We start from the raw sequence: 72,089 nt of genomic DNA, 5'->3' as shown, positions 1-72,089 counted from the left end.
AAATAAATATTTGCACTTTGTCTCGTATGGTACTATGTTTAGCTTGTGTGTCTTCAAGGATGTACATTCTTAAATGACATATTGATCCCGAGCATAGCCAATGTCGTTATGTGTGGCAGTTGCTACACTAATTGAATTGCTTCTCTAATTTCAGTTTGTGAAGAAGTTCAGAATAACTCTGTAGGGTTCGTGGTTGTCTCCCCCTGCCGCCTGCTGACCCTACTAGAGGTCGCTGTGGGTCGTCTCGATGTTCCTGTTCTCGGTGTTCACACTGACCCCTGCCACCACAAGGTCACGGTACCCTCCTCCTTCCGTGTACAGCCTCCCTCGGAGTACCGCCATAACGCCATCACCAGCCTCCTGCTGGCCGGGGGATTTGTGCAGGTCGCCATACTCACAGATGTGTGTAAGTAATGTGTTCTCACAGATGTGTGTAATTAATGTGACCTCACAGATGTGTGTAAGTAATGTGTTCTCACAGATGTGTGTAAGTAATGTGTTCTCACAGATGTGTGTAAGTAATGTGACCTCACAGATGTGTGTAAGTAATGTGACCTCACAGATGTGTGTAAGTATTGTGACCTCACAGATGTGCGTAAGTAATGTGACCTCACAGATGTGTGTAAGTAATGTGACCTCACAGATGTGTGTAAGTAACTTATTCCCTATGTATTTAAGTAACGTGTTCTCATAGATGTGTGTAAATAGAAGCTACAAAACCCTTTCCATATTATAAGAAATCTCACAAAAAACAGAGTCGACTGTACGATTTATACTACATCTTGAGCAAGTGTTTAAAGATCCTTATCAGCGTTACTGATGATGTGTGTAAGTAACGTGACCTCACAGATGAGAGTAAGTAACGTGTCCCCACAGACCTGTGTAAGTAACGTGTCCTCACAGACCTGTGTAAGTAACGTGTCCTCACAGACCTGTGTAAGTAACGTGTCCTCACAGATGAGAGTAAGTAACGTGTCCCAACCGATCTGTGTATAAGTAACGTGTCCTCACAGACCTGTGTAAGTAACGTGTCCTCACAGACCTGTGTAAGTAACGTGTCCTCACAGACCTGTGTAAGTAACGTGTCCTCGCAGACCTGTGTAAGTAACGTGTCCTCACAGACCTGTGTAAGTAACGTGTCACAGATGTGTGTAAGTAACGTGTCATAGATGTGTGTAAGTAACGTGACCTCACAGATGAGAGTAAGTAACGTGTCCCCACCGACCTGTGTAAGTAACGTGACCTCACAGATGTGTGTTAGTAACGTGTCACAGATGTGTGTACGTAACTTGTCCTCACAGATGTGTGTAACGTGACCTCACGGACCTGTGTAAGTAACGTGTCCTCACAGACCTGTGTAAGTAACGTGACCTCACAGATGTGTGTAAGTAACGTGACCTCACGGACGTATGTAAGTAACGTGACCTCACAGACCTGTGTAAGTAACGTGTCCTCACAGACCTGTGTAAGTAACGTGACCTCACAGATGTGTGTAAGTAATTGGTTATGACCGATGTGTGTAATCTGTGTGGTCTGTTGTCGAGAATTGTTCTATTATGACCACTACAATGTGACATTTATTTCCCAGCGGAGGCACAGGTCACACACTTCCGGTCCCTTCTCTCTGGTGTCTTTGTGGAGTCGTCCGTGACATATATGTTTGGAGGCTACAATGCACGCACTGCGACAGCACTGTTGTCAAGGGTAACAGAAAAAGGAGATACGCCGACGTGCCTCATCCTGATGCTAGGGGAGCAATCGCTGAAGGAAGTGTCTCGTCTTGTAAGCTTCACAGTTTATCATTACCATACAAGGAATATTATTTCAACTCGTGTTTTTTCATCTGTTCCAGTAATTTAATACTTTGTTATGAGCATGACATGAAATAGTTATTCCTTTTCGTTCTAATGCCGTTCAGCTGAACACCACTGAAGACGACTTTGAGGACAACATTGCCATAGTTGTACCGTCTTCAGCTGTTAGCTCCACGCACGGACTGGAAGGTTTCGCTGAGTTCCACGACGTCCTCTACGTATCTGCAGCCAGGCCTAACTTTCCCAGCGATGTCAAGTGCTTGAATGTAGGCTCAATCTCATTTTTGTCAAATACTTTATAAAAAACAGACTCTTTAATTGAAACCCTTTGAATTAGCCATGCGGAATGGGAGCCGCATCTTCCATCTTCATCTATTTATGCAAGCACGTAATCTGAATGTGAATAGTCAAAATATGTTCGTTAGGTTTTTTTTTAATAAAACAAGTTACCGAGCCTCACAACCCACTTCGTATCAGAAGCCTACATTCCTATTCCAGTCCGGAATCCCAACGAGTATTTGCGGTGTCCTGGCTGATTTAGTGTAACATCGTACCCAAATGGTACTCACACTGTGTATCACTGGTGGACCGAATTATCTGACCTTAGTTTGTAATCTGCCTTAATATGATCAGTAGGAATAAGTTCACAGAGCCTTAAAATCCATTTAACACACTCGTGCAACTGCATGTTGTTTGTTGTATACCACATGTATTGTGTACAGTTCATTAGATCTACTATATCTTCTGCCTCCTTCTCCTTCTACAACTAATGGTAGACTACAGATGCACACGTGGTGGACTCCTTCATGGCCCTATCAACGGCGATCAACGTCAACGTGGCAACGGCAGACAACGTCACCACCAAGCGGTGCGGAGGCAGCTACATCGGCATATCGTCTGTGTCTCAACGCGTGACGCACAGCTTACGTCAGGTACATACAGAATCTTACCATATCAAGTGAAAATGATATTTATTCCACAAAATTAGTCAGTCATTGTCTAAGCATTACAGAAAACGATCAGTATTAAATTATGTACAGTAAAGTACGGTTATAACGAACTCAAAGGGACTACTAATTTTAGTTCGTTATAATCGTAGTTAAGCATATATACAGCATAACTAAAGCAAATAGTCGGGACCAAAACGTAAGTTCGTTATAGCCGTCAGTTCGTTATAAGCGTGTTCGTTATAACCGTAGTTTACTGTATTCAAAACAGATATATTTCGTATAGTTTACGTAACACATTTGGGCGGTGGGGTAGCCTAAAGGTCAAAGCTGTTCAAAGCTGTGGCCAGTCTTTCCGAAGACTCTGTTATTGGTGTCCCCTGCCGTGGAATGGCTGGAATATTGCCAAAGACAGTCTGTAAATAATCGAATCTAGACCAGACAATCCAGCGATTGACATCATGAGCATCGATCCACGCAATTGGGATACGTTGGCATGCATCAACCAAGTCAGCGAGCCTGACCACCTGATCCCGTTTATCGCCTCTTACGACAAGCATGGGTTGCTGAAGACCTATTCTCCCTCGGTTCTTCACGGGTCGTAAGATTGGCGTGACGTAAGGTCTTATGTACGTAAGGTACATACATGTCATAACCCACGCATCTGTTAAAGATGAAAACAATCAATGATTTATAACGTCATTAATTTCAGTTGGAAACAAACAGCACGCTTTTTGACAACAATGGACACAATCAGATGAGTTTTTACAACATCGATAGGTTGCGGTACGAGAACAATACTTTGACGTCACAGCATGTGGCCACGTGGTCGAGGAGGGGTGGACTGGACGTCCCTGGGGATACTGAGTTGTTCCGCGAGAGTACCAAAGGTCTTGGAAACATCACACTGAGGGTGGGGACCAACGGGGTAAGGTATCCGGCTTTCTTGAAGTCGGTTCCAAAATTCATATTATTATCCGCCATCAGTGTGTATATTTCTTGCAAGACGTCATCTTCCCGATTTCGGCAAGGGTGGAAACTGGACCTTCATAGTTAACTCCCTTGCCAAGGGAAAATGGCAAGATGTGTACTATGTGATACTTCTTTGCTAAATATAGGCTAAATATCGGCTAAATACACGAGGAATGCTTTAAAAATAATATACTCAACAACAAAAGTTCCTGTGACACCAATATTTCAGTGTATTTTTCAAACAAGTAAAGTTTGGTTTTCAATATTGTAGTACATGTATGGAATCAAGTCACAAAAACGCAACTGCTACAGAAAAGCATGCATTCCATGCAAAATTTGAATTTTATGCAAGCCCCATGCATTTCACTACCCAAGAATGGGTATAAAAACATGTGCGTTAACGGGATTCCATTTGCATTGTTTAGCATCGTGCTGACAACAACCACTCAGAAAAACAACAAAATTACGCAATTATTCAACATTACGAAATGCCACGCCTGTCCGAAAATTAGCGTCTGCGAGCCATTGGTATGCTTGAAGCAGGATTGAGTCAACATGATGTTGCAAGACAATTTAACGTCCACAGAAACACCATTTGGTGTTTATGGCAACGTTGGCAACAGCCGAATGCAGTCAGAGACCATCCTCGGAGTGGCAGGCCACGCGTAACCAATAATCGACAAGACAACTGGATTCGAACAACACACCTACGAAATCGATTCCAGCCAGCAACAGTGACTGCAAGAAGCATCCTTGGCCTTCGACGAATATCTTCACAAACCGTACGTCGCCGCCTCAGATGTGGAGGGATTGTCGACAGAAGATCCGCCGGACGTCCCATTTTGACAGGAAACCATGCACCGTCAAGCACGTCTACAGTGATGCAGACAGCTTCTACGCTGGACGGCCATGCAGTGGGGACAAGTTCTATTCACTGACGAGTTTCGTTTTCACCTCAGCCACAGCGATGGACGGATTCGAGTGTACCGACGTCGAGGTGAACGTTACGTCAATCATTGTGTCATGGAAGAAGATCGGTTCGGGGGCGGCAGCGTTATGGTATGGGATGAGATTACAGCAAGACAGAGGACCCGTTTGATAGTGGTAGAGGGAAATCTCAATGGACAGTGCTACCGCTACGAGATCCTCGGCCCTGTTGTTCTACCGTTTTTGTGTTGTCATGGCCCAGGCATTACCTTTCAACATGACAACGCCCGGCCTCATATTGCTCGACTTGTTCAGGATTCTCTTCAACAAAACAACGTGAATGTCATCCCTTGGCCGGCTCGCTCCCCTGATCTCTCACCAATCGATCACATGTGGGATGAGATGGATCGCCGCCTTCGACGTCAACCACGTGTTCCACAGACACTCCAGGAACTTCGAAACATGCTCCAGCGGATATGGACAGATATCCCACAGGGCTTTGTGCGACGCCTGGTCCATTCCATGAGATGAAGATATGTTGCTTGCATCGCAACCAGAGGTGGACACACGCGCTATTGATTTGTCAATTGACATTTTGGCATGTACATGTATCTTATGAAATCACGCATTTTCTGAAGTCAGTATGGCAAATTAAACCATTTGAACACTTACATGAGTCTTTTATCTGCTGCAAACCGATATTGTTTCAGATTTGGTAAAAACATAACTTTGCATTAAATCTTATTCAATGTCACAGGAACTTTTGTTGTTCAGTATATATTTTTCTTCCTCACTGCATACCTTTTTTTTAAACAGTGTTTCAAATGTTATTTTGTTAGTTTATTGGTTGAAGGTTATGGTGAACAATACTTACATGACATAACACTAAAATGGAGACTGGTCCAACCTAGAGGGATACCAGTGTGACGCTTTCTGTTCTCTGTTCCAGGCCGCACCGTTCGTAATGAAGCTGCCTAACAACACGGGCTGGGAGGGTTTCTGTGTCGACATCTTGGACGAGCTGGCGGTGAGGCTCAACTTCAGGTAGGCTCTGCTTATGGGGAATGCGTGAGTGAGTTTAGGTTGACGCCGATTTAGCAGTATTCCAGCCATTACGCGGCGGGAACACTGTGAAGTGGATTTACACATTGTGTCCATAGGGCAAATCGAATTTGGTCTTCGGTGTAGCGACGCTATCGCTAGCAATGACTTATTCGACTAACCCAACTTAAACGACTTACCCGATTTACTCGACTTACACGACTTACTCGACTTGCCCGACTTACCCAACTTACCCAACTTACTCGACTTACCAGACTTACCCGACTTACTCCACTTACCCGACTTACTCCACTTACACGACTTACTCGACTTACCCGACTTACACGACTTACTCGACTTGCCCGACTTACCCAACTTACTCGACTTACCCGACTTACTCGACTTGCCCGACTTACCCAACTTACTCGACTGAACCGACTTACTCGACTTACTCGACTTACCCGACGTTCCTCTGCTATGTAGATGTTCCAAAGAGCTTCATCTTCAATCCTCGTCTGTAGGTACGAGCTGATACAGTCTCCTGACGAGTTGTGGGGCACTGTGGATGAATACGGCAACTGGAACGGCGTGGTGGAGATGACGAGGAAGAAGGTTTGTGCTTCCATTGTGTAACACGCATGTCTTATGAAAGGTTTCATTAGCCATCCAAGTCAAAGTGACATCCAGTGACGACTGTTAGCTTTTCTTTAGGGTTAATCTGGGTTGGGTTCTTTTTTAAAAAAAATAATAATTTGGTCTCACAAAAATATTGGTTCACCGGAGATGCTTGTTGTCCTTAAAACATGTATTGTGGTTTCCCCAAAAGTGTATGTCTTGATGTAATGACGGATTTTTTTTTATACCGCACTTAGCAATATTCCAGCCATATGACGGCGGTCTGTAATTAATCGAGTCTGCAACCGACAATCCAGTGATTGACATCATAAGCATTGATCCATGCAATTGGGATACGATGACATGCTTCACACCAAGTCAGCGAGCCTGACCACCCGATCCAGTAAGTCACCTCTTGCGACAAGCATAGTCGCCATTTACAGCAAGCATGGGTTGCTGAAGACCTATTCTGCTCCGGATCTTCAAAGATCTAACTCTCCAGGCAAATTCTTTGGTTTTGCGTCAGTCAAATGGCAACAAAGTGTATAGTGTTGGAGTCGGGGATCGCATAAGGAGGTCCCCTGTCACACCTCACTTTGTCTTCTTGCGTCTGCAGTCTGTTCACCTGGGTATCGGACCTATCAGTCTGACGTCAGAGCGGGAGAGGGTGATTGACTTCACCAAACCTTACATGGAGGAAGGGACGGGGATCATACTCAAGCGTTTCGAGGACAAAAACAGCAAGATGTTCAGGTAATCAATTGTCTCATTTTGTCTGCTCCAGGCCTGAAACATTCAGTAAGAGGTCACTGTCAACCAAAATAGTATAATGTATTTTGCCCTGTGTCCTATAGTATCACAATTCCCCGACTTCAAGGTGATAAATCTGATTCACACAACAGTCTGTTTGTTTGTTGTTTAACGCCGCACTCAGCAATATTCCAGCGGTATCACGGAGGTCTGTAAATAATCGAGTCTGGACCAGACAATCCAGTAATTAATAACATGAGCATCGATCCACGCAATTGGGATGGATGACATGAACCAACCAAGTCTGCGAGCCTGACCACCCGAACCCGTTAGTCGCCTTTTACGGCAAGCATGGGTTGCTGAAGACCTATTCTACCCCGGATCTTCACGGGTACAGAACAGTCTGAATCATGTGTCTCAGCTGAAGCATCATGATACAAAATGTCGCGAGAAATATTTATTTGTCGAAACATCAACGTCATAAGAAACAGTGGTATGATTCTGTGGTGGTGCTCCAGGGTGTTCAAGCCGTTCACTGAGAGCGTGTGGCTGTCCGTGGCGGGGGCCGTGCTGGTGGTGGGCTTCACGCTGGCCCTGGTCAATCACCTCAGCCCCGTCCAGCAGAAGCAGCAGCAGCAGGAGGAGGAGCAGGAGGAGGGAGAGGGCAGGAGGAGGAGGAGAGGCATCAGCGCGGCAGACAACATCTGGATAGTGTACAAATCCTACATGGAGCAAGGTGACCGGATGGCTGCAGCACCGTCACACACAGACCAGCTAACTATCAAATAAAAAAACATCATTATGTTAAGGAGTTTTATTTATTCCTTGATTAACAGACGTTTATATTGATATTTATTTGTCAAGAACACTAGCGTTAGAATTTTCATTTTGGTCTCTCGACTTAGTGATGAATGAGTTGGGTATCGTCGATTTGAACAGTATTTCATTTGTTCTATGGTGTTTTGTAGAGCATTTTTGTGTAACCCATTAGCCAAGGTATTGTGCTGTCAAATCAAAGATTATAACAGCGACGAATGTGGGATTCGAACCCACGATCAATTTCTCTGGCACAGCGCGTCGTATCAGACAACAAGGTTCTCCGAATCCCCTCTGTCCCTTGGGAAGGAGCGGATTCCTGAAATTAACGAAGTGACAAAGTGTCTAATGTTCACCAATCACTGTAACGTTATGTTGGGTAGTACCCTGTAGCTTTCACTAGACAGCAGTTACGAGATCCAAATTTGTAGCTATGGGTACCTTTGTTTTAACATGGAGAATACTCATTTTCTCACATGTCTGTTCACTCTTTCCCTCATCAGGTTCTGAGATAGCCCCACCGAACATCTCGGGGCGGTTCATCCTGGGGTTCTGGTGGGTGTTCACTATACTCATGGTGGCCTCCTACAAGGCCAACCTCGTCGCCTTCCTCACCGTCAACTTCGTGGGCAAACCCATCAGGAACATCAACGACCTCGCTGATCAGACCGCCGTAAAGCCCCTGGTCAAACAGGGCTCCAACCTGTACCAAGGACTCCAGGTACCGTCGCTTACCTTGTCTCAGCACCACGAGTAGTTCGTATTCGAGTAAGCCCAGACTGTTCTTATTTCTTGGGTTAAGGATTGTTTTAGTGACAAGACATAGCTCTTGGCTGACGATTTTTTGTTGTTGATAACTTGTGTGCACACTGATTTGGTTTGGTCAACACCTAAGGTTGCATTTGCGGAGTGAAACAATAGACTAAGTGTTTTGTGTTTGTTTGTTTGTTAGTTGTTAAAGGCCGCCTTCAGCAATATTCCAGCTATGTGACGGTGGTTTGTATAATAATCGAGTCTGGACCAGACAACCCTGTGATTGATATCATGAACATCGATCAACGCAATTGGGATACGATGACATGCATCAACCAAGTCAGCGAGCCTGACCACCCGGTCCCGTTGGTCGCCTGTTACGACAAGCATAGTCGCCTTTTACGGCATGCCTGGATTGCTGAAGACCTATTCTACCCCGGATCTTCACGGGTCAAGTGCTTTTTGTTTGTGTTTCGTTTGTTTGTTGTTTACGCCGCACTCAGCAATATTCCAGCTTTATGACGGCGGTCTGTGAATAATCGAGTCTGGACCAGATAATCCAGTGATTGACATCATGAGCATCGATCCACACAATGGGGATACGATGTAATGTATCAACCAAGTCAGTGAGCCTGACCATCCGATCCCATTAGTAGTTTCTTACGGCAAGCACAGTCGCCTTTTACAGCAGGCATGGGTTGCTGAAGACCTATTATACCCGGGATCTTCACAGGTCAAATGCTTTGTGAAGGGTGCTACCGGTGGGAACAGTATACGCTCACCTTTTCGTGAACACCTTGTGTCATCACTGTTTGACAGTGTTTTATACACACATGTTCATGATACAGTAGAATCGTACAATCGACTCCAGCAGAGGGTTCTTATGAATATGGAAAGGGTTTTGTCGCTTTTATTTCAATTTTTTACCTCTTCCCTTTTGTTGGCATCGAAGGAATCTTGTCTATAATGAGTAATGATGTACTTCACTGAGTGAGTGAGTGTACTGTTGCGGCGCGTTTTGCTATATTCCAGCGATATGACGTCGGGGAAATCCCTGAATGGGTTTCACAAGTTGCACCTATGTTGGAAATCAAACTGGGCCTGACGAGCGAACTCTGTACCACTAGGCTGTGGCCTTATGGTTATTGAATCGTGTTTGTAAATTACCTGTTTTTAAAACAGAGTGAGTGAGTGACTATGGTTTTACGCCGCTTTTAGCAATTTTCGAGCAATATCACGGCGGGGGACACCAGAAATGGGCTTCACACATTGTACCCATGTCGGGAATCGAACCCGGGTCTTCGGCGTGACGAGCGAACACTTTAACCACTAGGCTACCCGACCGCCCTTTTAAAACAGAGAAACGCGAACATATTCTACAAGCTAACAACAGTTTAGTACCACTCCCGCTCAAGTGATACAATGTGTAGATATCAGTATTGTTGTTCGTGTCAAAATGTTGATCGGAAACAGACTGTTGCCTGAGTTAATGTTGTATGGCTGCAATACATCAAAGGGGCAATCAAGTGTTCAGTATAGGTGGTAGCTGGTAATATTCTCCTGTTGTGACAGTGTGAAACAAACATGCAGTATCGATTTCATCATATGTTATAAATAACACTTACTGTATAGCCTGTACGGTGTGAATAAGTGGTGGTATTGTGTACATATATCACGTGCGTCAGGGGCGTGGATTATTTACACATCATGGATTTCGAGTCAGTTCGGAAGTTGATTTGTTTCGTTATATAAGACAGCTACGCGATAAATCGCAAAGAACAACGGCGAGCGTAGCGTGGATTATTTAGAAGATAAATACTGTGTGTGTGTCTATTTCCGGGATTTTATCGAGTATTTGCATCTTGGAAATTCATCTAGAGACCCGAAAGCGTTAACTTGAGGGGCTCGAATGAAAATTTCCAAAATATTGTAAACCTATTGTTTTATTTAGAAAAAAACATGCGCACTCTTTAACACCTCGTACTTACTCACCCTTTGCTTTCGCTTCCTTCGGGGAATGCAAATCATATTTTCACCCTTTGACATTTGGTCATGTGACCCAAATGAGCCAATCACAACACAGAACACACTTTCTACAATTCACAGGTTTACAATTCACGATAAAACATTGTTCTATTATGACGTCATTGCTGGAGATTCGAACATGCGCTCGCAAATTGATGACGTCGTAAATTGGACGAGGGAAGTGTCCGGTGAGCTGTAACTCACGAAAGATGTAACTAGGCAACGCAGATTAACGCAATGGCCGTACGATCGCATCCAAAAGTCGGCGAAATATGACAATCGGTATTAGAAGACAAGGTACAGACAATCGACATGTAAATAGTGAGAATATTCGTGAACTACCAAACTAAACCCCCTGTTCACAAAATGGACTTGTCCGACATTTCGGAGATTGTTTTCTGTGTGATTTGTATTCTGGGAGTCATCATTATTTAAATACGAGAAAATATTTTTTATGAAACTTGTACAATTTATTAACATCCTTAAGCGGCTATACAATATGTTGATGTCTCATAAAAGAAGTAAACGACTCATGGTCGTTGTCAATCGTACAATAAAACACTGCAGGGAGAAGCAGGCGCAGCCCCTCATTGTTTATTCTCCCTGTAGTGTTTTATTGTACAATAAACAACTCCCACTCGTCGTGTATTTCTTATATAAACCGTGACACCTCGCCGCCGTGAGACCTGGCATTACGCTACTGACACAAGTTAATTAGCATATAACGTGACTTGACTTTTCTCTTGATTGTAAATAAAAGCGCAATTCTAAAATTGAACGCCCCTGCCTTGAGGAGATTTCAGTGCGATTTACGAAAAGCATACTGATGTAGAAATTCTACTACTACAGGGACAGTGAGGAGTAGTGTTAATAGACAATTTGAATATTCACATCAAAATGACCGTATCGCTAGCTATAGCTATCGATATCTGCGCTTCGAACAAGCATTTGCAAACATGGTAAACGAAGGATAAATACACAAATTGTTTTTCACGTTTTATGATATTTTCGCGGTGAAAGTTAACCATTTCATGACTTATGTAATCTAAACGTGTGGACTTTTCAAAAATGAAATTGTTGAAAAACACATGCAATTTGCTGAATGGACCTTGTTAGATGTGACGACTCATCACCTCTCTCTGACCTGTTGCAGATGTAGTAGGTTGACCACAAGAACTGTTGGTATGAGAGAGAGAAACAATACCACAAATAATATTCTATCAATGTGTTAATTGTTCCAGAAAGGAGAAACTGAGACTTTCCGGAAGTTGTGGGCAATGGTTAAAACAGCGCCATCTGTGAAGAACAATGAGGAGGCACTCGATTTGGTTCTGACTGGTGACTATGCGCTGCTGACTGACCAATCACAGATTGAGTTTCTGCGTATGACAGACTGCGAGAATCTCATTTCTGGCGAGACTCCATTCCGTGTGGGGGAATTGGGGTTCATTGTTCCAGAATCTTCCCCATTACTGGAGATCCTTTCCTTAAAGTAAGTGAGAGGACCAACGAGCGACAACGATCGAAATCCATTATAAGTGAGTTAGTGAGAAAGTATGATTTTACGCAGCTTTAAGCAATATTTCAGCAATATGACTGCGGGGGACACCAGAAATGGTCCCTACACATTGTGCCCATGTCGGGAATCAAAAGTAACCAGTGTTCATGGATAGTTGCCCAAAGTACTTGAGCCAGTTCCTTCAGTCGCGAGGGTCATCCTGATACTGATGATGGCCTGAGGTTCATCCAGTCATCACCATTCTTGAGTGAGTGAGTGAGTTGGGTTTAACTCCGCTTTTGACATTATTCCAGTTATATCACGGCGTGTCAGCTTAATGTGGGAGGAAAGCCCGAAGTGATGCAGGTCTAAGACGTTTACCACTTCGGTAAAACCCACGAGCACGGGTATGGTTCTGACAAACCTAGAAACATTATCGGGGCGAACCGGGATTCGAACCCACAATCATAGGTTTCTGGCGTGCCCAAGGGACGCAACTCTGCACAGCGAATCGGCGCCCTAGACGACTGGGCCACCCGTGCCCCCTCACCATTATTGATACCTTGCCCGTTAATAAACATGTTAATGAACAACTCCACCACATTCCTTGTTTAGCCAACAAGATGTGTTTGTTAGTTTTGATCGCTACACTCAATAGTTCAGCTATGTGACAGTGGACTGTAAAAATCGACCAGGCAATCCAGTGATTGATAACATGAGCACCCATCCACGCCGTCGGGGTGACACGCAATCAAGAAAGTGACCGAGCCTGACCACCAGATCCATTAACTCGATACACAGACCCGTGAAGATTCCGGGGTATAATAGGTCTTCAGCAACCCATGCTTGCCGTAAAGGGTGACTGCTTGTCGTAAGAGGCGACTAACGGGATCGGGTGGTCAGGCTCGCTGACTTGGCTGATGCATGCCATCGTATCCCAATTGAGTGGATCGATGCTCATGATATCAATCACTGGATTGTCTGGTCCAGACTCGATTATTTACAGACCGCCGCCATAGAGCTGGAATATTGCTGAGTGCGGCGTTAAAGAATAAACCCCCAAAATAATTCAATATTTGACTCAAAGTTTCTGTTGCAGTCTGATCCAGCTCCAGGAGTCGGGGCTGACCGACAAGTGGCGACGCAAGTGGTGGTCAACCAGCGCCACGTGCCCCACGTCCAGCCAGGCCAGCACGGTCCAGAGTCTGGAGCTAGAGAGTACAAGTGGACCGTTTCTGGTGTTCGCCGGCTCCACCACCCTCGCCCTCCTCTGTCTGGGGGTGGAGTGTGTATACCGCAGGGTGGTGGGCAGGGGGAGAGTGTGTTGCAAGTCAGGTAGATCTGAAGGAACGCCGGAAACAGAGGCTGACAGTTCCAGCGAGAAAACACGACTGTGACGTTCTGATGACAAGTCTGTGCCAGCGCCGTACGAGACTACTACAAACTGTCTTGTATGGTCCCATGGCGGGATACGAACCACGAACATTTGGATGAACATGGAATATATCTCATTCAAGTCCAATTGTGTTCTTTGCTACGGACTCAATGCATGATACATGCATGTGTATAAACTTTCAAAAAGTTTTATAGTAGACATGTGGAGGACATTTCCAAATTTGCCCCATCAGTGATAAAAATGATGTCCGATGCAATTCCCTGTTTGGATTTGTATCATATGTTCCTGTTTTTGTTTAAGGTGAACAATTGACTTGCCTGTGCGTGTGTTTTTCGCGAACACCTGGTTTCATCACTATTTGACAGTGATTCATAAAAACATGCTCATGATATAGTCGGAATCGTACTTTATGCAGAAATTTCTTTTGGATATGGAAAGGGTTTTGTCGCTTTATTTATTTGACAGGATGAGATTATACCACTCACACTGAGTCCATAGAATACTGTTATTACATATATGAGTTCAATGAAGGTGCACTCAGTGGTAACAACCACCCTCACCAACATCCATGTTCGCAACATTATTGTGCGTGGTATGCTGTATAATTTCAAAATTTTATAAATTTCTTTGATGTGATCGGGGGCACGGGTGGCCCAGTCGTCTAGGGCGCCGCGATTCGCTGTGCAGAGTTGCGTCTCTTGGGCACGCCAGAAACCTATGATTGTTGGTTCGACTCCCGGTTCGCCCCGATTATGTTTCTAGGTTTGTCAGCACCATAACCGTGCTCGTGAGTTTCACCAAAGTGGTATACGTCTGAGACCTGCATCACTTCGGGCTTTCCTCCCAGATTAAGCTGACACGCCGTGATATAACTGGAATACTGTTAAAAGCGGCGTTAAACCCAACTCACTCACTCAATCTTGATGTGATCAGAATAGTTCAGTTTACAGTATACATACGGTTACACCTGTGACTAACATGCATGCAATGTATGTAATATATGTATGCAATGTCCGATGTTCTTTCTCTGGAGTAGTTTCAAAATTGAAAAATGTACCATGTCAAAAATATATCGCCTTATTGCTGTAACACAGCTTTTCTAGTATTTCATTGAATTCTCAAAATGTCAGTGGTGTTTCCCGGCACCACTGAACATTGGCTAACTGTGGTTACACCGTGGGCAGTGTTCTAGAAACAATCCCTTTCCAGGTCTGTCCAGATAAAGTGAAATCTACATGTTCCATTTCACTCAGCCATATTCCCCAATAAAAGGCATGCTGCTTGTTTCCATGTTTCATGAATTAATATGTTGCATGTATCTTTAACAACGATTGTTTAGATTATTAACATACACTTCGTCAACGAGTCTTGTCTTTATTGCTGCTGCTAACAGTTCAAATAATGTGTTCTAATAACATGTGAACAAGATAACACTTCCTCGCCCGTTGCTACTTGATAAACAAATGGAAAGTATCAAATATCTGCCACTCTCACTCTGTGTGTATGGTACTGCCCAGTGTGTGTATGGTACCAGTGTGTGTATGGTACCAGTGTGTGTATGGTATTTGCCAGTGTGTGTATGGTACTGCCCAGTGTGTGTGTGGTACCAGTGTGTGTATGGTACTGCCCAGTGTGTGTACGGTACCAGTGTGTGTATGGTACTGACCAGTGTGTGTATGGTACCAGTGTGTGTATGGTACTGGCCAGTGTGTGTATGGTACTGGCCAGTGTGTGTATGGTACTGACCAGTGTGTGTATGGTACCAGTGTCTGTATGGTATTTGCCAGTGTGTGTATGGTACCAGTGTGTGTATGGTACTGCCCAGTGTGTGTATGGTACTGCCCAGTGTGTGTATGGTACCAGTGTGTGTATGGTACTGCCCAGTGTGTGTATGGTATCAGTGTGTGTATGGTACTGCCCAGTGTGTGTATGGTACCAGTGTGTGTATGGTACTAGCCAGTGTGTGTATGGTACTAGCCAGTGTGTGTATGGTACTAGCCAGTGTGTGTATGGTACTGCCCAGTGTGTTTATGGTATCAGTGTGTGTATGGTACTGCCCAGTGTGTGTATGGTACTGCCCAGTGTGTGTGTGGTACCAGTGTGTGTATGGTACTGCCCAGTGTGTGTATGGTATCAGTGTGTGTATGGTACTGCCAAGTGTGTGTATGGTACTGTCCAGTCCAGTGTGTGTATGGTATTGGCCAGTGTGTGTATGGTATTGGCCAGTGTGTGTATGGTACTGCCCAGTGTGTGTATGGTACTGCCCAGTGTGTGTATGGTATCAGTGTGTGTATGGTACTGTCCAGTCCAGTGTTTGTATGGTACTGTCGAGTCCAGTGTGTGTATGGTATTGGCCAGTTTGTGTATGGTACTGCCCAGTGTATGTATGGTACTGTCCAGTGTGTGTATGGTACTGCCCAGTGTGTGTATGGTACTGTCCAGTCCAGTGTGTGTATGGGATTGGCCAGTGTGTGTATGGTACTAGCCAGTGTGTGTATGGTACTGCCCAGTGTGTGTATGGTATCAGTGTGTGTATGGTACTGCCCAGTGTGTGTATGGTACTGCCCATTGTGTGTATGGTACCAGTGTGTGTATGGTACTGCCCAGTGTGTGTATGGTACTGCCCAGTGTGTGTATGGTACTGCCCAGTGTGTGTATGGTACTGTCCAGTCCAGTGTGTGTATGGTACTGTCCAGTCCAGTGTTTGTATGGTATTGGCCAGTGTGTGTATGGTGTTGCCCAGTGTATGTATGGTACTGTCCAGTGTGTGTATGGTACTGCCCAGTGTGTGTATGGTACTGGCCAGTGTGTGTATGGTACTGTCCAGTCCAGTGTGTGTATGGTACTGGCCAGTGTGTGTATGTTACCGGTGTGTGTGTGTGTGTGTGTGTTACTGGCTAGTCCAGTGTGTGTATGGTATTGGCCAGTGTGTGTATGGTACTGCCCAGTGTGTGTATGGTATTGGCCAGTGTGTGTATGGTACTGCCAAGTGTGTGTATGGTATTTGCCAGTGTGTGTATGTTACCAATGTGTGTATGTTACTGTCCAGTGTGTGTATTGTACTGCCCCGTGTGTGTATGGTACTGCCCAGTGGAATTGCCTGCTGATCATCTTCACACTGCCTGATCACGTCATATGACGATGGTTTCTCTGTTCCTGGGGCTGACGGAGTTGTTGAATGCACGTTAAACACGTTTCTCTGTTTTAGATTAAGCGCTATGCATGAAGTATAAATAGTATTAGCATGCTAAGTAGTATGGTACCATTTATTACAGTTTTAGAGCAACCCAAAAGCTGTGAAGCAGCGCTGATAAGACCCGTTTCGATAGAAGCACGCAATTGATAGGGTTAAACCTTACATAAAAACTATGGTCTGGAAGGGTGGAACGAGCATTCATTCAAACAGCCATCTGCATAATGCTACCCCTGCGTCACAGGGCCATATGACACAGTTGAACCAATCAACTCAACTCGAAACGCACGCACGAATACGGTGTTAGCGTTGGGCGTCTCAACGTGCGTGATTCCTGTCTGGTTGTTAATGAAATATAGTGATAGCTAAATAGACAGATTTTTTATTCATGTACCGATTGTCTTTAAATGTAATATCCAGTTATGTATGACTGTTTAATAATCTCATACCAACTTTGACTGGAGTAGGTCCGATAGTTTTTCAGATATTGTAGTAAACGTCGGTACCTTAAATTACCTTCCAGACTATACTCATGCCTATCACAATTGATACCATGTGTGAACTTGCATAGCGATGGAATTACTTTCTTAAGAAAACACATGCTCATGATACAGCCGGAATCGTACAATTGACTCATTGTTAGCAGGGATGTGTTGTGGCTCTGGGGGTTTGTCACTTATTATTAGCGTCATGGCGACGAAAGTACAGTAAACTACGGTTATAACGAACACGCTTATAACGAACTTACGGATATAACGAACTTTCTTTTTTGGTCCCGACTATTTGCTGTAGTTATGCTGTATATATGCTTATAACGAACTACGAATATAACGAACTAAAATTAGTAGTCCCCTTTAGTTCGTTATAACCGTACTTTAATGTACATACAAATATTATCAATACCATGTGTTTGCAATGCAGCGAACAAAGCGAGTTCGTTTGACGTCTTGGGGTAGTCTCTTCAAACAAACACAAAGTTTTTGTAAATATAATGATTGTATTTTCCCAACGTTATGTAAGTAACGTGGCCTTAAAACCACACGTATGCGAGGTCGACGACAGATTGAGGCACCCGTTTGAATCGGTAAATATCACATAACAACACATTGCAAATGGGGTTTTTTAAAACAAAATAAAAACGATTACAGATTATGTTGATGATGACACGAAGATGTGTTTGTTTTCTGATACCTATCCGTGACATTTGATGAGTTTACGACCATTTTGTTTTTAGAATAAATCGAGTTAATTGTATTACTGCTTACGCCACAAAGAAGGCTATTTCTAGATGATAATAATCAATTATGTGTGAGATAATGAATATCTGGCAGTAAATGTTCGTAAAGCGTATGTGTCTAAAACTGAACTGTACGTTGTATTGAATTACGTTGCATATTACCTTTTATCATCTAAGACGGGCTTCCACACTAGACATCACTTAGGTGAGATCAAGCGATGTCGATATCACCCAGGAGATATCCCCACAGTGAAATGAAATCAAATAGAGGATATTTTATGAATGTTCATGTCATACTATGTTTACGACATGAGTGTCTAAATTCCGGTACTTCGCGGGCAAAAGACGGTAAAAGATGGTACTTGTTGTTACCCTGCCTGGCGCTCGGCATTAAGAGGATAAAACAAGGACTGGTCGGCTCGGAGTCAGTATACTGTGTCCGAGTGGGATATTCATGTGGAACTGCGGCATGGTATCTCAGTGGGCTAGCACTAAAAATCGGCATCAGTCCGGACTAGTTTACAAGCAGCCACACACACACACACATGTGCATGCACGTCACTATATAAGTGCAATAATCTTGGACGCGACGTTAAACCCCATTTCACCTCACCTGTGAGCTATGTCATTATCTGTATATATCCAACTCAGGTATCTAAACACCATGTTTATATGGGAATACTTACCATCATGGTTCTTCAAAAAACATGTAATAACAGTAAACCTTCTCGAGAGCCACAACCAACATCTTCACAGTCTTTCCATGAGAACATGAACAGGAGATGCAGAAGAGGGCTCCGTGTAAACGCTTTCTTATTTGTTTAATATTCGCCAGACGTTGCAATGTCAACAATCCATCTCTGCAGATTAATTACGCTGCATCAGTGTGGATGATAGCACGGACCTTCTTCAGCGGAAGTCCTCAGGCGATCGGTAGACAATCGCAGAGGGTATACACGACCATGAAGTATGGCGCTCCGTTCCATTAGGTGAGTTCAAGCAGTGTATTAAAAGTCATCAACATCCTTTTCTGCTGATCATGGATGCTACTGTTATCACCTGACAGGTAATAGAGGTTACTCGCATCAATGAGGCTACTTGTCTTGCTTGTATTCATCCGGGGAGGACAGGTGAGCTATAAGGGCGGTAGATTGATTTCGCAATGTTTGGCCAATCGAAGGCTCGGGCGTTGGTAATGTGTTAATATTCATCTGTCCTCGCTTCTGTTTTTGTTACAGATAGACGCCATAAATGCCCTGGTAGAAATACAGACAGTGGCGTACCGAACATTTACACTCTTCACAAAAAGAAACGCACGGGTAGATTTTTAGTAAATTTATTGTACCTAATAAAGTCGATATATTTAATTTGATATCATTGATACAAATATGACATTTTGGAGCTGTTGTTGAACAAAGGCATTGAAAACTGTTCATTGTCATGTCACATAAGGCCACAAGGTTACGCTGAAGTCAGTATCTCGTGTGACTGCCCCGGGCAGCTATCACGGCTCTGCATCTCCTCGGCACTGACTGGATAAGTGTAGGGATTCTGTCCTGAGGAATTCTGCGCCATGCTGCTTGTAACGCATTTGCCAGTTGTGGGAGTGTCTGCGGCGTGTTCTGACGTTGACGTACACGTCGATCGAGTTCATCCCAGAGATGTTCGATTAGTTTGAGATCTGGAGATCTCGACGGCCAGGGCAAGGCGTTGATGTTGGCATTATGGAGGTAGTCTACCGTGACACGAGCTGTGTGCGGTGGAGCGTTGTCCTGTTGAAACAGCTCCCTCTGGCCAGTCAATGATTGGAAGAAGGCGAGGTTGAAGAATTTTATACATGCTGCCCTGAACCACAACCAAGTAAGATCACGTCGTCTTCCATCTCGCCGGTGAAGAAAAAAACGTCTCCAGTTTCTCCAGGCTGTAAGGTATGGCACCAACGCAAGCGTCGCTGTCGATGGATCTGTTGCAAAGCAGGGACGATAACTGGTCTTCTGGGTCGGATTCCATCCTCGCAAAGATGGTTCCTGACAGTCTGGTCCGGTATCCTCCTCAAACCAGGGATGTGTCCTGCAGTCTCCGTAGCTGTGGCATTGCGATGACGTAGGTGGAACAGCCGAATGTAGCGATCCTGTGCAGGGGTGGTAACTCTTGGTCGGCCGGTTCTCGGACGGTCTGCAGTGGAATTGAACTGTGTGTATCGGTCCCAAAGGCGGCAAATGGTGTTGTGGTGGACGTTGAAGTTGTGTGCATCAGAAGACTGCGATTCCCCTCTTTGGATACGTCCTATGGCGATGTTCCGATCGGCAGCGCTGAGTCTCGGCATTTTCGAACTTGAAACATGTTGACAATTGAATGACAAATTATTGGCTTCTGCTTGCCTTTTCATAGCCACTACCACGAGTTATGAATGCCATAACTCGCACGTGCATTTTGCTTTACTGTTTTCCCCCATGACATTTTTGAACAAGTGTGAAAACAATGCCGTTGAAGACATTGCAAATCGACAATGGCTGCGTTTTGAGGCACCATTTGCCGAATATCAGAACATCAACATTTTCCAATAACATATAATACAATTTATATACCGGATTTTTTGTGTAGTCAGGTTCAATGAGTGAGTGAGTGAGTGAGTGAGTATGGTTTTACGCCGCTTTTAGCAATATTCCAGCAATATCACGGCGGGGGACACCACAAAAAACGAAACACACAGGTAGTATGTCGTTCATTGAACCTGGGGGCGGTCGAGTAGCCTAGTGGTTAAAGCGTTCGCTCGTCACGTCGAAGACCCGGGTTCGATTCCCGACATGGGTACAATGTGAGAAGCCCATTTCTGGTGAAATTGCTGGAATATTGCTAAAAGCGGCGTAAAACCACACTCACTCACTCACTCACACACTAGTCTCTGAATAACGCCGCACTCAGCAATACCGTAGCTACATGACGGCGGTCTGTAAATATTCGAGTCTGGGCCAGACAGTCTAGTGATTGACATCATGAGCACCGATCTACGCAATTTGGATACGATGACATACATCAACCACCCGATGCCGTTAGCCGCCTATTACGGCAAGCATAGTGGTCTCTTACGACAATGATGGGTTGTTGAAGACCTGTTCTAACTCGGTGTGATAACATTATGAATGTGACATTCACGATGCGCATATTGTAGGAATGTCCTGGGACACTGACGTTTAATTCATTGAAAAAAGTATTCTAACGAGCTGTGATGGCTAGTTGATCTGTTTCACATTTGACGAGCTTGCCATTAGGTAATCTATAAAATGTAAATACTTTATAAATAATCCTAAGCCATAAGGTGAAAACATGTCAGTAGTGACCGCTTGTTACACATGGGAACGTTGCTAAATACACACAAGGTGCTCTCCCTATCAAATTCATCAATTTGTACTGTTAATTGGCTCTGAAATGACATGTTATATTACGATACAATTATAAAAAAGATACCTTTAACTACAATTTAGAGACATGAGTAAATTCCACCCAAACAACACTCACTCACTCACTCACTCACTCAAAACAGTGTTTTTTGTTACACATTGTTACATTACAGAAATTGCTTTTTTGTTTTCTCATAAGACATAACGTGCACGTATATTGTTCTATTTATAATGAGTTTGTTTTGTTAGTGCATTTGGTTATAATCTGTGAGGGTTGATCAGGAATGGTTAGATGAATCTCACTATTTGCAGGGTGTTGGAGGTCCATGTGTTATAAATTCTGAAGGAAACCCTGTTCAGAGGGTACGACTGGTGGAGTTGCGTCCCCTTAATAATACACCAAAATGGCGTCCTCGGAGGACTGCACTATCGACGATGATGGTTCTCATCCTAAACAGACGTCGGTACAGGGGACAACTGCGGAAATGAGTCGGCCAAACAACTTCCAGAGAATTGCCCAGAAAAAATTGCTTGTCAAAAGTTTTCCACGCAACAAAAAACTCGAGAAATTAGCAGTTTATTCATCATGCAAAGTACGGCACTTTCTTACCGTCAGTTCAATGTTTGTAAACAATGTCAGCATGTGCAGGAAGTTACAAACAGATTTCGCCTAAACCTGTATAGTTCTTTGATGTTTCTAAAGAGCGATTTCTAATAATTATTCAATCCCTTCTTTTATTAGTTAAAATTCTATCTGTAAATTATCATGTTTATGACAATTAATAATGAAATTATGTTTTAGGCAGTCGAATTTACATGCTCTCAGGCCATTTTGGTTATTATGACTTGGATCACTGAGGTTGAATCCTGCATTTGTGGATCTCTTGTTCAGTTATTACCAAAAGCTTGTCCTCAGATAATGACCCAGAACATATTCACAAGTCAAACTCAAACTTGCTTCAAGCACAATTTGCTATTTAAATTTAAAAAATCTTCAGGTATAACCACTTCTGTTAAAAGTCGACAGTTCTCTATTCTCAAGTCAAATCTCATATTTCATTTGCTACGAACAACACCTAGAGGTTATTAACCATAGGTTTTCCAAAAGGAAAGATGGTGACATTGTACTTTCCATCACTGTCATTGAACACAATGCTTTGTGATACTCAGATGCAAGTATTTATAATATTATGAATAGAAGCAATCATTTGCATGATAGTGTTTGCTTAGACAATAAACTTTCATCATGTAAGATTCCTTTATCTTTTGGTTACGACTTACATCAGGTAAATGACACAAGAATTTGGAACTCTTTCTGTTTAAGTAAATTTGTTATGGGGTTCAAAACATTACCTTGACATCAGACATGGCAGATGATTACCAGTTGATTACATTGTGGAGTTGTTAAATCATGTTGATGGTACATTTCAGTCTGAGAACTGCAAGTGCAATGGTTGGAAGAATCCAAATCCGCCTCCAACGCCTCCTCGTGTGGATGTATCACAACCCCTTGCCAGCCTCACAGACCCATGTCGCAGCTGTAACCATGCTTTGGGTATGTTCAAATTCAAATGGCATCTTGATTTTCATTCTCAAGTTTAAAAAACAAAAACTGTTTAAAATACTGATGCAAGTATTCAAAATATATCAATGTATGAAGGAAAGTTTCTTTGTCATTTTTTGTTCAGATGATTATATTAATTGTTAGAAATGTGTTACACAGTGGTGACTTATTGCTTTTGCTATTCTTAGCCATAATGTTTGTGCACCTATGTAACACGTGCTAAAGTAGCTTTGATATTTGGTAATTTTGTCAACAGGGTGTTGCAAAACTTGCCAGACACTGTTAAGGCTATTGTTGGCCACTTGCAATAATGTGCCGTATTCGTCGTAATAAGCACCCATGGCGCTCTCAAAATTAGAAATAGGGGGCTCTTATTAGAATATAATTTTGGTGAAAAAAAAGCAGATTTCAATCTCATAAAAGAATGAGGGAAAGTGTTTTATTCAAAGTATAAACCAACGTTTGCAGCTTTGGATACAGTATAATGATTGAATGTTGTCCAAATACAATGCATGATCAGCATGAACTGGTCAAGAGTTCAGTTTTTGGTACCTTTACCATCCTCCTGAGAAAGGGCCGTTAACTGACTGTCAAAGTTCAGTTTCCACCCTTGCCCAACAAGGCTGGAATTTCTGAGCTCGATCGTAGAGCCATCAGAGGCTATTATGAGTTATGTCCCTTCTATGTCCCTCACACTGACCAGATTCTACCTCTCATATAACGTACATTTGCTTCAATCAAAATGGCTGCGCCCAGTCAAGACAATCGGAACGATAATCAGATCTATATTGTGATAAAACGGGTCTTACTTTGTGATTTGCATAAAATCATATGTGTACCTTGATTAAAAACATGGAAGGAGTTGGTGGTACACATGCTTTGCAAATCCTGCAAGCAACCGAAATCTGCATGGCAGTTTACGAATCTGATGTTGATTTTGTTACGTGAATTTGATTGGACTATACATAGACTCATTAGTCCAGCCAAAATATAACTCCATAATTCAAGCCTAGTTTGGGGAAGGGTGGAAACTGGACTTTTATAGTTAGTTAACTCCCTTGCCTTGGTAAGATAACCTTATACATGTTATACGGAATTGGACTAAATTTACTGAAATGCTGTAATTGATTTCCAACACAGAGTTATGAAAATTGACCCCTCAATATAGCCAAATAACCAAGATGTCATCCTGACTCATTATCATCATCGTTTTGATTTTCAGGGATATATTTTTTTCCTCATGTAATGTTACATTTGTCTTCATTGTGCTGCCCTATTCATGCTGTAGGTGCCCATGTGTCACATCTCGAGAACACGGCGGAGGAGGAACTCAATCGACTGCTGCGTATTGTCGTGGATGTGGAGAACCTATTTATGTGTGTCCACAAAGAAGAAGATGCAGAGACAAAACAAGTGTACTTCTATCTCTTTAAGGTAAATACATGGTACAGAAAACCTTAAGTATTTTCTACTACGGTTATGAATAACTTATCTCTTGGTGTTTTAGCATTAAGAACCCTTGTGTCTTGTCATGAGCAACATCTTTGAGGGGTTGTGTGGCTATAACTTGAAAGTATTATCTTCTAGGAAGATTGACTGACTGTGCTTGTATGTATTCAAACCCAGACTACATTGATGTATCTCCACTTTATCCCTGGTTTGTCTGCTCAAGACAGATTCATCTCTGCTGGCAGCTGTGGTCACCATACACATGATTGTGGCATAGAATTCAACCACACTGTTATGTGTGAACATTATTGAACATGATAAGATCATCAGTGATATAAATATCAATAGACCACAATTGACATTGAGATGGTGTTTATTTAACATAAGATCATCAGTGATATAAATATTAATAGACCACATTTGACATTGATATGGTATTTATTGAACATGAAAGGATCATCAGTGATATAAATATCAATAGACCACATTTGACATTGATGTGGTGTTTGTATTTCAGCTTCTACGGAAATGTATTCTGAACATGAGCAACCCCACTATTGAGGGGCCCCTAGGAAATCCTCCATTTGAAAAACCAAGTATTGCAAAGGTATGCTTGAGAAATATGGTCATATTTGATCCGTTCGGTATCCTACATTCCATATTCCTACACAGTGCTACATAAGTGCCAGATTTTTAAACTTCTCCTATCTCACTCTATGCATTTCTTCCGTCTTCTTTCAATCCTTCTGTGTAAACATGCTTAAACAAAGTTTCCAGCTTCTAAAAAAATTCACCCGAACACATCCCAGCATCACTGTGGTCACCCCTCAGTGTCACTCCGCACTCGGGATTAACAGTCTCGCACTGAAGCTACCAATTTGTCATACGACTCCTGCTCATCATGGCAATCGTTGCCCTTCGGAGGATGAAAGTTATACAGATTTTGTTCAAACATGTTTCCACAGAAGGATCAAAAGAAGAAGGAAGAAATGCTTAGTGTGAGATAGGATTAATATATAAATATACAGTTTAATGTACAATTTACAATTATGTCTGCACTCAATGAAAAAAATGACTGGTATAATACAGTTTTACTTGAGATTAAAAATTCATATGAGGACTTTCCTATAAAGTCTATTGGATCATGGTTTTGTGTGAAGACATGATGAAATGTCTGATCATTCTGACATGTTTAACTTGGTCATACTCCTTGGCCATCATACATGGTATGATCTGTTGGTCTTCCTGCTGGTAATGAGGAACAGAATAGACCGACTGTATTACATGCTTCTTATGATTGATGGCTTTGACCTGAATTGTGTAGCTTCATCATCATGATCATATTCATCGAAGAAAATAATAGTTAAGATTAATACCTTTGTTTGTGTTGGTACAACTGAAATATCTCAACTATTGTTTGAAACCCATTTACTCATTCAGTACTGTTTATGTCTCTTGCAGGGTGTTACTAACTTCGTGGTGTACAAGTTTGGCCACCTTGCTCAGAAAGAATGGCAGACAATGTACGATTTGGCTAAAATGTTCTTGCACTGTCTGAATCATTGGAAGTTAGAGACGCCGGCTAGTCGGGCTCAGCATGCTGGGACAGAGGACATGAATGCCTACAAGGTCAACTATACAAGGTGGGAGTTTTGACTGATGCTGCAGATGTACAGCAAAATATTTTATGAAATGTGTGGGTTCGCCCTGATTGTTTCTAGGTTTGTCAGCAGTCTCAGCACCATACCTGTGCTCGTGGGTTTCACCGAAGTGGTAACATCTGAGACCTGCAGTTTGGGTTTCCTCCCACATTAAGCTGACACGCTGTGATATAACTGGAATACTGTTCAAAGCAGCATTAAACCAACTCACCCACAGTGAAATGAGTGAACACGGCTGCAACATCTTGCTCTGCTGGGTTGTGTCCCTAAGTCATGTTAGGATGTTCTCTATTGGCAAGATTACGGGGCTATGTTAAACAGAAAATTTTAAACTTATCCTTTCTCACACTTTGCATTTCTTCGTGCAAGTTATTTCTGGCGTGTATGGAGTGCTGACGCACATACTCAACTTCAGACCCCCATACACTGTGTTGGGACTGTCGTGGGCTGTGTACCTTGACTTCCTGGTGTGCTGGCTGTCATTAGTTGCTAGACTCTGCTTTTCAGCTCAAAACCTCCATAAGTGTCAACGAAGAATGGTGGATCATCGATCCAAATCTTTAATCTAAAGATTCTGACAAGAAGACTAAGTCAGCTAAGAAGTCTACTGTCAGGTCTAGTCCTCTTGATGCTCCCTCAGACTTCCAGGTGCCTGTCTTGTTTCTGACTATGTGGACTCTGACACTTTTGTTACTAACGATGTCTTCACTCAGCCCGACCCCATGACCACGCCTACAACTCCACTCCCTACAGGCGTTTGGACTATTACGCCATCCATTCCATTACTCCTATGTTGGCTGCCGTTCTTGCTTTCCAATCTCAACCCTTCAGTCGATTGTGCACGTTCCTGCCTTAAAAATTCCGTTCTTGGATTCCACACTATCCGCTCCTTCAGATGTTCATTTAAGGGATGGTAGTTCGCCTGACTGTTCTACAACAATGCACCCACTACTGGTTACCCGATTAGATTCCATGTTTTGCTCTAGGGAATGTGAATGCTCCCGATCGTCTTTCTAAGCATCAGCGGAAGAAAACAACATTTGATTGACGATTGATTGACGATTGACGAACGGATAAGGATTGACACTCCAGTTGGCTGAATGGACACTCTGGTTTGGTGCGATGCTTTTGCTCTCCTACTCAACGATCGAATGATGGTGATCACGTTCCCTGCTTCTCCAGATTGTGGGGTCTCATTGGACTCTCCTTGAGGTTTGAGTGCTTGGTCTGCCTCTGGTGACCACTCCTCAGTTCGATCACCCTCATATAGCTATAAGGATTCATTTCAATACAGGGATTGTTCACTTTCTCTTGAATACCACCATCAATGCTTGGATTACAGAGATTGGGACTATCCTTGTTATTACAAATACTCGGATCGCCCAGTTGGATGGAAGGGCTTCCTTTTCCATAGGGATTCATACTACCCTTGACCTGGTTACGCATACCCGGCAGTTGACTCAGATCATCGTTTAGATGCTGGCTATAGTCGATCTCCGATTTGTCCTCCTCCTACCGACAGATCTCATCATGACAAGCACCCTCGGTCCCCTCCCTCAAAGGATCGATGCTCTTCACCTGATTTCTATCATAGAAGTCGCCAATCTTGCAGCTGCTCTTGCTCTGTACAGAAGCCTCCGGTTCAGGCTCCTTCCAGTTTGGCTTCTCCGGAACCTACTGTGTCCCTGTTTCTTCCACAGATTCATCCTACATCTTGGGATCACCAGGACCAGCAGCAGGATGCTGAATCGTCTTTTGTTTCGTTTGTTCAGGCGGTCAGGACTTTTGTCAACTTCTTAACCATCTGGTTCAGATTCAGCTCCAGCCTCTTCCCAATCTGCCCCTCCTAGGCCTGCTGTTCTGGCCCCTATGGTGGTTGAGACTGCTCCATTCCCAATTGGTTTGGATCCCCACTCGTCTCCTTTTGCCTCGTAGGATAGTTTCGAATCCACCAACCTTGAGTCTGTTCTCCACTGAATCGCTGAAAAACTGCAGTTGCCTCGTACTACTTTGACAGCTGATCGTCTTATGGGATTCAGGATTCCATCGTCCAATTCCTCAATATCATCCTCCTTCCACTTTCAATAGACATATTGTCAAACTTAGACAAGGCCTTCTCCTAATTTTGTCGCTTCTGTGACCGTCTCCAAGTTCCCCGGGTCTTTCTTGAAGATACCGGCACACATGATATGTCAGCGACAGTAAATCTCGGACTTTGACAGTGACATATCTATGTTATGTCAGAAATGATCGTGTTGTGAACACGGGAACTTATACATTTGGACTCGACGGTACTGCATACTTTGCCACTTGTCTGCAACAGAGACTCTATCTGCTTGCCTCTCCCAAGAGTCACAAGAGGATCCCTCCATTTGAGGCACAGTGCTCATCATCCAGGAAAAATTATCGATCTTTTGTCTCATTATGCCGCCTTAGTTGCCGCCCTCCATTGCCGTGGTGTGCTGCAGCACTGCCTGTGGGATGACCAACCAGCCAGGCTGTATAAACTCCCGTGATCATCTCGTACCCTTTTCACGGACCGGATTCAGGAGGTCGCTCAGGAGATTCAGAAGAATACAAAACTATAAGTTACAGTTGATCTCCACCTACAGAGGCGACAACTGGAGGAATAGGAAAAGAAGGAGAGCAGCTATCCTCACTTTGTGCAAGCTCATCGAGACCTTGGAGTCCTGGTCTCTTCTTGTTCTTCTCCATTTTGCGGCCATGGAAGAGGACATTGGGGGCTCAAAGTCCTCCACTGGCTGTTGCATCTTTTCTGGACCCAAAAGTCTTTCAGAGGGGGCTCCATCCGTTCTATCACAAACACTCTCTTACTGTCATAGGAGGAAGTGTAGGGCTTTTTGTCGACAACAGGATCATCCTTGCAGATACCTTGACACAGTTGCTCCAGAATGGTTATCTTCTCCCACTGGCATCCTCGCCACCAACTGAGTTCCAGCCTGTACAAGGGGAGTATCTGGCCAGCTAACTACTAATCCTGACAGAAACTAAAGGTATGTTACTTCTAAAGAATGCTATGGAATGTCTCCTACTTCTTCCCGCAACTCCTGGGTTGTATTCACCTATCTCCCTCTTGCCGAAAAATGACAGTCAAGTCCAACTAATCTTCAATATGAAGGTATTTCAACACGTGTTGTTTGACAGATCTCTTTGCCACTTGCTTCAGCGCTCACCGCTGCCTACTCATGTTGCCCATCCCCGGCCCTCAAGCTTGTCAGAGGGGGGGAGCCTCAATGCCTGCTTGGACAGGCATTCTTCCCCGGGTCCTGCAGAAGGTGGAAGCCACCAGTCACCTGTCTCTGACTTTGGTTGCGCCCTATTGACCAACACACAACTGGTTCCACATCTTGCTAAGGCTTGCCGAAAGACTATTCCATCATCTTCCGTGACAATCTGTGATAGACTCCTACAAAATGGTGGACAAGTCCTTTTCCGACCTCCTTCTTTGGAAGTCAACGTTATCTTGCAACACTTGACTTCTGGTGATCATTAGCCACTGGTGGACAAAGATTTTGAGATGATCACGCTGAAGACTATGTTCTTATAGGCCTTTACTATTGTAGCTCACGTTAGCGAGATTCATGCTTTTGATGTTTCCAGGGTCCAATTTGAGCGATCCGAGGGTGGAAGAGGGTTCCTGGGCCTTCCCTGGGATTTTGTGGCAAAGAATCTGCTTCCTGGTCAACCTGAGCATTTGTTTAAGATCACACCGCTTTCGTCTATTTTGGGTTTGGATGACCAGGAGGATCTCTCCCTTTGTTCAGTTTGAGCACTTCGTCGTTATCTGGCCCAGAATAAGGTCTTCATTCCGCCTTCTGAAATTTCCCGTACCACGCTCTCCTTCTGGCTTCACTCCATCATACTCAGGGTCTATCTGGGTTGCCTCTGCCTGTGAAATCCAGCCCAGTCACTGATGTCCAGGGTCTCCACATGTTCGGCCCATTGGTCCTGACACAACAACTGTCACATCCCACTCAATGCAGATTACGTCATGTAGGGTTTTAGTTCGAAGATCTTCTTCGATCTTTTGGATGTTGTCGATCATTCCTCTTCTCGTCCTGGTTGAGTTCCTGCCCTCGGAGGTGTTTGATTGCCTTGACGGGTCAAGATCAATTTTAAGCTTCCGACTGTATTGCCTGTGCGGTTATAGCTATGTGGTCGTTCTATGAATGATGACATGTATTCCCGATCTCATGCTGTTTCGTCCGGGATTGTATCATTCACTGGATGTTAGTGCGTTTTCCCACTCATGAGTTCATGCCTTCCGACAATAGGCTGTGTTTTGATTTTTACTCTACCATGGAAACATGCTTGTACCATGTTTCCACACATAGGATCGAAGAAGAATAGCAGAGTGTGAGATTGTATAAGTATATAAATATGCCATTCATAATAAAATTTCCCAAAATATAATGGCTATCTGACTTTGTTACAATTAAGTCAGCCTGCATCACACATCAAGCTTAATGCCTTCCTATCAACTCAACACATTTATTTCATTGTATTATATCTCTGATTTTTTACCCTTCAGGTGGCTGTGCTATTGCCATGTCCCGGCTTTCTGTGACAGCCTGCCACGTTATGAAACAACCCTGATCTTTGGTCGCACTCTGCTGAGGTCTGTCTTCCAAACCATGAGGAGACAACTGCTAGACAAGTTCCGAGCTGAAAAAGACAAGATGCCCCCAGACAAGAAAACACTCGTCCTCACCCATTTCCCCAGGTGAGTAGTTGTTTTTGGATGGGTTTTTTTATTGTTTAATGCTTCACTCATCACTATTTCAGCTATTTCAAAGCAGTCGGTAAATACTGTAAACAGCTTTATTTCTGCGCCGTTGAAATATTGCAAATACGACACTAAAGACAGTACTGCGACGAGATATTTTTGTGAGTTGCCGTGTTGATATGACCCCTCGATTACCAAACAATAGACAGTTTCTCTCCGAAGCTAGTTAATCTGAGTTGGCCGGAAAGTTGACTGGAAGGGATTGCGACCAATTATCAAATACGATAATTGACTCAACTCAGTGCCATGACTGTGAGTTTGAATGCAAACTATATAAGAAGACACTAATAGGTCTGTTTACACTGTCATTTGTGATGTATATTTGTAACCATTCTGCATTCATTTGTGTTTTTAACTTATTGAGTAACTTGTGGTTCTGGTTGATGATTTCAACATTTGATGACGTGTTGCAATGAATAAAGAATGTATGTATTATTTATACTTATTTTTGCATTTTTAATTTTTGCGATCGAGTCTCGTTTGCAAAACTCGCAATAATAAAACGGTCGCAAAAGTTCCCTGTTTACAGTAATCAAGTCTGGACCAGACAAAGTTTTTATAAGATATTGTCAATTTGATTGCTTGTCAAGGGTTAATTTGTCTTGAAGCTTGAAGTGAAGGCATTACCTATCTGTGAGAGTATGGTTGTCTCCTTGTTGCAGGTTTCTGTCTATGCTCGAGGAAGAGGTGTATGGCACCAGTTCCCCAATATGGGATCCAGACTTCTCCCAGAACCCAGCCAACATCCCTATGTCTCCTACACCGCTACCAAGTAAGAGGATCCCCATGTTGTTGAAACCCCCAAAAATTTCTCATAATTCCTTTGAATACCCTACCTCTATTACATCATATCCAATATTCCTGCAATTTGGCTAACATAACATAACAGGATTTAACAGGCGTCGTGTTCACTCAACCATCCCGACCAGTTGTTAGGCAAGCCATACCTCATGCAAAAGCCTTCACAGAGGAAATGGAAATATCTTTACGGATCTGACCAACTCTGGCTGTAATATCTGTAAAAGTTGTTCAGTTCTTCTATGATCGTTTCCTCTGATTTGGTACCCCCTTCAATCAAGATCTCCATAGTCAGGTCTTTAGTGAGACAGATATCATATCAATGTAAAAGATTAGATATTAATGAGACTGGAGTTAATGTCTAGCTGCAGTTACCGTATCCCCTTAGTCCTTTCCTAATTTACAGTTGGCAGTGTCAAGTATGGCGCAAGGGATGAAAATATTTATGTGTTCACTACTCATTTTTACTTGTAATTAGTGATTGGTTGAACATTTATTAAAGAATGGATTTAGGGTAAGAATTGATACTTTTTACTTACTATCAAGAAGTAAAAAATCGTGATTCACCAATGCATCATTGTGTCATCCCACTACTAATATGTATGTTGAATTAAAATAAAATCATACGATGAAGAGAATTTGACTGTTCCAATGATAAGGAAACATAGCTATAGTTCCTGATTAATTAACTCAAGTCAACAAAGACAAAGGTGAAGTCATTCGTGTATAACTGAAGACAGATGTAAGTGAAAGAATTCTTCAATTTACAAAGAGAGAGGGTAGATTGACTATATCAGTTGTTAAACAATCACATTGTTCAGTTTATCAGTTCTGATTATTTAGCAGTTCAGCATTGTATTGTATGACTTGAATGTAGAATAGTTTTGAATTCAGATTGTTTGACATACATGTATTTAGCTTTTATGACATTTGGTGTAGATGAAATTTCAGCAACGCCGTCCACGGCACCGGGCGTGAGTGGCTATAACCGTTTCACAACCGGAACCAACTCCACTGGCCCAGGGCCTGAAGGCTTCACATCCATCAACATCACCCCAGGACTCATCACGCCAAGAAGGCCGTCCAAGACTGAACCAGGTAATCCTAGATAATGTGATATCATCCCAGAGCATAAGAGTCACCAATACCTTGCGTTTGTCACCATGGGGATTGTAGGGTAGAATTAGTGTTCAGTGTCCCCAGCTCACTATATCTCAAGCTAAATACCATCATAGTGTTGTTTGATGCTCATGCTATCAACCAATAGTTTGTCTATCCCAGGTCACATTTATGTGATTGTTATATTGCTGACTGGCATAATAGACTCCTTGCTCACTCACAGGAGGGAAGTGAATGAGGATTGGATGTCCACCATGGCTGTATAGATACTACTTGAATGGTTGACCATCTAGGAGAGTGACTCTCAGTCATAACCTCATTGACCTTGAATAATGAATTATTCTGGAGGTGTGGGGATAGGCTCAAAGCTACCTATGTCTATCAAAAAAGGATTAACAGCCACTTGAGTGGATTAGATGACACAAATATATGGTGTTCAGGTCAAGCAGTTATGTAGATGATGCATCTATATGTTCAGGTCAAGAAGTGACGTAGATGATGCAACTGTATGTTGTTCAGGTCAAGAAGTGATGTAGATGATGCATCTATATGTTCAGGTCAAGGAGTGATGTAGATGATGCAGCTGTATGTTGTTCAGGTCAAGTAGTGATGTAGATGATGCATCTATATGTTCAGGTCAAGGAGTGATGTAGATGATGCAGCTGTATGTTGTTCAGGTCAAGCAGTGATGTAGATGATGCATCTATATGTTCAGGTCAAGGAGTGATGTAGATGATGCAGCTGTATGTTATTCAGGTCAAGGAGTGATGTAGATGATGCATCTATATGTTCAGGTCAAGAAGTGATGTAGATGATGCAGCTGTGTGTTCATGTCAAGGAGTGATGTAGATGATGCAGCTGTATGTTATTCAGGTCAAGGAGTGATGTAGATGATGCAACTGTATGTTCAGGTCAAGGAGTGATGTAGATGATGCAACTGTATGTTCAGGTCAAGGAGTGATGTAGATGATGCAGCTGTGTGTTCAGGTCAAGGAGTGATGTAGATGATGCAACTGTGTGTTGTTCAGGTCAAGGAGTGATGTAGATGATGCAACTGTATGTTGTTTAGGTCAAGCAGGGGAGAAGAGGAAACATGAGGACAGTCTGCTGGCAGATGAACTGAAGCGGAAGAAGATTGATGGCGATGTCTCGTCAGACACAGTTGCTGAAATACTGGCCACCATTACAGATCCCAGTCAGATGGTTGGACCAGATGTAAGTTGCATGTTGTATGCCTTTGATCAAATTGTCAGTACTGACAGCATGCTGCTGAAATTAGTATGCTGAATACAATCAGGGCTCAAATTAAGGAACTTGATTTAACTTGCACCAGGTGCATGTGATGTTGACGTGAAAACCTTGTTGCACCAGAAAAAAACAGGTTGCAGCCTGTACCCATAAAATTATCATAGTTGAAACATGCACATAGTCTTGTACCCATGTTTTGACTACATTAAGCCCCCCAAAAAGCAAGACAAATTACACATTAGAAGGGGTTTATTGACTTTGTATGGAAAATAAGCTTAGAGGTATTGAATGTGTTCAAAGACCGATGTTGTGTGGACATGTAATGGTTAGACACAAATTTGAAAATGACATGCACTTGATGCATGTAGACATAAATATAAACATGGTAAACATGGTAAATCAACCTTGTCTTCATCTTTTTCATTCATACTCCAGCTTATAGTTTATCAATATTCTTTATGAAGTATATCTTCCCGATTGACCAGTTCCTATCATGTTAAAAGTTCCCTTCAGGGATTCCGGGTTAGAATAAGTCTCTATGCAGGTCATAAGAGTGGACTTAAATGGATCGGGTGGTCAGACTTGGTTGATTGCGAGTCATCGTTCCCTGACTGTGGTACGTTGCTCATAATGTCAACCACTGATTTGTCAGGTCAAGACTTGATAAGCTAAAGGCTGCCATGGTATAGATAAAATATTGCTGACTGTGACAGAATGCAACAAACAAACATTAAATCCTGTTTAGGGACATCATGACTGTTTTACAGGAAGACTTGAGAGTCTACGGCTGGGCCTCATGATATATATATATATATCATACCTCCATGTCAGAATGTTGAGATCTGATTGGTCCATGTCCACTGTGTAACCCACCTTAAAGGGTTTTATTTAATTTCTCAGTGGCGAATAAATCTCTTATACCCAGCAACGAGTAATACAGGCTGCACATGGATTTCTGAGAGGCAGAATAAATCCCTTATACCCCGCTTCAAAGCGTAAATCCGCACAATTTTTCCGAGTCAGTGGAAGTCACGTGACAAAGCACAAGTTAACCTCAGCTCAAGCGAACACCTGTTTTCTATCAATTTTGAATTTGGGTTAATTAATTAAAACATGTCGGTAAGATAGATTTGTTGCAGCAGGATCACTCGGGGTACATGGGGTTGTATGCGTCCCACTGGCTTGTGGTATAAAAGCTAAGGCGGGATGCATAAAACCCCATGTTTCCCTCGTGTTCCTGCTACAACCTATAGTGTTTCAAAACAATAAGTTGTCCATTATCTGATCCAGCCGACACTGTTCCCTACCCACACGGCACGGGACGAGGCAGCACGACAGGAGGAGAACAAGGGGGTGATCAACTTCCATGTCATTGGTAACTCTCTCAGCCAGAAGCCCACTAAACAAATCTACATGTGGCTAATTGGTCTACAGAATGTCTTCTCACACCAGCTGCCTCGGATGCCCAAGGAGTACATCACAAGACTTGTGTTTGATCCGTGAGTGCTTCCTGATGTAGATGCTTGGGACAGGCTGTCACATTGGTCATGTTGTTAAGTTAAACTTTCTTGTGGTTTTCACTTCACTTGACAACTGAGTTATCTCCCATTGTCACAGTTTACATTTCAGTTTCAAGTGTGGTGCAAGGTTCAGTAGGATGTTTACATATTCTGTTGTATTTTGACCTAACACGCATTGTACCCAGATGACATACATCTGCTGCTGCAGTGAAACTCCACTCCTGCTGACTTAGTAATTCTATACATTTCATTTTTCATTTGTTTTTTCAATGAAGTATTTGTAAATTACTGTGATCTTTGTTTGATTTTTCAGGAAACACAAATGTTTATCTCTGATAAAGGACAAGAGAGTCATTGGTGGGATCTGCTTCCGGATGTTTCCAACCCAGGGTTTCACAGAGATTGTATTCTGTGCTGTGACCTCTAATGAACAGGTCAAGGTGAGTAGGTCAAGGTAGCATGTTAGCAAATGGTCAAGGTCAACAGAGCAATACCAGTCTCATGATTGATTGTTTAGGGAAACCAAACGAGGAACGTTGTATATTCTGTTGACATTCCATAAAGTTTCCTTTCAATTTTGTTTCTGAAACTTGGTTGTTGTCAGTGGTATCAAACAGTATGCTCAGGGTTGCATTTGATTTGTTTGATGTGCCATCTGCTTAATTAACTTGTGACAAGATAGTGTTGATACTCAGAGTTCTTTACTACAATGACATAGATGTTTTTGTGTTAGAATCAACACCAATATGCTGCTACCATTGCAATAAAGAAGTTGATTATCCATCCTATCTTGTCATTAAAAAACGTATTCCACTTCATATAATTTTTTATTTTGAAGTTAACACGATATACAGCTTTTCCATTGGACGAGAGGTTGGTCACATGACTGTGAAATTGCCTTTCACAAGAATATAAATGATACGAATTTCACGAGACATTGTTCTTGAAATGACGCAATGACTACTTCCACATTCCTGGGGGAACCCCTGGGAATTCCCTGCCAAGAATAAATACAGAAGCTTCTTTCTGATCATTTAGATCCTGAGGGGCGGTAGGGTAGCCTAGTGGTTAAAGCGTTCGCTCGTCACGCTGAAGACCCGGGTTCGATTCCCCACATGGGTACAATGTGTGAAGCCCATTTCTGGTGTCCCCTGCCATGATATTGCTGGAATATTGCTAAAAGCGGCGTAAAACCATACTCACTCACTCACTTTAATCTTGAACTCAGTGTTTCAATTTACATTGATAAACGTCATAGAGTTTGATTGCATGATCGTTCACGAATATCCTCACTACGACCTATGCTAGAGAACAAAACAAAGAAACGCACATCCAAAGTATCGTAGTATCGACTTGATCTGTGTCTACTACAGTGACAGTCCACAGCAATCTAGGAATTTACCTGAGTATCTATTGGACACATCTTTACAATCACCTTTCAATGACTGGCCAATTGATTAATGATGACTAAAACATGTAACCGCCAGAGGTTCATTAACAACTTGAAATCAATCACAGGATTGCCTGGTCCAGACTCGATTATTTACAGACCGCCGTCATATAGCTGGAATATTGCTGAGTGCGGCGTTAAACAACAAACAAACAAACAAATCATTAACAACTTCCGAAATATCTCCCGTCACATTTATCGTGTCGACCATTTTGACGTCTTGTCCTTGGTGTAAATAAAGGATTCTGAGGACAGACTAATAAAAGAATTTGTAACAAGAGTAATCTGTTATGTCCAGTGTCCATGACGGATGCCCAGTATTTTGCTGTGCAGCGTTGAATCCCTTAGGCATGCCAGAATCCTATGATCGTGGGTTCAAATCCCAAGTTATTCATGATTATGATTACCATACCATACAGGTGGTGGTAGGTTTCACCAAAGTGTGATGTTTCTAAGAGCTACATCACTTACGGTTTACTTCCCACATTGAGCTGCCAGTCCATGATGTGACTGGAATACTGCAGTGTTAAACCCAACTCACTCACTATAAGTAAGATGTTGAGCCTTAAATTAACACCTGTGTAAACATAGGTTTATTCTGATGTGTTTTTTTCTAATACTGGTGAGGTATCTCAACTCACCATCCAAAAGCCGAGCCCTTCATGGTCATACACTTATAATTGTAATGGTACCGGTATTAGGTTTTGTAGTTCCTCTGTTTTTGGTTTCAGGGTTACGGGACACATCTGATGAACCATCTGAAGGACTACCACATCAAGCACAACATTTGTCACTTCCTTACATTCGCTGATGAGTACGCTATTGGATACTTCAAGAAGCAGGTAGGGCTTCATTGACGAGACAGCCAATACATATCCAATTGGCATCAAACCACTTTACATTTTACCTAAATAGATTAAAAGTTTCCATTCACGATTTTCATTTTCTAAACTCACCTCATGGGGATTTAGAGTTAAAATAGGTCCCCAGCAACCTATGCTGGTCGTAAGAGGCAACTAACAGGATCAGATGGTCAGACAGTGATAGTGTCATCGTACCCCAGTCATGAGTGTGGATCATTGCCCACATAATTGATCACTGGATTGTCTGGGTCAGGCATGGTTATTAATTGGCCTCCATCATATAGCTGGATTATTGCTGGTTGTGGGTAAACAACAAACAAACTAAACAAGATCTCTAGACTCTGCTCCTGATTCTTTGGTGTATGAAACTGTTTCCTTCCAGGGCTTCTCGAAGGAAATCAAGCTGCCGAAGTCAGCGTACCTGGGTTACATCAAGGACTACGAGGGGGCCACCCTGATGGGATGTGAACTCAACCCCCGGATCAAGTACACCGAGTTCTCCCAGGTCATCAGGAAACAGAAGGAGGTTGGTGGCTCATCTGTTGTTCTTTCTTCATCCGTAGATACATTGCTTGGAGGACATGTGATCAAACTGGTTACCTAAATCAGTGATTTAGATTTTGAACATCTGTGATGGCAAGTATTGCCCATAATTAGCAGACATGTCATAACCATTTGTATAGTCCATTTTTAACCATACAGTTATGTTTGTTTATGTTGTATATTTCCCCATCTTCCCGAGGCAAGGGAGTTAACTGACTATTAAAGTTCAGTTTCCATCCTTGCCGAACTAGGATGGAATTTCTGGGCTTGATCATAGCACCACCAGTGGCTCGAGAAGATGCTATGTACCATGCTATTGTACATGTACAATGTATCTTCAGTCACTATATAAACTTGTGGGGCACAGGTGGCCCAGTTGTGTATGGCACCACAATTCACTTATGCATCACAGAAACCTATGATTTTGGGTTCAAATCCCGGATTGGCCTTAACTAAGTTTCTTGGTTTGTAAGCTCCAGTGCTTATGGGTGTCACCTAAATGGTAAAGATCTTTGACCTGCATCAGTTCAGACTGTCTTCCCATATAACAGAGTAATGTCCTTTGTGTATAAGTAAAAGTTCCAAACAGTAGTCTTCTGGAAAGTGACAAACAAGGTTCACTCTTTGGACTGTATAGGTTTAATGTTATCACACTTCTCTCCTCCAGATCATCAAGCAGATTGTGGAGAAGAAGCAGGAGCAGCTGAGGAAGATCTACTCTGGCCTGTCCTGCTTCAAGGACGGAGTGCGGCAGATCCCCATCGAGAGTATCCCGGGTCTTCACGAGTCAGGCTGGAAGCCTACATTTAGCCCAGAGAAGGAGAAGGAGAAATGGTAGGAAGGGATTTAGCATCATTTAAGGAAAATGTTAATCTGCTTCATAGTAGGTTTTGTAGCTTTGGAAGTTCACTAGCTTGGCAGAAAGTTGACTAAACTTGATCTTTTCTTGATGCTTTACAGTTTTTCATATGTGATTGTTGTCTTTCAGTAAAGACAATGCCCTTGACCCTGACCAGTTATACAACGCCTTCAAGACTGTTTTACAGCAAATCAAGGTCAGTAAAACACTATGTTGTATCAAATATTGTAGCAATACAATACTCAGATAACTGACTTAACAGAAATTGATGAAATGGTTTACAGAATTTTCCCTTTATATCTTCAACATAAATTCTGTTAGTCAGTTGATATTTGTTAATTCAGAACACTATGTTCACATCACTGGTGTCATTCTGTGCTGTGGCTGTTTAAAGGAATTATGTTTATGACTGATAATGATTCCAAAACAAATTATTGTGAATGGATTGTTCAGTGTCATTGTGACATGGCTTTGTTTCAACCACTGTGATGGTTGACAGGAATATTTGAAGCTTTGATAACATTCACCTGTTTGTTCTTCCAGAACCATGGGTCTGCCTGGCCATTCCAGAGGCCAGTGGACAAGTCTGAAGCTCCTGATTATTATGATCATATAAAATTTCCAATGGGTAAGAAAATAACTTCTCTGAACAGTTATGGTTGTATTTCATTAAATGCCTATGCAATAGACATGATAGAGTGAGCATATACCATGATGTGTTGTCCATTTACCCTTCCTTTTGTCCGTTCATCCTTCCTTCCTTTTGTCCATTTTTCCTTTCTTTTGTCTATTGATCCATCCATTTGTCCATTCATCCTTCCTTTTGTCCATTCATGCTTCCTTCCTTTTGTCATTCATCCTTCCTTCCTTTTGTCCATTCATCCTTTCTTCCTTTTGTCCATTCATCCTTCCTTCCTTTGGTCCATTCATCCTTCCTTCCTTTGGTCCATTCATCCTTCCTTCCTCTGGTCCATTCATCCTTCCTTCCTTTTGTCCATTCATCTTTCCTTCTTTTTGTCCATTTTTCCTTCCTTTTGAAATTGATCCATCCTTTTGTCCATTCATCCTTCCTTTTGTCCATTCATGCTTCCTTCCTTTTGTCCATTTACTTCTTCTTCCCTGAAACTTCTAAAGGGAAGAGCCGTAATCATTAGGACTATGTTTAACGCCATAATCTTACGAAGACATGATAATGGAGATAAAATATAAACTTTAGTATTTTTATTAATGAATAAAATATATCAAATTGTGTATAGCCTTTATGAAACGTATAATAAACTGCAAGGTAGAAGAATCCAAGACATTGATATCTTGTGTTTGCAGCAGAATGGTATTCAGATTTGTTCATGCAAGTATTAAGGTAGCTAGGGGCATGGGACTTTCTGTTTAGTAGTCGTCATGATATGTCATGTCATGTGTCAGACAAGTAGTGTCATTAGACCCAAAATGCACATAGGTTCCTCGTGTTACCTTAAGGCGAGGCACCTTAATCTAGTACGACCTTCCACTGATGTGTGCTGATAGGAAATCCATTTTGAACATTGGCCTGTGATGTGTTATTGAAAAAATGCACTGAATTGGAAGTTGTGTTTTAGGAATTTCTATTTTGACTGCACGAACATCATTTCTTATTTCAGATCTGAAGACCATGTCTGACAGATTAAAGAACAGATACTATTGTCACAAGAAACTGTTCATTGCTGACATGACCCGCATATTTACAAACTGTCGAGCATACAATGAACCGGACACGGAGTATTACAAGTGTGCTAACACAGTGGAAAAGTTCTTCACCATCAAAATGAAGGAAGCAAGTCTTATGGACAAATGAAAGTGTTGTCTCAGTGGTAGCTCATCCTGTGATCTCGTATCAGAACACACATCGTCCCATAGTGGGGCTCAAGCTCCTCACAGCGATAGCCCGTTCACGGAGCTGTCTATACTATCACTGCCACCAGTCAAAGTTCCCTGCTATGAGAGGTAGCTACAGCCATGCTTGGAGTCAAACTCGCAACCAACTGACCATTATGTTTTCAAACAAGTGATGACTGTTATGATGCCAAATACTCTTACCCCTGCTAAATTATTTCCTTTTTTGTCAATTTGAATTTCTGTTTCATTACAACTATCATGTAATTGGTATACATGTAGTAAGAATGTAAGGCGAATGTTGGCTGATTTTCCGTTCTTCTGCAGTCTCGAACCATTCTGATTGTACAAACAGAAAGGTAAATTCATCTTGGATATATGGTCATTGTCAAACCTTTTCAAAATTCACTGATATCATTCCCAAAGACATAAACAAAAGTATAAACGTCAACATTTGGGATTAGAGGGCAAACTTTAAGATTCTTGTAATGGCTGCACCCACACTGGTGGCAGTGATGTTACCGAGAGTGTATTGAAGGTGTGACACGCTGGGAAGGAGTTTTGATGGGGCTCTGCTGACAAGGTGTGGTCACTCTTCTTGATGAGAGTGGACAAACCTGATCAGCAGTACAGTCAGTCCGGCAATACTGACTGAGTCTGACAAAGTTACTTGAAAAGAAAACCTAAGCAAAAAAGCCCGTGTTGTAAATCAATTAAAGTGTGAATCAGAATTTCATTAAGAAAATGTCTGATGAAGTAACTCTTACATGATGTGATTTTCAGAGAATGCCAGTAATTAGGGACCGGTCATTTATTTTAAGGGTGGGTGGGTCAGGGGGCATCAGGGGAGGGTCACCAGAAAATCTGACAGTTTCTAGGGGAGGGGAGGAAAAAAGAGTACACAGATTTGATGAGGTTCAGAGATTGAGAATGGGCATTTTGTAATAAAATATGAAGTGCTTGGCATTTATTTTGTTTTTTCAGTGTGGGTCATGAAAAGAACATGCAAGGACATGGGGAAGTTCATCCAAAAAGATGACAAGCATTCATAAGGGAGAGTTATTTTTTTCAGTACATTACTGCATCAAAAACTGACTACCCACCCAACCCCTTAACTAAATGACCTGTCCCTTTTGTAAGTGTGTCATATGTATAAAATACATAAATATCTGATACCAAGTTATGATCAAGGGAATGCTATCAGTACACTATATGGTGAAGTTCTCAGTAAATACCAGTGATTATGTAAATGTGACATCCATGTCAACTACATAACTCATCCTGTGTACATGCAGTCCCAAAAGATTGTACAAGAACCCATTTAGCCAAAAACTTTCACCGCATCTTTCCATGGGGCATGCTATTCTTTTGCATACTGTTGTATGCAGTAGGTCAGTTTTTCTACATCAGAACACCATGTGCCTTTGTCATATGGTGTGGAACCTTCCAGGGTGTGTGGTGATCCAGAATGTCTTGTCAGTGCAGCTTGTGGGATGGTGGAGTAGCCGTGTAGTTAATGCTTTGGCTTGTCTTGCTGGAGATCTGAGTTTGATCACACACACAATATGAGAGGGTGTTGGGCATCCCCTGGGTGTCTATTGTTAAAAGCAGCAACATATTTCTCTCTCATGACATTGCAGCTGGTGAGGATCTTCCTCCTGGGAAACTACAATTGAATTCCTCCGAAATGTCTTTTCAAAACTTATGAATAAAATGCATATTACTGTCGTTACATGTTATTTGAAAAAAAACAAAAAAACATGCAGGTCCTCATTATCAAGTTCGACTCAGATCTGTATGTGAATATGAATAACATTTTCAAAGAATCTGTTATTAAGTTTGGTGCATTTATTTCCCAGGGCCCGTCGCCCAAAGCAATCTTAGCGTTAAGCCTGTGTTAAAGTATTGGAGTTCGCTTTGTGCAACAGGGCCCTGATCAGTTTTTTTTCTCAGCATCAGTAGACTGTGTGATGTATTCGTTACTCAGAGTGTACTGTCACAGTGAAGGTGTGACTGATTCAAAAGCTGAGCATGGCCAGGTATAGAGTGAAACAGGTTATCATCTCATTACTCACCTGTACATACACCATCAACCAATGGTCTATTTATGTGTTGTTTATATGTAAATAAGTACTATATACATTACACAATAAATTATATAAGAAGTCTATTTTGTGTAATCTGTGGATGCGGATGGAATGATTGAAACAGCACTTATATACCCCTTGGGAATTCTTGGATGGGACAGATCCCCCAACAACATGCTTGTCGTAAGAGGCAACGAAATGAAGTGGATGGTCAGGTTCAGTGACTTAGTTGATAGTGTGTTGTCATACCTTGGTGGCGTGGGTTGTTGCTCTCAATATCAATCACTAGATTGTCTGGTCAGATTGGATTATTTACAGGTTGCTGGCATATAGCTGGAATAGGTCTTCAGCAACCCATGCTTGCCATAAATGGCAACTTTGCTTGTCGTAAGAAGCGACAACGGGATCGGGTGGTCAGGCTTGCTGACTTGGTTGATGCATCTCATCGTATCCCAATTGTGTGGATTGAAGCTCATGTCAAAGACTGGATTGTCTGGTCCAGACTTAATTATTTACAGACTGCCGACGTACAGCTGGAATATTGCAGAGTGCGGCGTTAAACAACAAACAAATCATATAGCTGGAATATTGCCGAACAACAAGCAAAACATTTAGAATTGGTGGTATGGGCAAGTATTTTCAAGATGTATTTAAAGTCTTTCTATACTTGGATGGATAAACAAACCTTCAAGTGAGATTGTTTAACCAGGCAATATTTGAATCCATCACTCTCTAGACAAGTCATACGTATAGATTAAAAATAGAATAACTGGAGCAGAGTGTGATCCAGGTCGCAGTTGACATGAAGAGGGTTGTAACGTCGTGTGCTGACACTTGATGCACTCTTTTGTTACCCTGACTCTTTGAGTGAGAGTGAGTTTGGTTTAACGCCACTTTTAACATTACCGTATTCAACGTAATAAGCGCCCGCCCTAATAAGCGCCCACTGCGATATTTGCTAATATACTGACTAATGAACCATCCTAATTAACACCCCTTCCGATCAATAAATGTACACAATACTGTTTATTCGTGCATAATATGTTTGTTATATGCACCCTGAATTATCTGTCATTTATAAACATTTCAGCATAAACCACGAAATTTACGCTCTTTGAACTCACCAAAATAATATTCTAATAAGAGCCCCCTATTTCCAATTTTGAGAGCGCCCTGGGCGCTTATTATGTCGAATACAGTATTCCAGTTATATCACGGCTTGTCAGCTTAAAGTGAGAGGAAAGCCTGAAGTGATGCAGTGCTCAGACTTATTGTTTCATATTTCTATCAATGAAGGGGTACAGGTGGCCCAGCTGTCTTTGTTTTGCAAAGTTGCATCCCTTGGCAACGTGAGAAACCTGTGATTGTGGATTCGCACTTGAACTTGTGAGTTTCACCAAAGTAGTAAATGTCCGAGACCTGCATCAGTTCCAGCTTTCCTCCCACATTAAGCTGACAGATTGGGATATAACTGTAATACTGTTAAAAGCGGCATTAAAGTGCAAAAGGTGAACTGAAAATTATATGACCACAAGGTATGGCTACAGGTAGACAGTTTACAGTTATAGATTTTTTTGCGACTTATATATGGCAATTAAATCAAAACTGAAAAAATGTAATTTTAGATTTCATGAAATGCTTAGAAATATGTTAAATTTAAAAAATAATTGTTTGTGATCCTTTTACATTTTCATACTAAATGAGGAAATGGTAGCATACTATCGAACTTTTGTCTCCTTTATCTCTTTTCTGTTGCTTCTGTATTTTTTAATGTATCAAACATTTTGACGTGGTGGTAGAATGGAAACAAGAGTTTGCACTAACGTGGCTATATCCCCCCGCCCCTGTTGCAGAATTCATGACATAATTAAATCTAAACAAACCCTAACCTTTTTTAACCGAGGTGGAACTGGTCATGGAAATTGTAAAACAATGAAGAGTTTGGAACCTAAGTCCATCTTGTTGCCATGGAAACATAAAAAATATAAAATTTCTAAATAGCAAAAGGCACCAGTTCAGCATGTACCTGACAGACCTGCAAAGTTTGATGAAAAAATATTGAACGGTTTATGAGTTATGCTCCGGAAACAAACCCAACCCTCACAGAACCTAAGTCCATCTTGTTGCCATGGAAACGTAAAAAATATAAAAAATAAAAATTTAAAATTTCTAAATAGCAAAAGGCACCAGTTCAGCTTGTACTTGACAGACCTGCAAAGTTTCATGAAAAAATATTGAATGGTTTCTGAGTTAGGCTAATTCTAGGAATATCAAGACCTGTGGTTATTGGTAAAGTAGAACTGGTCCACAGTAACCTCTGCTTGTAAGGCTTACAGTGGAGCCTGTAGTGACCTCTGTGACATCCTGGCCCAGTTGTGCGTTTGCCTTGGTCTGGACCATATGGCAATATGGCTGGAACAGCTTCGTGAAAATAAAAACAAGAACGACCAATAGTTTTTACTGATATTTAAAAACAACAACAGTATTACTCAGGACATATATACAGTTTATTAGGATAGCAAGAAGAACATACATCTATTTACAATTAGTCATAAATAACCGCATACAGTGTCGAAGCTAGGGTTAAAACTTGTAAATGCTAAAAGAGAAAAACAAAATCATATTGATCATTGAATCTAAAAACATACAAAACTAAGGACTTTAGTACATATTCATTTACATTTCAGTCACTTGCAGACCAGGTATTGAAACTGGAAACTGGACTTTTAAAGACAGTTAACTCCAGACAGGGTAACAACAAGTACCATCTTTTAACGTCTTTTGGTATGACGCGGCTGGGGATCAAAACCCGGACCTTTCACTCTCTGGGCGGACCCTCTACCACTAGACCACGGAGACGGTCTTTGAGGACAAGGTTTCACGGTCTTTGTTTCAGGGACAGATTCACCAAACACCTCTGCAGGAGACAGGAGTCTTTAGTTTTACTGTGTGATGGGTGTCAGTTCATGCAATTCATTTCAGTGTTTCCGTTTACCAGTACCATATAACCTTGACTGTGAATTCCACTCGCTGTTGATTCCTGGGTCCAGCAGAATTATTGCTGAATAAGTATGATAAAAACAGAACATAATTCAATGACATTAAACCAGGAGAAATAACCGGCTTACAAACATGAGGGGTACCACTCATCTATCTGGGTTCACTTGCACAAAGCTATCTTAGCTCGGAAACTCTAACCTAGAGTTACGTAACTCTTAGCACTAAGATTGTTTTGTGCACGTGGTCCCTGCACTGAATACAAAGGTACTTGTCATTGGCTAAAATTAATATACTCTTGGGTCATTAGACAACTGGATTGAGGAATTTTTGCAAAGGAGTACAAAACTGATATCCAGACAAGAAGTGATGATAAGCATGCATTGTAAGGTCTGAAATAAGGAATGGTGAACATTTGCCGGGACCAGTATTGTTTTAGGGTAGTTAGAAATGACCCTTGAAACACTGAATGTAATACAGATGGGACGAAGCTGTGTGGACCAAGTGACACTACAGCATCTGTGGGGACGTGAACAGCTGTCTGTTGATGTAGGACTTGTCTGTGAGGTTGGTGTTTTGCTGAGGAGTGTTGTTGATGTCTTTGAGTGGTGAGCGACGGGGAGATTTCTTACACGGAGACTTGAAGCATGCGCGACACACGGCCAGATACTTGTCTGCCCCTCCGATGACTTCAACCTAGGACACATACAAAAACAAGATATACATATATGTACATACATCGTATATATTTTTTCTTTATCAGTCAACTGAAGATTGCTGGACTTGGAAATGATTGTGAAAGGGTGAGTGAATGTTGTTTTACGTCAGTCAATTGTTCCAGATTGTATATAAAAAGCCTGGGTCAGGCAAATCAGTGGTGAAGAGCATGAGCAATCATCAACGTGACAGTCACTATAGCGATATCATCAAGTACTGGGAACCTATCCTTCAACAAGGAGCGGTCGGGTAGCCAAGTGGTTAAAGCGTCTGCTCATCACGCGGAAGACCCGGGTTTGATTCCCAACATGGGTACAATGTGTGAGGCCCATTTAAGGTGTCCTTCGCCGTGATATTGCTGGAATATTGCTAAAAGCGGAAACCATACTCCTTCAAAAGAATCCCCACAAGGATTGGGTTAAAAAGGTACGAGGTATGTGTTTGCTAGTAATGTAAACAGGGATGAAAATCTGTTAATTTGGCCTAAATTAGGTTAAATAGAAAAAAAAATAAATAAATAAATTGAAGCATATTCTAAACTCTAAATTCAACCTGCTTTTTGGCCACTAGATATAGTTCAAAATTTGTAAATCTTGCATGATGTCCATTCTTGCAGCCGGGAATCAAACCCGGGTATTCGGTGTGACGAGCAAACGCTTTCACCACTAGGCCACCCCACCGCCCCCCAAAATGATTGTGAAACCACAGCATGATATATGGTTCTTGTATATATTAGACAGCACCATCCTTACCTCTGTTTCATTCCCTTTTCTCTTTGTAAACGATGCCTCGTTGTAACAGTTCATGCAGACAGCCGACAGCTTCATCACATGCTCTGCTAGCGGCACGAGATTCAAGATATCTCCGAAACCCTAAAACAGAGATTGCATCATTCTGAGTAATCGGATAAGCTGGTTAGAGTACACCTTTTTATTGGATATACTGCTAACAGTACACCTTGTTATTGGATATACTGCTAACAGTACACCTTGTTATCAGATAAGCTGGTTAGAGTACACCTTGTTATTGGATATACTGGAAACAGTACACCTTGTTATTGGATAAGCTGGTTAGAGTACACCTTGTTATTTGATATACTGGAAACAGTACACCTTGTTATCGGATAAGCTGGTTAGAGTACACCTTGTTATTGGATATACTGCTAACAGTACACCTTGTTATCGGATAAGCTGGTTAGAGTACACCTTGTTATTGGATATACTGCTAACAGTACACCTTGTTATTGGATATACTGCTAACAGTACACCTTGTTATCAGATAAGCTGGTTAGAGTACACCTTGTTATTGGATATACTGCTAACAGTACACCTTGTTATTGGATATACTGCTAACAGTACACCTTGTTATCAGATAAGCTGGTTAGAGTACACCTTGTTATTGGATATACTGCTAACAGTACACCTTGTTATTGGATATACTGCTAACAGTACACCTTGTTATCAGATAAGCTGGTTAGAGTAATCCTTGTTATTGGATATACTGGTAACAGTTCATCTTGTTATCTGATAAGCTTGTTAGAGTACACCTTGTTATTGGATATACTGGTAACAGTACTCCTTGTCTTCAGATATACTGGTAACAGTACTCCTTGTTATCTGATAAGCTGGTTAGAGTATACCTTGTTATTGGATATACTGGTAACAGTACTCCTTGCTATCTGATAAGCTTGTTAGAGTACACCTTGTTATTGGATATACTGGTAACAGTACTCCTTGTCTTCAGATATACTGGTAACAGTACTCCTTGTTATCTGATAAGCTGGCTAGAGTATACCTTGTTATTGTATATACATGTACTGGTAACAGTACACCTTGTTATCGGATAAGCTTGTTAGAGTACACGTTGTTTTAGGCTACCTCACATCTCAACCCTTCTAGTTGGGTATGCTGTTAACAATTGGACATTAACCAACCTTCTTCTGGAATGTCGCATCCAGTGCTGCTACTATGACAACTTTCCCCTTCTCTGCCATAGCATCAGCAAAATCCACCACATCAGGAAACTGAAGAGAAAAACAGTACACTGTCTGAATCTTTGCAGTGAAACCTTCAATTCCTACAACTTGATATACCATATTCGACGTAATAAGCGCCCAGGGCACTCTCAAAATTAGAAATAGGGGGATCTTATTAGAATATTATTTTGGTGAAAAAAACAAGAGTTGAAAGATAAATTTCGTGGTTTATGCTGACAGCCTGAAATGTTTATATATGACTGATGTATTTTTCCAGATTTTAATTGCCCATAATTAAGGGTGCATAAATAAGTCTTGTGTACATTGATCAATCGGAAGAGGCGCTAATTGGGATTGTTCACTAGCAAATATATTAGCAAATATCGCAGTGGGCACTTATTAGAGCGGGGCTCTTATTACGTCGAATACGGTAACCTTTAAGGTCAACTGAAAAGGAATGGCTGCATGTACAAGTCCAGACTTATGACGGTTTTATGGTGCCAGCCCTCTGAGATACCATGCAGCAGTTTCCCAGTCCTTGTTTTATCCCCTGAATGACCTAATCCACTAGACTACGGAAGCGGTCATAGCATTCAAGACAACATAACCAGGTCATGACAGCAAAGGTTTCATAAACTACTACCAGTCTCTAACAATTATTTGGTTTCATTGGTGCCAGGTGAAATCTTATTAACTCAAACTCATCTTTTTTCACAGGTGATAGGAATGCTGACCTAAATCACAATATTTTGACACTTTCATAACATGTTTCTGTATATTATAATCAGGGTCCAGATAAGATGCGTATCTGCGTAAAATACGCATCAGAAATGCAGAAATACGCAGTAAAATAAAATCCAAGCGTATCAAATACGCAACTAACATTACAGATACACTACAAAAATAAAACTTGTGCGTGTCATCAAAATATTGTGAAGTGATCCTGCGTATTCGATTAGCAAATCAGCAACTTATTTTGAAATTATAAACGGGCATTCCGTCAACCTTGCCAAACTCCACGACGACAGTTACACTTTCTTGTGGAAGTATCATGGTATTTGTGTGTCCTATGAAGCTCTGGAACCCACACGACACCAGTTTGAAGGGACTAGATGAATAGTGTTTTTAAATATTTAACTTAAATACCCACATGTGTAAAAACTAGTGAGTAACAGAAATTTGAATACCCAGATAGAATTACTGATACCCAATGATTTTAAAATGCATGGGTAAAATACCCACAACACCAAAAGCTTATCTGGAGCTCTGATAATTAATTTTTAATTGTGCTATTTACGGCATATGACTGAATATAACACTGAAACTTACAAACTGTCCCTCGTCAATACCGATGACTTCATACTTCATTGTCTCATTGGTTAGAGTCATCAGTCTCTCAGCAGCAATGGCTGGCAGCACTTGTCTGTAGTAGAAATATGTTAGAAGGCATAAACAACATGTTGGTATGTGTGGGGTGGAGTTTCTAACAAGGATTTGTAGATCTCCTGAATCTTTTATTGGATTATAAAGGTCACCAGAAAATCCTTTTGACTTTGTGCTTAACTATTGTTTGGTATGATGGTCTTCTGACCACCTTCATGCTAATCAATATAGCAGGCTATCAAGTTTGATCCATCTTTAAATATGTTGTTTTTTAGGCTGAAATTGTATTACACCATCAACATTTGTTGAAATACGGGTACCAGCAGTGGTTTACAAACCAGTCACAGTTCATCTTTCTGACTACATAAATCCCTGGTTTCTGACTATTGGTCCCTGGTTTCTGAATACTGGTTCCTGAATACTTGTCCCCTCGTTTCTGACTACTGTTCCCTGGCTTGTTCCTGACTTTTGGCCCTGATTTTTTACTACTAGTCCCTGGTTTCTGACTACTAGTCCCTGGTTTCTGACTACTAGTCCCCAGTTTCTGACTACTAGTCCCTAGTTTCTGACTACTGGTCCCTGGTTTCTGAATACTGTTCCCTGGTTTCTGACTACTGTTCCCTGGTTTCTGACTGCTAGTCCCTGGTTTCTAAATACTGGTCCCTGGCTTCTGACTACTGTTCCCTGGTTTCTGACTACTAGTCCCTGGTTTCTGAATACTGGTCCTGGGTTTCTGATTACTGGTCCCTAGTTTCTGACTACTGTTCCCTGATTTCTGACTACTAGTCCCTGGTTTCTGAATACTGGTCCCAGGTTTCTGACTACTGTTCCCTGGTTTCTGACTACTAGTCCCAGGTTACTGACTACTAGTCCCGGGTTACTGACTACTGGTCCCAGGTTTCTGACTACTGTTCCCTGGTTCTGACTACTAGTCCCTGGTTTCTGACTACTAGTCCCTGGTTTCTGACTACTAGTCCCGGGTTACTGACTACTGGTCCCGGGTTTCTGATTACTGGTCCCTAGTTTCTGACTACTGTTCCCTGGTTTCTGACTACTAGTCCCTGGTTTCTGACTACTAGTCCCTGGTTTCTGACTACTGGTCTTGGGTTTCTGACTACTGGTCCCAGGTTACTGACTACTAGTCCCTGGTTTCTGACTACTAGTCCCGGGTTACTGACTACTGGTCTCGGGTTTCTGATTACTGGTCCCTAGTTTCTGACAACTGTTCCCTGGTTTCTGACTACTGTTCCCTGGTTTCTGACTACTAGTCCCGGGTTACTGACTACTGGTCCCGGGTTTCTGATTACTGGTCCCTAGTTTCTGACTACTAGTCCCCAGTTAATGACTACTGGTCCCTGGTTTCTGACTACTAGTCCCTGGTTTCTGACTACTGGTCCCTAGTTTCTGACTACTGGTCCCTGGTTACTGACTACTGGTCCCTAGTTTATGACTACTAGTCCCTAGTTACTGACTACTGGTCCCGGGTTTCTGATTACTGGTCCCTAGTTTCTGACTACTAGTCCCTAGTTACTGACTACTGGTTCCTGGTTTCTGACTACTAGTCCCTGGTTTCTGACTACTAGTCCCTAGTTACTGACTACTGGTCCCGGGTTACTGACTACTGTTCCCTGGTTTCTGACTACTGTTTTCTGGTTTCTGACTACTGGTCCTTGGCTTCTAGTCCCTGGTTACTGACTACTGGTCCCTAGTTTCTGACTACTGGTCTCTCACTACTTGTCTTTAGTTTCAGAATACACTATTTGGAAAAAAAGGGCTAGATATTGGTAGGTTGGCATTAAAAAACACACACCCCTCCCCCAAACGCAACAACCATGCAACTATGTTGTAGAACTACCGTAAAGTTAGCAGTGTTTGATATATATTTTCATGTGTAGTCTGCATACCACTGAAAACACAGAGTGAGTTTCAGTATCTTAAATTAGGCTGTCGAGAAACCAGAGCCAGATCGCTTCATTGTTAAGGCCTGAGTTAGGATTGTAGAATCAATCTGCTGCAGTTACCTGTCATGTGTAGCGATACCGTGATTGTCGTAGCGGGTGTCTTTGGCGTATTTCACTATGAGACAGGAGTAGTTAGCTACTTGGTATCTCTTCATTCTTCTCATTAGCTCGGTGCTGGAGGAAGAAACAAACCATGTTAGCAATCATAGACATGTTAACATTCTCTTCAAAACTGTAAGATGCTTCAATGACATGGGAAAAACAGTTAAAATTTTCAAGTTTGCCTGCAGGTGTGTTCTAAAAGTATTAAGCTTTTTTTAATTCTAAAATACAAAATTATCAAAATATTTTGCAGTTCAATGCTACTGTTGGTTGGTTGATTTGTTGTTTAATGCTGAACTCAGCACTATTCCAGCTATATGACGGCGGTCTGTTAATAATCGATTCTGGACCAGACAGTCCAGTGATTGATATCAAGAGCATCGATCCACGCAATTGGGATCTATGACATGCATCAACGCTACCGTTGGGGACACCGCACAATGCACCTTCTATTGTGCAAACTGCTGAGCACACTCATTTTACATGTTGAACATGTTGAAGCTACATACAAATTTTCCAGAAGAGAGTTGAACAGGTTGCAGAGAAATGTTTGTTTTGTGAGTTTGTTGTTTGACGCCGCACTCAGCAAAATTCCAGCTATATGACGGCAGTCTGTAAAATAATCGAGTCTGGACCAGACAATCCAGTGATTGACATCATGAGCATCGATCCACGCAATTGGGATCAATGACATGTATCAACCAAGTCAGCGAGCCTGACCACCCGATTCCGTTAGTCGCCTTTCACGACAAGCATAGTCGCCTTTTACGGCAAGTATGGGTTGCTGAAGATCTATTCTACCCCGGAACCTTCACGGGTAGAGAAATGAACCATGTCAACATTTCTGCATAAAATTATGCTGAATATGGTGAGTGAGTATGTTTTTTACACCGCTTTTAACAATATTCCAGCAATATCACAGCGCGGAACACCAGAAATGGGCTTCACGCATTGTACCACTCTCAGGATTCTAACCTGGGTGTTCGGCCTGCTGAATATGATATTTAACACATAAGTACATATTTTCTGGTATATCTAGGATTAATCTTCGCTGTCAAACTGGAAAAATATATATCATAACACAATGAATCAAATTTGAGATCCAGCAGTAGTGTCTGTGAACAAACTTAATTTAAACATTGATGACATTAAAGCATTTAAAAGATTACTTACATGCAGGTCTATAAATAGGTCGAGGGCTCTTATTGGAGCAGAACACTTAACACAGTGAATATGGTAGGTATGTATGTCATGATGTACTTTATCTGTTTTTACAGTATACATGGTATGTATAATGTGTCGATTAGGGCAATGATGACAAGTACCATCATCATAAGGTAGGGGTTGCAATATAACTGGCATCCAATATATCGCAATACGGACGTCAGCCATACATGTATGACAAAACAACCCTTGTGTGTCTATGCTTGTCGTAAAAGGCGACTAACTGGATTGGTTGGTCAGGCTCACTGACTTGGTTGATGCATGTCATCGTATCCCAATTGCGTGGATCGATGCTCATGATTTTAACCACTGGATTGTCTGGTCCAGACTCGATTATTTACAGACCGCCATCATATAGCTGAGTGCGGCGTTAAACAACAAACCAAACCAACCAACCTTGTGTGTCAATATTTTCCTATGCAGTCCCAGAAGAATTATTATATAATTATATAAATTATAACTTCAATCTTGAGGCATCAGGAAGGACTTGTTTCCTATCTAAACCATGTAAACCATGTAGTGAATGCCTGCATATTGTGTAGATTGTGTAATCAAAAGAATATTTCTGTGATCACTTACGTTTTCCCCGAGAACATAGGTCCAAAGATTATCTGCAAAATACCAAACAAATACATTACAAGATTATCAGGGGATGACATGTCTAATGTAACCATGGTTACTAGTCTATATATTACCATACATACAGTAATCATGGTCATACCAAGTAACATGATGAATATCATTATTAAGAATCTAAACATTACCTCAGCAAAATACATGTAGTACAATCAAATTGAGTGGATTTTCGTATATGTGAACTCAGGCTGGGACGGGTACCTGGGTCTAGTGGGTACTGACTTGGACGCTGATATCCACAGGACTACCCAGACCCGTGATTAGAAGGGGTAGAAACTAACATATTTAGTACACTAGTGTGAGTGAGTGAGTTGGGTTTAACTCCGCTTTTAACAGTATTCCAGTTATATCACAATCATAGGTTTCTGACGTGCCCAAGGGACGCAACTCTGCACAGCGAATCGCGCCACCTTAGACGACTGGGCCACCCGTGCCTCCAGTCAACTAGTCCTTATAATAATAACATATAGCTAAAATGGCAAATTTCTACCCGTCCTTATGATACCTTTACTATTGGGCAAGGACTACAGGTCTATTTCTAACACTGGTTAGTCATGTGGTTACACTACAAGTCACATATTTCACATTTCTTTCTCACTATGAACCATCCTTCTGAGCTTTATAGGTTTCAATAAAAATGTAGCTTCAATCAACTTCAATGTATGCATGACCAGATTGTTATATTCGTTTATCTGTATACTTTTTGCTAGAGCTCCAGTGAAACAATTCCAAAAAACAAGTACATTTTGTAGTACTCAACTTGAGACCACAGCTGGTACCCGGGTAGAGTTGGGGTTGGGTAATAGGGGGTCGGGTCCCCATATAGTAAATTTGGACCCGTCCCATCCCTAATACGGACTATTATTGTTATTTCAGCTGACCGAATCAGACTAAGCAGGGTTAGAACTAAACTAGAAACCTTCACTAGCCCAGGTGAAGATAAATTGCCCTTAATATGTTGAAACAATGGGGAAATTAGAAGTTTGTACTAGCCTGCAGGACATTTTACTAGCCTTGGGCTAGCAGGCTAGTGTTAAGTTCTACCCCTGCTAAGAAATGTTACTACTACTAGACAGGCTTTGGACGAGAGGCTACATTGTCTGACTCGATCAGACATCATGTGAACAGACATGTACATAGAACTAGAAGCCATTCTCATAAGTACAAATATTCACTGTCATTAAAATGATATACAAAGAACATGAACTACCCTTATATAAACAGGGCTCGATTTAGCTACGTAAAACATGCACCAGTGCAACCTATTGTTGAAAAATACAACCTAGTATTAATGTCTACATGCACCAAGTACACGTCAAAAAATGCAATTTTGTACATGACTAATCCCACAGGATCAATCTTTGAACAACTCAACATAGTTTTATCAGAGACCATATAATAGATCTTTTATATGGTCTCTGGTTTTATTTACCATACTGCATGTGACTATATCACTAATCACTGTGTTGTGTCGGTTTCATGACATATGACAGGCATCGGCGATTCTGTGATTTTACTTTATATTTAGACTAGTTTAGTCAGGTGCAACTAGCTTTTCACGTCAACATGCAACTGGTACAGGTTAAATCAATTTAAGTTCCTTAATCGAGACCTGATACATTAATGATACAATGTTATCGTATCTATATCCAACTTTAACATTTCAAAGAGTATCAGAATATATAAACATTAAACTTTAAAAAATATTGGAGAATGGATTGAAGATAAACACGATAAAAATGACTATTACTAGATCTACATGCCTCACAATCCATACATCTTGGCCTGACTGGCAATATATGTCCCCTATTTCATATGTTCATATTCGATATATTATGAACAACTGATGATAGACTTCATGTTTTACCTGAATCTGTCCTCTGTCGCTGGTAACTACGGTGGGCGATGGGATCAGGTGATTTGAAGACATCATTTTGATATATTTCGTTGATTTTGCAAAATAATTTTCACCACAATAAGTTTACTCAACACCGCGTCACTGAATTTCCCTCCAAATATTTCTAGGTCAGGGGTCAAAGGGCACCGGAGGTAATGTTTATCTTTTCAAGGGTCTGGAACTAGTTTGTTATTTGGTAGAGATGAGATGAGTTAATGCAATGATAAAACGGTATTAAAAATCACTAAACACTTCATTTATTTGTTTTCCACCTTATATTATGGTGTTTAATAAAGCCATAAACTACTGTTATGACTGCGCTGTTGGATTAGGAGCGAGCTCCTCACAACGATAGTTGTTTACTCCCAGAGTATCAATGAAGGTTACACGCGTTGTGCAGAAGCTTTAACAGTGCATGTGCGCAAGACGGAGCCCAGTAAATACTTCCCGGCATCCCCATAGTGTACAGTTTACTTGACAACCAAGATGGCGGACACACAAGTAAGTTTTACAAAATGCTAAACCTAAATTATCGCATACTTGTGTGTTGGCGATGCCACCTCCCGGCCAGATATATAGCTATAATAGGGTACAATGTAAATCAAACGTTTTGTCTTTCACGAAACTCCAATCTCCACTTTCTTTACCAGCTGTCAACTTCAGAGGGACGAATAACGGCAGAATAAGATCTCTAGTGTTTTAGTACTCCTAATACATTTCATTAATGAAACATTATATAGATATCCTGCATCAGTCCCTACTACCTGTGTCGCAGCATCCGGCTTCTAGTTGTCCCAGACAAGTATTCGAAGACGGAGTTTCATTAAAATGTATTTATTTGCCTGTAGCAAATTACAAGAAACGTCAACATCAGAAAGGTGTTGATTGCTGTAGGCCATACTACCAGGCTAACAGGTGACAATTGACTGTCCCTGTTATGTATGATGTATATAATATTATAGAGGTAAAATAGGCAAAATATATATAAGCACTGATTGGCTGTGCATGGTAGTACGTTTATAAATGAGAAAATATACTGACATCACACTTGTGGCGCGAAATCAGTGATCAGTAACATGGTGTTCTTGGTATAATTATGGGGTCGTGGTCAAAACGGCCTCAAGACAAAACCTTCCAAAACTCAAAAGTCAAAACGGCCACGAAAAAGTGTCAAAATGGTCTCAAACCCATAGTCAAAACGGCCAGAACAACGTTTTTACTTCTTATTTTCACTACTAATTAGTGTTTAGTGTAACAAGTATTGCAGAAAACATTTAGGCTGAAAAAATAATAGTCTTGGTTCTCAGGCACCACCCACATCATCATAAAGTTCATTGCACGTTTTGTTTATATTTCCATTTTAAAAAAAATCTAAAAATCCTAACACTTAACCCCCCTGGGTGCCTTCCTCTACAACCCTCACTTTGAAGTCGAATAAACTTCAAAATTCATCACCCACACAAATACTCTTCACAGTTTTGAATAAGGTGGGAAATTCCCTGTTCTGTGATATCATCCACTGGCATTTTAGGCCATGCAAAAGTACTGAAAATGACCTCTGAAAATGAGGTTTATCGTAAATGTCGCCATTTTTGTAACATTACTAAATCACCACTCATGGCGTTATTTACAATATGTATTGAAGTCTAAATTTCGGATATTTACTCAGAGAAATGAATTTCAAAAATAGCATATTAGTGATCACAGGTATCTGTCTTTTATCAAATCACCAATGATAATTCCAAAATGTCTCCAATAACCCTGGAATCTTTTCGAATGTTTTGGAAAATATGCAAACATGAACGCCGAAGTGAACTTTCCGCCATATTGGATAGTGTTTACAAATTCACGTTTCAGGTACACTGGTTATGAGAAGCCTTTAACATCACGTATATTTCAAACTTAGCTGCCATACATACATCATTGAATTCCTCATACATGTTAGAATCAAATGACCAATGGTCTTTGTCACCAATACAAAGTGGCTAGATGAAATCAAGCAAAATAAGTTGGTTGTGAAAAACTGCACTTGTTTGAAATGTAAACAAAGCAAAATTCAGATTTTACACAGTGTAGCATTTTCTCCTATTTTGAGCTTTCCACTCGTCTATTTGTTTTCCATTCGTCTATTTGGCTCAACATTTTCAGAATATGCATGGGAAGAGAATTGTAGGAAGAATTATGGAATTTAAAAGAGATACATTGCAATGATTTGATAGTTTCAACAGAAATTATCAAAGTTACTGTCCTGTGTGACGCCATGACTGACGAAAAATCATGGACAACGACAACGGTATATATCGGAATTTCTGACTATTTTCGTTGGTTGCAACGAAAATAATAACAAATAACAGTACATAGATTATCAGAATGAAAATTACTCATTACTTACATGTCACATATATACATATATGAACACTGAATCAACGAAAGTCCCCTTATAAAATCCCGCGTACTGATGACAGTGAACACGCCATTTTGTAAAAGTCGGTCACCGGTAGTGATGTCATGTCAACATTGTTGTACATATTTGGTCATTTCTTTGAGGTGAAGGTCCTTGATTGAGAGTGCACATGATCATTGTACCATGCTGTTTACAGTTTCAGTTATGATGTAGATTTTGCATATCTTTTATACATTTTTTCAAACAAATAATTTCACTTTGGATATTTGTCAATGTTCAAAATGATATCATATGTAAATATAGGCCACAACATGTATGGACAAACCTTTGATAACCTCCTGTTTGTTTGAACATTGATTACATCATAATTGATAGCTTTATGGTGTCGAATATGATATTTCTTTCCTTTGGACAAGTGTTACAAGATGAAGTGTAAATGTAACTGCAGCATGTATGTATTTCTTGGGATGTGTAATAGTCAATATTATAAGTTCATATAACCAATGTCTATGAATAGCCGATTCATTTTATCTTATAACTAAAGCTGAATATATTACTTTAACAAAATGGATAATATTTTTCGTTAAAATATATGCACACATTTCTGAAAGAATTGTCTTGGTCTTGGAATTGTTTTTTTATGTCATTTGATACACCGAACAGTGATATCTAACAATTCGCCAGGTGCGCGTTAGTCACAAACAATTTATGAATTATTCCTTTCGTTTTGCATTACATAAATCAATGGGTTCTTTCTTTTTTCAATATTGTGATCACAAGATATTAAACTGTTTACTTTATTTCTCCAGGAATTGTAAAAAAAAAATTTGTTGGTTCAACCTTATACGATTATCCTGATAATTCTATACCAATAAAGCTTTCTTAGCATCTTTTATTGTGTAATCCTGAGACAAGATGAAGAGAAATAATAACATAATAATGAACAATCATATGTCCAATATTGAATATAATTTTGGTTGTTTTGGAATATTCTTTTGGATATTTCATTACGTAAATTGATGCCAAACAGGTGCGTGTCTTGTCCAATTAAGATCCACGATAAACTATCTAATTGTTTACATATTCAAGACATTATTTACTTGGTGAAAGCAGTGATTTTATGTGGTATCGAAAAAGCGTCAAATACCGTTTTACACATCAAAATCTTCCATACCATGAACAAAAATTAGGGGAGATATATATCAATCAAAATACCAGAGTCGTCTTTCTCCGACGTTATCAAAGACATAAAACCAGCCATGAAGTCAAAAGGAATGGTGTTATTTTTTTGGGTATTTCATTACATTTGATGATAAGGCTAGTTCTCCATTAATAATGGTGCAACATTAGTCAAATTACACTTACACAATCAGGAGAATGTTGGAATCTAAGGACTAAGGTATAGGTTAGATAGGGCCATCCATTTCTCTATTACCTCTTTTTTATGAAGTATGATTTCATCATTTCTTATGGGGTTTTTTTATAACTAAACATATACAGTTTCAATATCGATATTTGTGTTGGAATAGTTTGGTTCCTCGTGAATAAAACACCATGAAAATATATTGTACTTACCCACAGCTAATTCTCACCAAGTGACCAGGGTTACAATAAACTAGTGCTAAGCATAGCAGAGTTATGCCCCCTTTTCTTTGTAAGTGTGTAACCTCTCTGTCGCCTTTTGACATCATAGAGAAAAATAAGTTTTCGTCATTTACGGCATGCTATTTTTGGCATTGAATGTATGTCGTTATACATTTGCATATAACTCCATTTGATATGTAGTTATGTCGTTCAGCTATTAGGCAGTATTTTGTTCGCTCACAGTTTCCATAAAGCGTCTAAATAAAAAAGCGGATAAATTTACTGTTTTTCAACACAGAATAAATTCTCGGACAACACTTAGAAGTGTATTTTTATTAAACCGGTTTAATATTTGCAGTTAACTTTACACAATCAAATAGGAAATTTAATATTCTCCACCTCTGAGTAATTCTATAGCCAGAGGTAGATCCAGTGCCGTGTGAGCATAATTCTCACACAACCTTCACTCTTCTGATCTTAGGAAAATGTGCGTCAGAAAAAAACCTCGGCATCCAGAGGGTAAAGGCTAAAAAAAATACAAATGTTTTTATTTCCATTTACAAAAAAAATATAAAAATCCTAACACTAAAACACAATGCACAAAAAAACTTGAAAATGAAAACAAAAATAAAACGTGCAATGAACTTTATGATGATGTAGGCAGTGCCTGAGAACCAAGACTATTTTTTCTAGCCTAAGGTCTGTATCAATATTTTTAACTTTGTGTGCCACTCTATACTTGTATCGAGAAGTAAAAAAATGTGATCCACCAATGCATCGACGTATATTCAAGGGTTTAATATGTGATAGGGATGTGTCATATGTGGTGTGTCGTGCTGAGGTACTGCTGAATTAAGATCTGTGTGTATATGGTGTTGTTATGAACTGTTATATAATGTATATAATACAATTAATGTGACAATACAATCTTTATTTTCTGTGTGGCCCTAATGACTTTTTTGTTGTGGCTGCTATGACCTTTTTGGTGTGGCCATTTTGACTATGGGTTGTGGCCGTTTTGGCTTTACCTTTTGAGGCCATTGTGACGTGGGCCCGTTCTGACCTGCTCCCTAATATGGTATTAAAATATGAAACACATATACATATAGTATTATTCCTTTCACACACTGTCTTATGCTATGCTGGTGCAGCGATTAAGTTAGAAATGGCGATTAGCGTGATGGTTACATTACACATGATCAATTCTTTACTAACTTGAATTTACATTACTTGATTGGTTATAATGTACTATATTGGATATAATTTCTACAATAGCAATAAGATATTGGTGTAGAAGGCATATATAAGGGGAGTGCTTACCTGTAACAAAAAAATCATCTTCCCGAGGCAAGGGAGTTAACTGACTATAAAAGTCCAGTTTCCACCCTTGCCAAACTAGTCTGGAATTCCATGGCTCGACCGTAGCGCCACCAGTGGTTATTATGAGTTATGTTCCTTCTAAGATTCTCCTATGGACCAATCAGATTCCACCTCTCATATCACTTGCATTTGTTTCAAACAAAATGGTGGCGCCTAGTCAAAACGATCTGATTGCTATTCAAGATCTATATAGTGATAAAACGGGTCTTACATAGCGAAGTGCTTCAAATCATGTGAGCACCTTGATTAAAAACATGAAAAGACTTGGAAAATATCTGTTGACAACGAGTTGGCGGTGACATGCTTTGCAAATCCTGCAATCGACAGAAATCTGCACAACATTTTACAAACCTGATTTCGATTTCGGTGCGCGATTTTGATTGGACTATGCATAGACTCGTTAGCCCAGCCAAAATGTAACTCCATAATACCAGCCTAGTTCGGCAAGGGTGGAAACTGGACTTTTATAGTCAGTTAACTCACTTGCCTTGGGAAGATGCAAAAAAGTCAACATCAGAAAGGTGTTGATTGCTGTCGGCCATCCTACCAGGCTGACAGGTGACAATTGTCTGTACATTTAAATTGCCGTGACGTCACAGGCAGAAGCCCATGAATTAGGCGATAAGTCAGGTATGGCCATTGGGTAGCATGTACAACTCCTTATATGTAGACAGTTGAGGTGCAGCCTTAAGATGGATCAAAGTAGAAATAAGGCTGTCGGCAACACCTGTATTGTGTACCAAATAGATCTGGATCCCTAAAAAAGTGTGTGTATACTAAAATCATTTGTGCTTTCAATATCATGATAAAATCAGGTTTGTGCATTATCAATCTGTAAAAATGATAACCACATATCAAACTCATTCAAGTTTTTGGCAGAGAGGACTCAACAATTCAGTCTTCCAATCATCTTCCCGAGGCAAGGGAGTTAACTGACTATAAAAGTCCAGTTTCTTCCCTTGTTGAACTAGGCTGGTATTATGGAAATCCGTAAACTGTCGCGCAGATTTTGGTCGATTGCAGTATATGCAAAGAATGTCCACCACCAACTTGTTGTCAACAGATATTTTCCAAATCTTTTCATGTTTTTGATAAAGGTGCCCGTGCCATTTGATGCACTTCATGATGTAAGACCCGTTTTATCACAACATAGATCTTGATTAACGATCAGATCGTCTTGACTGGGCGCCACCGTTTTGTTTGAAACAAATGCAAGTGATGGAATCTGATTGGTCCATAGGAGAGACTTAAAAGGGACATAACTCATAATAGCCACTGGTGGCGCTACAATCGAGCCCAGGAACTCCAGCCCAGTTCGGCAAGGGTGGAAACTGGACGTTTAAAGTCAGTTTACTCTCTTGCCATGGGAAGATGTCTTCCAATGTGAATACCTGTGTAATAGGTGCCTTGGTGACACAGCAGGCAGCCCGGTGATATGTTGGAAATTGAAGAATACTAACTACTTTTGTAGGAAACGGAAACACCTGCAGCTCCTGAGCAAGCTGAAACAACTGAGGCAACTGAGGAGGCAACACCTCCAGCCACAGAGGCTCCTGCTGATCCTGCTGAAGCACCTGCTGAAGCACCTGCAGAAGGTGCTGCACCTGAAGAGGTTCCGGAGGGGACGGGAGGCGATGGAGGGGGAGAGCAGGCTGAGCAGGAGGGAGACAAACAACCTGATGGGGATGCAGGTAGAAAGATTAAATATAATCATACTTATTGACTTGTTTTTTTACATAGAGTAAATATATAGGTAGGATAATGAAAATTGAAAGTATTTTCCTTAAGTCTTTTTTACTCATCTAGTGGAACATTGTTGTTGCAGACTATTTGTATTGTGTAACTGAAATCACAATAACAGCTTATTCTTCAGACTTTAATGGACTATATTTACTTCATTTGTATATTTGTGGCATGGATCATGGAATGTCTGGTTAAGACTAGATAACTTACAGGATAACATCATATGGATGTAATATTGCTGATTGTAGTGTTAAATCATACACACACACATGCAGATTTGTATACATGTATTAATGTTTCCCAAAACAGATCTCATACCCAAACATGCTAAAACCTCAGTGTAGTATAAATTTTCTAGGCCTAGCAGCTAGTCTCGAAAACATGTTTTGATATACATGTATATATATTCAAATACATTTTGCTTAAGAAATAGTCCTGTCTTGCTGACATTACCATGTTTTAATCCTAATTACGAATTATTTTTGTTAGTGCAATTAAATAATTGCACTGACAAAAATACTTCCAATTTAGGATTAATTGAAAATTTAAAGATATCCACCAATCATGATGGTGTTTGTCCTGGGAACAGCTTGTTTTATTTGAATAATCATTCCCAGCACCTGAGGCCGAAGCCCCAGCTGAAGGAGAAGCTAAGGAAGGGGAAGCAACTCCTGCTGGTGAAGGTGAAGGAGGGGCTGTTGAGGGAGAGAAAACTGAGGATGGAGAGGAGAAACCCCAGACCCCCGCAGCAGGGGAGGGAGAGCAACAGACTGAGGGAGAGGCAGAAAAACAGGAAGGTAGGAGGCATTATCTGGTCTTGCCCATGTGTAGAAAGGGTGTAGGTGATGATGCTCTGGTTAAACATGGCATTAATGGCCATGTTGTTACACATTGATGTAAGAAAACACACACTTGAAAATCAGTGTTAAATTGTGTATTTAGCCTGTTTTTATCGACAGTATCTACCTAGTACACCACATCACTCCAGTACACAAGTGCAGTCTGTGCTCAAACCTTTGTCCACTGCCACAAACTTGGCTCTTAGTATTAGCATAATTTAGTGTAGATTTTACTGTTATCATATGGCATTTATGACCTGTTCTTAAGTGACCAAACCTAATTTTACTAGACTTTGAAGCAGTGGCTAAAGTCGCAGACCGTACGTGGAGACATCAGGGTATATTTGTTTAACACTGTGATTTGGAGATGCAATAGAATGACGATAAAAGCCTATTTCTACTTTTTGTGCTTGTTTTGATTTTTTATTCGTTTTATTTTACTGAAAAAAGGTCTTACTTGATATCTTCAAGCATGCGACTGAAAAACGTGTGTATTAGTAGTTGTTTCAGTGTGCTAAGCATGGCCTCTTTTTTCAAGGTGAACCAGCAGTGGAAGAAGGCGGGGAGAAGGCTGTGACAGATGGGGGTGAGGCAGAGGGAGAGGGTAAGGAGGCACCTGATGGGGAGGTGAAGCCAGAGGGGCAAGCAGATGGGGAGGGTGGAGCGGAAGGGGCAGCTGAGGGAGAACAAGCACCTGCTGAAACTGGGGAAGGGCCGGCTGATGCAGGAGATGGGGAGGCTCAGGCTGAGGGTGAAGCTAAGGAGGAAGGAGCTGAACAGACTGACACCCCTAGAGAAGAGGAGGGGAAGTCACCCCTGCCTCAGGTAAATTATGTTTTTACACTTGAATAGAGTAAGAATATAAAACTTTTGAAAATCTTAATTTTTGTTGTTGTATTTTATAAGTCCACAATTGATAGATATATATTTTTTTCATTGTTATGATAGTGGTATATCATTTGACATAAATTAAAATGTTATTCTGTTTCCACACAGCACTGCAGTGTTGACTAATGACTAATGATTAGTCACTAATCATAAGAAAATCTTACCTAGATTTGTTTCTGTTGACAAACTATATATATCAGTGACATCAGTTAATAGATGTTTTATTAGATAAGGCTATAGACAATACAAGCGTTACATCTGTCATTTTTCACATAGCCTGAAATCTTGTTTTCCAAAAAGTTATATATTTTTGCATACATGTGCATGGTGAGTATAAAGGACATTAACAGAAGGAGCAATAATATATGTGAATTAGTTGTATCAGCTGCTAGTTTATAATTAACTGTTACAGATATACTTACAGGGGAACATGACCTGCCACTAATTAGCACAACTCATCTGTTGAATTGAACGATCGTTATTAATCATTGTTTATATTTAAACAACAAATAATAATGCTTCATTCTAATTTCTAATCATCGGCAGATGATTAATAAACCAAATATCAATTTTGATACTATGTAACTTTTCAACCAGAGTGACACATTTGCTGAGGGAGAGAGGCCAGAGAGTACTCTGGGTGTTGGGGAGAAACTATCAAGGGAGCCAACTCCTACTGGTGATCAAGGGGAGACAATCCAACCAGACATGTTGGTTCCAACCACACCAGATAGACAAGGTAAATTTCTTCTTTTACAAAGCTTTCAGTTCCTTCTGTTGAAACTGTTTTGATTAATTGATGTACATTGGTTGAAACCAGGTGCATTGGAACATCTTTGAATTCAATTTATTACAAAGTTCAAACATATCAGCATTTTCACAAAGATGTTAGAATTACCTATTGAGACTTACATCAGTGATATGTTGTGCCTTCCAGCCTGTGATCAGGTTGCCTAGTGGTTACAGCATTTGCTTGTCATGCTGAAGACCCGGGTTCAATTCCCGACATGGGTACAATGTGTGAAGCCCATTTCTGGTGTCCCCCGCCGTGATATTGCTGGAATATTGCTAAAAGTGGCGTAAAACCATACTCACTCACTCACTCACTCCAGTCTGTGACAAAAGCAATTTTACTTGCCCTGACTTTGATAGTTTGCCTTCATTTCATCGATATTTGAATGCTCAGAAAGGTAAGCTGTCATCACTGGCAGCACCAGTTAAATACATCCTTTAAAGCAAAGACATCTACTCTGTTTGAAATGGGAAACTTGTTGACTGATGGATGTACCATGTACTATTCACTGATTTGCTCTCCTAAAATAATGTTATTGGTGTTTCAGCATCTCCAGAGATGGGTGAGCCGGTTCAGCAGACGTTGTATGAGGAGGAGGAGAGGGAAGGAGATGATGATATGGAAGCTGAAGAACCCCAGTTTGACAGAGATCTGCTCATAGAGAGATATCATGTATGTGCTGACCTTCAATTCTCACTTTGTGATGTGTTAAATCCCCCTGTGATACCCTTGTGAGAGTACATCGCTGTTGGTGTAAATGATGCCTTGATAACAACAATGGGGCACGGTGGCCCAGTCGTCCAAGGCGCTGCAATTAGCTGTGCAGAGTTGTGTTCCTTGGGCATGCCAGAAATGTATGACCGCTGGTTCAAATCCTGGCTTGCCCTGATTATGTTTCTAGGTTTGTCAGAACCACACCTGTGCTTGTGGGTTTCACCAAAGTGGTAAACGTCTGCGACCTGCATCACTTTGGGCTTTTCTCTGACATTAAGCTCACATAAGTCGTGATATAACTGGAATACTGTGAACAACGGTGTTAAACCCAACTCACTCCCTCACTTGATAACAACATATGATTACATATTCGGGACTCATATCAATCAGTGTCCTAGGCATAAAAGACAGGGTCCAAGGTAAAATAAAACAATGTGACATATTTGTTACAGGGTTCAAGAGTAAGTAATCAATGGGACTTATGTGACACATGGTCCAAGGGTAAATAATCAGTGGGAGATGGGTCATTCAGCCTGAACCTGTGAAATTCATCTTCCCGAGGCAAAGGATTTAACTGATTATAATAGTCCAGTTTCCACCCTTGCTGAACTAGGCTGAAATTATGGAGTTATATTTTGACTGGACTAATGAGTTTATGCATAGTCCAATCAAAATCGCGTAATGAAAACGACATCCGGTTCGTAAACTGTGTGCAGATTTCGGTCGAGTGCAAACCATATGTACCCCCGACTCAGTGTCAACAGATATTTCCCAAATCTTTTCATGTTTTTATTCAAGGTACTCACCTGATTTGATGCACTTCGCGATGTAAGACCTGTTTTAACACAATACTGATTTTGATTGTTGACCAGATCGTCTTCACTGGGCACCACCATTTTGTTGGAAGCAATTGCAAGGAATATGAGAGGTGTAATCTGATTAGTCCATAGGAGTGATATAGAAAGGACATAACTGTAATAGCCACTGATGGCGATATGATCGAGCCTGAAAATTGCAACCTAGTTTGGCAAGGGATGAAACTTGACTTTTATAGTCAGTTAACTCCCTTGCCTCGGGAAGATGGTGGAAATCTAGACTTGAAGACTTCATATAGGCTCTAGCATTACAGTTAAGGGCTGGGTGGAAGGAACAGCAGTGTGGGTGAGTGAGACAGACAGACAACACAGTGAGATGTGTGTGGTGTTGCAGGCTGCTCTACAGGAGAGGGAACAGCTGCAGGGGCAGAACTACCAGCTGCAGCACAAGCTGGCCGAGTACTTCAGGAAGAAGAAGGCCGACGAGAGACAAGACTATGACAAAAATGTCACTGACCAGGAACAAAGATACCTCAAATATATGGGTAGGTAGCCATAGGTTAATAATATGAATCCAGGAATCAATAAAAGTCTGAAAACTTATGAAAAGACCAACCCCTCATGTCCCGATGTTATGACATGTAGGGGACAGACTGGGAATAATTATGACTAATCTTGTTCACTGGATGATGTCCTTTCAGCTCAGCTGGAGGAACTGCGTCGGCAGGAGCAACACGAGAGGGAGAACTCCCAGTTACAGATCGAGGAATTCAAGGACAGGTGTGAGGAGAAGAAGGCCAAGGTTGATGAGGAGAGGAGCAAGTTTATGGACTTCCGCAAACAGGTGGCACTCAACGCCATCAACAGTCGCTCTGGCAAACCTATCCCACCCAAGGTCAGTGATGGAAGACTCATTTACAGTTACAGTTGTACTCTAGATGCCTATTCAGTGGAGTGTTAATTATACTGCTTATCTATATAGATAATAACATCTGAGTTGTATTCTTCCCCGGGAGCTGAGATGTGTGCAATCATCATCATCATCATCATCATCATCATCATTTTTGGACAAGTGTTGACAAGATGTAAAAGGCCAGGAAGTAATGTAACTATTGCCATGGGTCTGGCTTGAAGGGTATGGCTTCTGGCTGCCACAGTACTGTATTTTTAATTTGATCACACTACAGTTTACATTTGACCAACTTTCTAATGTCTGTTCCAGGACATCGAGCAGTATCTGTCCAATGCCAACAGGAAGGAGGGAGAGGTTGTGACAGTCCGACTCGAGAACATCAAACTGAAAAATAAACTGAAGAAGAAGGAGCAACAGCTGAAATCCAAGGTGAGTGAGAGCTGACACCATTGTGATGGAGGATAGGCTACCATGTTACTCAAAATATTAGTAATTGATTATGACTGATGATTGATTTCTTGAAGCAGACTGAAAATAATATTGATGTTTTCTGTGATAGTACATATGATGTTTTCTGTGTCTACAGGAAGAGTTGGCCGAAGGTCTTCACCTGATTGACTTTGAGCAGCTGAAGATTGAGAACCAGACTTACAATGAGAAGATTGAAGAGAGAAATGAGGTAATGAGTGATGCTTACATTCAAGAACAGAAGCCTTCGCGCAACACCTCATGGGGATTCTGGGGCAGATGTGTCATGGATGTCTTCCTACCCCATGAGTGTGAATTGTGTGCCTATCATATCAACAACTGGTTGGCCTTACCCTGATCGATTTGTACAGACCAGCATCACATAGCAAAAGGACTATAGATTGCGACAATATAGGGCACAGATATCACACATTTCAGTGCACAAGAGAATGGATTCTTCCTCTTAAGTCCCTGACCCATTGCCTATGTGTAGTGTAATACAGATGCAATGACATAATGTTATTACGATAATGTCCGTCGGATTAAGGATCCTTGGTCTATCAGCACCAAACACATGCATGTGAGTTTCATTGAAGTGGTAAATGTCTGAGACCTGCATCACATCACTTTCATCCCATATTTAAAACTGACACAACATGATAATACTGAAATACTGATAAGACTTTCTCAGGCCTCAGGGGTAGAAAGTTGTTAGTCTGTAAGTCTTTGCTCCACCCTAGGCATATATGTAACCTCATGACTGACATCCTCGTTACGTTGTCTCTGCAGGAGTTGCTGAAGTTGAGGAAGAAGATCACAAGCACGGTGCAGGTCCTCACTCACCTCAAGGAGAAGCTGCAGTTTGTGTATGCAGAGAACCATGTGCAAAAGGGCAACCTGAAGGATGTGGAGGCTTATGTAGCTCAGGTGAGAACCGTGTACAAAAAGGGCAACCTGAAGGATGTGGAGGCTTATGTGGCTCAGGTGAGAACCGTGTACAAAAGGGCAACCTGAAGGATGTGGAGGCTTATGTGGCTCAGGTGAGAACCATGTGCAAAAGGGCAACCTGAAGGATGTGGAGGCTTATGTGGCTCAGGTGAGAACCGTGTACAAAAGGGCAACATGAAGGATGTGGAGGCTTATGTAGCTCAGGTGAGAACCATGTGCAAAAGGGCAATCTGAAGGACGTGGAGGCTTATGTGGCTCAGGTGAGAACCGTGTGCAAAAGGGCAACCTGAAGGATGTGGAGGCTTACGTAGCTCAGGTGAGAACCATTTACAAAAAGGCAACCTGAAGGATGTGGAGGCTTATGTAGGTCAGGTGAGAACTATGTTCAAAAGGGCAACCTGAAGGATGTGGAGGCTTATGTAGCTCAGGTGAGAACTATGTTCAAAAGGGCAACCTGAAGGATGTGGAGGCTTTTGTAGCTCAGGTGAGAACCGTGTACAAAAAGGCAACCTGAAGGATGTGGAGGCTTATGTGGCTCAGGTGAGAACTATGTTCAAAAGGGCAACCTGAAAGATGTGGAGGCTTATGTAGCTCAGGTGAGAATCATGTACAGAAGTTGGAGTAAGACAGTAGGTAGATATATCAGAATGATTAATAACATGACAATATGTGCTTTTCACAAAAGCATTCACTGAACCACTAAAACACAATAAGAAGTTGTTTAAATACACAGGCTGTGTCTCAGCGAAATGATGTGTTTCTTTTCCAGAGACGTGATATTCTATCTCGGACAAAACAAGCAAGAGACTCACTGCGTATAGACAACCAACGGTTACGTCAAAACTGTGGTCTACTTGGTAACGAGCCTTTATTGAGAGACTTTGAGGAACGCAAAGATGAAAGTGACGATCTTAAGGATCAGTTAGAGAGTCTCAGAATGCAGCATGCAGAATTAACCCTCAACTGTAACCAAGTGCGCAGGAAAATAGAGCAAGCTCGCTCAGGACGTCCATGATGTGCCCTCAATACAACTATATCGTCCACACACACTGAACATGCCAAATGCTGCCCTAAGGAAAATATGGGGATCACGTCATAAATCTTGATTTAAGAGATGAAACAAAAGAAAATCTGGATGCAGGCCATCTATTATAGTTTTAAAACTTTTAATTCTAATACAGCTTGAAGTTTTAAAAATGAATTTTGACATTCCGTCCATGTTTATTGGTTATTGTAAATACAATCATACCATTTGCACATGATGATCAATCTTAGCATTGTGTACTAAGTCCTAAGATTGTGCTGTGCAAATGGACTCAGTGTTATTAATATCAATAATGTATACTTGTTCTGTGAATCATTTGTATATAATATAAACCCCATGTTTACTTACACAGATTTTGTTATGTTGCCTTCTTATGAGACAAATGTTGAGGTTTCAAGCATGAGAAAACTAGAAAAAACCAGACTGATTCATATTTCAGAATATCACAATATATTTTATATGCGATAAATGTCCTTGATATTAGGGTATGGGCTGTGTGCGATAACAATGTTACTGGTGGCAATTGATGACAAATGAAGTCCTTGTAAACACAGATGAGATGCAATGTAACCGCAATGAGTATTAATGAATGGCACAGTCCAATCTTTTGTGGGGTACACACAGGTGAGACACAGTGTGACCGCAATGAGTATTAATGAATGGCACAGTCCAATCTTTTGTGGGGTACACACAGGTGAGATGCTGTGTGACCGCAATGAGTATTAATGAATGGCACAGTCCAATCTTTTGTGGGGTACACACAGGTGAGATGCTTTGTGACCGCAATGAGTATTAATGAATGGCACAGTCCAATCTTTTGTGGGGTACACACAGGAGAGATGCTTTGTGACCGCAATGAGTATTAATGAATGGCACAGTCCAATCTTTTGTGGGGTACGCACATGTCAGATGCAGTGTGACCGCAATGAGTATTAATGAATGGCACAGTCCAATCTTTTGTGGGGTACGCACATGTCAGATGCAGTGTGACCGCAATGAGTATTAATGAATGGCACGGTTCAATCTTTTGTGGGGTACGCACATGTCAGATGCAGTGTGACCCTAATTAGTATTAATGAATGGCACAGTCCAATCTTTTGTGGGGTACGCACATGTCAGATGCTGTGTGACCGCAATGAGTATTAATGAATGGCACAGTCCAATCTTTTGTGGGGTACGCACATGTCAGATGCAATGTAACCGCAATGAGTATTAATGAATGGCACGGTTCAATCTTTTGTGGGGTACACACAGGTGAGATGCTGTGTGACCGCAATGAGTATTAATGAATGGCACAGTCCAATCTTTTGTGGGGTACACACAGGTGAGATGCTGTGTGACCGCAATGAGTATTAATGAATGGCACAGTCCAATCTTTTGTGGGGTACACACAGGTCAGATGCTGTGTGACCCCAATGAGTATTAATGAATGGCACGGTCC

General features: G+C 41.2%; 4 protein-coding genes across 5 annotated transcripts in view; 3 read left to right on the top strand and 1 right to left on the bottom strand.

Moving 5' to 3' along the window:
- The window catches only part of LOC139469071 (glutamate receptor ionotropic, kainate 3-like), a 15,849-nt gene extending 2,112 nt beyond the window's left edge, over positions 1–13,737 (top strand). Inside the window, exons 3-14 of the mRNA XM_071251198.1 lie at positions 155–406; positions 1,589–1,782; positions 1,919–2,080; positions 2,591–2,746; positions 3,474–3,689; positions 5,610–5,704; positions 6,223–6,313; positions 6,933–7,069; positions 7,585–7,802; positions 8,386–8,603; positions 11,902–12,152; positions 13,258–13,737. Coding sequence (XP_071107299.1) covers positions 155–406; positions 1,589–1,782; positions 1,919–2,080; positions 2,591–2,746; positions 3,474–3,689; positions 5,610–5,704; positions 6,223–6,313; positions 6,933–7,069; positions 7,585–7,802; positions 8,386–8,603; positions 11,902–12,152; positions 13,258–13,555 — 2,288 coding nt within the window. The 3' untranslated portion in view covers positions 13,556–13,737. The remainder of the gene's footprint in view (positions 1–154; positions 407–1,588; positions 1,783–1,918; positions 2,081–2,590; positions 2,747–3,473; positions 3,690–5,609; positions 5,705–6,222; positions 6,314–6,932; positions 7,070–7,584; positions 7,803–8,385; positions 8,604–11,901; positions 12,153–13,257) is intronic.
- An 8,052-nt stretch (positions 13,738–21,789) lies between these two features.
- LOC139467421 (histone acetyltransferase KAT2A-like) lies at positions 21,790–41,939 on the top strand. 2 transcript variants are annotated; one of them, XM_071248982.1, is made up of 17 exons: positions 21,790–21,978; positions 22,817–22,940; positions 24,238–24,383; positions 24,916–25,005; positions 25,860–26,041; positions 30,612–30,803; positions 31,529–31,638; positions 32,604–32,762; positions 33,853–33,998; positions 35,322–35,530; positions 35,865–35,991; positions 37,733–37,843; positions 38,247–38,390; positions 39,075–39,241; positions 39,396–39,462; positions 39,810–39,894; positions 40,904–41,939. In XM_071248982.1, the coding sequence occupies exons 1-17, from the start codon at positions 21,790–21,792 to the stop codon at positions 41,095–41,097; spliced, it is 2,442 nt and encodes an 813-aa protein (XP_071105083.1). In that variant the 3' UTR covers positions 41,098–41,939. The 2 variants fall into 2 exon arrangements, with proteins under 2 accessions (XP_071105083.1, XP_071105084.1); XM_071248983.1 differs by having other exon boundaries at positions 21,800–21,978; positions 33,829–33,998.
- Positions 41,940–45,973: 4,034 nt separating this feature from the next.
- LOC139468818 (thymidine kinase, cytosolic-like) lies at positions 45,974–56,221 on the bottom strand. Its single transcript, XM_071250960.1, has 7 exons — positions 56,085–56,221; positions 54,161–54,192; positions 52,316–52,429; positions 50,241–50,334; positions 48,870–48,959; positions 47,689–47,808; positions 45,974–46,915 (listed from the first exon to the last, which is right to left on the bottom strand). Exons 1-7 carry the CDS (start codon positions 56,148–56,150, stop codon positions 46,730–46,732), a joined length of 702 nt encoding a protein of 233 aa, XP_071107061.1. The 5' UTR covers positions 56,151–56,221; the 3' UTR covers positions 45,974–46,729.
- A 341-nt stretch (positions 56,222–56,562) lies between these two features.
- LOC139468817 (cilia- and flagella-associated protein 184-like) lies at positions 56,563–70,981 on the top strand. The gene is made up of 12 exons (XM_071250959.1): positions 56,563–56,615; positions 62,954–63,173; positions 63,843–64,022; positions 64,603–64,889; positions 65,550–65,691; positions 66,293–66,417; positions 67,669–67,819; positions 67,976–68,169; positions 68,497–68,616; positions 68,774–68,866; positions 69,445–69,582; positions 70,373–70,981. Exons 1-12 carry the CDS (start codon positions 56,601–56,603, stop codon positions 70,616–70,618), a joined length of 1,911 nt encoding a protein of 636 aa, XP_071107060.1. The 5' UTR covers positions 56,563–56,600; the 3' UTR covers positions 70,619–70,981.
- The last annotated feature ends 1,108 nt before the right edge of the window (positions 70,982–72,089 follow it).

The sequence above is a fragment of the Haliotis cracherodii genome, unplaced genomic scaffold, assembly GCF_022045235.1.
Source record: "Haliotis cracherodii isolate W230 unplaced genomic scaffold, xgHalCrac1.p SCAF_2, whole genome shotgun sequence".
In the NCBI taxonomy this organism is placed as follows: domain Eukaryota; kingdom Metazoa; phylum Mollusca; class Gastropoda; order Lepetellida; family Haliotidae; genus Haliotis; species Haliotis cracherodii.
This window is presented reverse-complemented; position numbering and strand designations above follow the sequence as displayed.

What these genes read in the sequence shown, in the direction of transcription:
- LOC139467421 (XM_071248982.1), top strand. Translation starts at nt 21,790, where the DNA reads ATGGCGTCCTCGGAGGACTGCACTATCGACGATGATGGTTCTCATCCT. An exon ending in TTGGATACTTCAAGAAGCAG is followed by an intron (nt 37,844 to 38,246) that starts GTAGGGCTTCAT and finishes GTTTCCTTCCAG; the next exon opens with GGCTTCTCGAAGGAAATCAA. An exon ending in TCATATAAAATTTCCAATGG is followed by an intron (nt 39,895 to 40,903) that starts GTAAGAAAATAA and finishes TTCTTATTTCAG; the next exon opens with ATCTGAAGACCATGTCTGAC.
- LOC139468818 (XM_071250960.1), bottom strand. Translation starts at nt 56,150, where the DNA reads ATGATGTCTTCAAATCACCTGATCCCATCGCCCACCGTAGTTACCAGC. An exon ending in GGTATCGCTACACATGACAG is followed by an intron (nt 50,335 to 52,315) that starts GTAACTGCAGCA and finishes TTTCTACTACAG; the next exon opens with ACAAGTGCTGCCAGCCATTG. An exon ending in GAAAAGGGAATGAAACAGAG is followed by an intron (nt 46,916 to 47,688) that starts GTAAGGATGGTG and finishes TATGTGTCCTAG; the next exon opens with GTTGAAGTCATCGGAGGGGC.
- LOC139468817 (XM_071250959.1), top strand. An exon ending in AGAGGCAGAAAAACAGGAAG is followed by an intron (nt 64,023 to 64,602) that starts GTAGGAGGCATT and finishes TCTTTTTTCAAG; the next exon opens with GTGAACCAGCAGTGGAAGAA. An exon ending in AGATTGAAGAGAGAAATGAG is followed by an intron (nt 68,867 to 69,444) that starts GTAATGAGTGAT and finishes TTGTCTCTGCAG; the next exon opens with GAGTTGCTGAAGTTGAGGAA.